General features: G+C 45.7%; 3 protein-coding genes across 4 annotated transcripts; 2 read left to right on the forward strand and 1 right to left on the reverse strand.

Annotated features, from left to right (window-relative positions):
- The first annotated feature begins 1,860 nt into the window (after positions 1 to 1,860).
- On the forward strand, positions 1,861 to 29,767 carry kank2 (KN motif and ankyrin repeat domains 2). Of its 2 annotated transcripts, none has more exons than XM_056287387.1 (12): positions 1,861 to 2,000; positions 13,057 to 13,139; positions 13,484 to 14,878; positions 15,542 to 15,754; positions 17,079 to 17,190; positions 19,425 to 20,066; positions 20,168 to 20,255; positions 21,878 to 22,097; positions 23,938 to 24,080; positions 25,254 to 25,454; positions 27,695 to 27,793; positions 28,145 to 29,767. In XM_056287387.1, exons 2-12 carry the CDS (start codon positions 13,103 to 13,105, stop codon positions 28,199 to 28,201), a joined length of 3,207 nt encoding a protein of 1,068 aa, XP_056143362.1. In that variant the 5' UTR covers positions 1,861 to 2,000; positions 13,057 to 13,102; the 3' UTR covers positions 28,202 to 29,767. The 2 variants fall into 2 exon arrangements, with proteins under 2 accessions (XP_056143362.1, XP_056143361.1); XM_056287386.1 differs by having other exon boundaries at positions 1,861 to 1,995.
- A 19,718-nt stretch (positions 29,768 to 49,485) lies between these two features.
- Positions 49,486 to 50,145, forward strand: LOC130118958 (hemoglobin subunit alpha-1-like). Its single transcript, XM_056287300.1, has 3 exons — positions 49,486 to 49,580; positions 49,684 to 49,891; positions 50,017 to 50,145. The coding sequence occupies exons 1-3, from the start codon at positions 49,486 to 49,488 to the stop codon at positions 50,143 to 50,145; spliced, it is 432 nt and encodes a 143-aa protein (XP_056143275.1).
- A 3,168-nt stretch (positions 50,146 to 53,313) lies between these two features.
- LOC130120125 (hemoglobin subunit beta-2-like) lies at positions 53,314 to 54,748 on the reverse strand. Its single transcript, XM_056288764.1, has 3 exons — positions 54,657 to 54,748; positions 53,950 to 54,172; positions 53,314 to 53,442 (listed from the first exon to the last, which is right to left on the reverse strand). Exons 1-3 carry the CDS (start codon positions 54,746 to 54,748, stop codon positions 53,314 to 53,316), a joined length of 444 nt encoding a protein of 147 aa, XP_056144739.1.
- Positions 54,749 to 67,500: the final 12,752 nt, after the last annotated feature.

The raw sequence follows: 67,500 nt of genomic DNA on the forward strand, positions 1-67,500 counted from the left end.
AAACTGTCTCCACAGTCCTGATCCGAGAACAGCTCTGTCTGCAGGACATGGGCCAAACTGTCTCCACACAGTCCTGATCCGAGAACAGCTCTGTCTGCAGGACATGGGCCGAACTGTCTCCACAGTCCTGATCGGAGAACAGCTCTTTCTGCAGGACATGGGCCAAACTGTCTCCACACAGTCCTGATCCGAGAACAGCTCTGTCTGCAGGACATGGGCCGAACTGTCTCCACACAGTCCTGATCGGAGAACAGCTCTGTCTGCAGGACATGGGCCGAACTGTCTCCACACAGTCCTGATCCGAGAACAGCTCTGTCTGCAGGACATGGGCCAAACTGTCTCCACAGTCCTGCTCGGAGAACAGCTCTTTCTGCAGGACATGGGCCGAACTGTCTCCACAGTCCTGATCCGAGAACAGCTCTGTCTGCAGGACATGGGCCGAACTGTCTCCACACAGTCCTGATCCGAGAACGGCTCTGTCTGCAGGACATGGGCCGAACTGTCTCCACAGTCCTGATCCGAGAACGGCTCTGTCTGCAGGACATGGGCCACATGGGCCGAACTGTCTCCACAGTCCTGATCTGAGAACGGCTCTGTCTGCAGGACATGGGCCAAACTGTCTCCACACAGTCCTGATCCGAGAACGGCTCTGTCTGCAGGACATGGGCCAAACTGTCTCCACAGTCCTGATCCGAGAACAGCTCTGTCTGCAGGACATGGGCCGAACTGTCTCCACAGACCTGATCCGAGAACAGCTCTGTCTGCAGGACATGGGCCAAACTGTCTCCACACAGTCCTGATCTGAGAACAGCTCTGTCTGCAGGACATGGGCTGAACTGTCTCCACAGTCCTGATCTGAGAACAGCTCTGTCTGCAGGACATGGGCCGAACTGTCTCCACAGTCCTGATCTGAGAACAGCTCTGTCTGCAGGACATGGGCCGAACTGTCTCCACAGTCCTGATCTGAGAACAGCTCTGTCTGCAGGACATGGGCCGAACTGTCTCTGGTCTGCAAGTGTGAAGTCTGAAGGAAACGCCGAGTTAAAGCTCTGCTTTCCATTTTTTATGTGTTGCGTCAGGCTGCTGTCTGGCCCGCTCTCTGGAGGGAGCACAAGGGTGAACCAAACTGGATGGGGTGTGCGTGTGGTGCTGGATGGGGTTTGTGTGTTGGGTACTGGACGTGGTGTGTGTGTGGTGCTGGACGTGGTTTGTGTGGGGTGCTGGATGTGGTGTGTGTGTGGTGCTGGATGGGTTATGTGTGTTGGGTACTGGGTGGGGTGTGTGTGTGTGTGTGTGTGATGGTGGATGGGGTGTGTGTTGGGTACTGGGTGGGGTGTGTGTATGTGTGTGATGGTGGATGGGGTGTGTGTGTGGAGTACTGGGTGGGGTGTGTGTGTGGGGTACTGGGTGGGGTGTGTGTGTGTGTGTGTGTTTGGCGCTGCACTCGGGAGTGTGAGTCATGGAAGTAAGAAAGCAGAAAAACATGCGCTGGATGGCGGATGGGGAGGTTCCCCAGTCTCGGATTGATTCTCCACACATGACGTAGTTGTACTGGAAGAGGAGTGGGCCTGGGGGAGGAGTGGGTGGGGGTGGGGGGGTATATTGTTCACGCCCGGGGTCTCGGTCAGAAACTGTGGAATGTTTTCGGAGGAGTTTTTTCTCTCTTGAGGGTTTGCAGACGGTCTTGTGTGACCTTCAGAAGGTTACACAAGAGAAGAAGGACCACACAGGCCCCTGGAACACATGAAGACTTGTTGACCATCGTCTAGAAGAGAAATCTGAAATGGTAAGGCCGCTTCTCCGGAAGTTCCGGCCTTGCCAAGACCATCCTGCAAGGCACAGTGAGGGGCGGGCGAAGACGAGGAGGACAGAAGAAGCGACGGCTACGTAACGTCAGAGGGTGGACGGGCCTGGACTTGGCCAGCTTACAGAGGGCAGCTGAGGACAGGCAGAGATGGCGAGGACTGGATGACCTCTCGGGAGGTTACGGGAGAGGTGAGGTGAGGTTGTGTGACCTGCGGTGAGTCAGGCTTACTGGCAGGTGAGTTTGGATCCACCCCTTTAATGGCGTTTTGTTGACAGTCCTCGGTGACTTCTGGCGTTGCTTTTATTTCTGGCCGTCTTCGCTCCGCTCAAGGTTCTTTATCTGTGTAGGCAACCCGGCTTTTAAGAGTTCTGTTCTTTACAGATTAAGAACACTGCAAACCGCCTTCGCAGCAATGACCACTTGAGTTATAATCTCTTCCTTATCGGTGTTTTCCATAGGTGCCGTGGGGGGGGGGGGTGAGGAGAGATCCCATCCCTGCAGCACAGGGACTGGTATAAAGTGGGAAATACATCCCTCTTCTCCTAATTCCAAATCCATCCCGGCCTGCAAGCTGGATGCTTGGTAGGACTGTGTGGCGGAAAAACTCCATGAGGAGTTTGGTCCAGGTGGTGCGCATGAGGAGTTCGGGCCGGGTGGTGGGCATGAGGAGTTCGGGCCGGGTGGTGGGCATGAGGAGTTCGGGCCGGGTGGTGGGCATGAGGAGTTCGGGCCGGGTGGTGGGCATGAGGAGTTCGGGCCGGGTGGTGCGCATGAGGAGTTCAGGCCGGGTGGTGGGCATGAGGAGTTCAGGCCGGGTGGTGCGCATGAGGAGTTGGAGCCGGGTGGTGGGCATGAGGAGTTGGGGCCGGGTGGTGGGCATGAGGAGTTTGGGCCGGGTGGTGGGCATGAGGAGTTTGGTCCAGGTGGTGGGCATGAGGAGTTGGGGCCGGGTGGTGCGCGTGAGGAGTTCGGGCCGGGTGGTGGGCAGGAGGAGTTTGGGCCGGGTGGTGGGCAGCAGTCGGCTCTAATCCCTCGTCATGGAAACAGAAACACTTTGACTCTGTTGCACCAACACACTCGCAGTGGTGACGCGCTGAATACACACTGAATACACGCTGAATACACGCTGAATACACACTGAATACACGTGGAATACACGCTGAATACACGTGGAATACACGCTGAATACACGCTGAATACACGTGGAATACACACTTAATACACGCTGAATACGCGCAGAATACACGCTGAATAGACGCTGAATACACACTGAATACACGCTGAATACACACTTAATACACGCTGAATACACACTGAATACAAGCTGATTACACACCGAATACAAGCTGAATACACACTGACTACACACTGAATACACGCTGAAGACACGCTGAGTACACGCTGAATACATGCTGTACACACTGAATCCATGCTGAATACCCACTGAATACAGGCTGAATACATACTGAATACATGCTGAGTACACGCTGAATACACGCTGAATACCCACTGAATACACGCCGAATCCACGCCGAATACTCACTGAATAGAGGCTGAATACACGCTGAAGACAAGCTGAATACCCACTGAATCCATGCTGAATACACACTGAATACATGCTGAATACCCACTGAATACATGCCGAATACACACTGAATACACACTGAATACATGCTGAAAACACTTTCACTAACATTAAATACACTTTGAATGTGCACTGAAAACACTGATTATGCGCTGAATATACACCAAATACTTCCTGAACAGACTGAGTACACACTGACAACACTGTGATTATACTCTGAATATACACTAAATACTTCTTGAACAGACTGAGTACACACTGTCAACAATGTGATTATACTCTGAATATACACCGAGAACACACGCTCAGTACACACTGAAGATACTTTGAATACACAGTAGTTTGGTTGTTGACACTGGGAAATGTCAGGGCTGTGTGTGTGTGTGTGTGTGTGTGTGTGTGTAAAAGTACACACTAAACTATCAGTGTGGCTGCTACTGAGCGGTATCAAAGAAACCACAGTGCAGCCGTTCTCATGACATTCTTGCAGGATACGGCATAAAGATGCACCATTTGTCCTGGGTGACCTGCTAACCCCCCCCCTCCCCGGGGGGGGGGGTGATGGGGGGGGGTTAAAGCCTGGGTGGAGGCATCTGTCCAGAGAAATGTTGGGGGAGGCAGAGGTGGTGCGTGGGGAGGAGCTGCTCTCTGAAGAATGATGGTCTGGTATCGGGGGAGTACACTGGTTTCTGTTCTCTGTCATCTGAAAGGAACACTGTTCCAGATTCTCTCACACACACACACATTCGGCAGAGGCAGATGTGGAGGTTTGAACTGGGTGTGAGTGGTGGTGTTGGTGTTGGTGATGATGATGGTGGTGGTGGTAGTGGTTGATGGTGGTGAGGGTGATGATGGTGGTGATGGTGGTGGGGAGTAATGGTGGTGGTGGTGAGGGTGATGATGGTGGTGGTGGTGAGGGTGATGGTGATGGGGATGGTGGTGATGGTGGTGGTGGTAGTGGTTGATGGTGGTGATGGTGGTGAGGGTGATGATGGTGGTGATGGTGGTGGTGATGGGGATGGTGGTGGTGGTGGTGGGCTCAAGACAAACTGACACAAAGCTCAAAAGGAACAGAATATGAGGGTTCATTAAGAGCAGTGAAGTCCCTACTTAACGTGAGGGAGGCGACACGACTTGCCAACATCCACCAGCACACTGACTGTGTTTACATGCACAGGTAAGTGGAGCCACGGTTACAGCTCCATCAGGCCATGTAACTGGACTACTCTCGTTGTCCCAGTATACAAGAACCGGGGGAGAATCGATTTACTGACGGAAGTATGTCCGACCCCGGTACGGTAGGGGGCGATATGCCCCCTTTCAGCTGGTTGCTGTTGGGCCTTCTTCCGGTTGACCTATTGCGTCACATACCAAACAAGCGACGAGCAAGTTAGTGAGCAGGTTGCATGTGGAGCGGTGAAAACATGGACGACTTTACAGCGCTGTACAGTTCATACGTACTCTACGCTTGACTTTTGGCACAGATGCGGTCCACACTACCCCTGGTGCCAACACAACATACAGTTTGTCTCCTCGTCTGTCCAGAAATGCGTGGTTCTCGCTCTAGCGCTCGCCATGTCGATACTGTTGACACTACGCTGTTCGACTTCCGGGTGAAAGACCGCCGCGGGAACTATGGGTCATATGCAGAACGCCTAGGCCAGTTCGGGGCTGATTGAAGCGTGTCAGGGTGGAGGGGAACAGGTATGAGGGTTCTCATGTCAGGGTGGAGGGAACAGGTATGAGGTTCCTCGTGTCAGCGTGGAGGGGAACAGGTATGTGGTTCTTTGTGTCAGGGTGGAGGGAACAGGTATGAGGTTCTTTGTGTCAGGGTGGAGGGAACAGGTATGAGGTTCCTCGTGTCAGCGTGGAGGGGAACAGGTATGAGGGTTCCTCGTGTCAGCATGGAGGGGAACAGGTATGAGGTTCCTCGTGTCAGGATGGAGGGAACAAGTATGAGGTTCCTCGTGTCAGGATGGAGGGGAACAGGTATGAGGGTTCCTCGTGTCAGGGTGGAGGGGAACAGGTATGAGGGTTCCTCGTGTCAGGATGGAGGGGAACAGGTATGAGGGTTCCTCGTGTCAGGATGGAGGGGAACAAGTATGAGGGTTCCTCATGTCAGCGTGGAGGGGAACAGGTATGAGGGTTCCTCGTGTCAGGATGGAGGGGAACAGGTATGAGGTTCCTCGTGTCAGGATGGAGGGAACAAGTATGAGGTTCCTCATGTCAGGGTGGAGGGGAACAGGTATGAGGGTTCCTCGTGTCAGGATGGAGGGGAACAAGTATGAGGTTCCTCGTGTCAGGGTGGAGGGAACAGGTATGAGGTTCCTCGTGTCAGGATGGAGGGGAACAAGTATGAGGGTTCTCGTGTCAGGGTGTAGGGGAACAGGTATGAGGGTCCTCGTGTCAGGGTGGAGGGGAACAGGTATGAGGTTCCTCGTGTCAGGATGGAGGGGAACAAGTATGAGGTTCCTCGTGTCAGGGTGGAGGGAACAGGTATGAGGTTCCTCGTGTCAGGATGGAGGGGAACAAGTATGAGGGTTCTCGTGTCAGCATGGAGGGGAACAGGTATGAGGTTCCTCGTGTCAGGATGGAGGGAACAAGTATGAGGTTCCTCGTGTCAGGATGGAGGGGAACAGGTATGAGGGTTCCTCGTGTCAGGGTGGAGGGGAACAGGTATGAGGGTTCCTCGTGTCAGGATGGAGGGGAACAGGTATGAGGGTTCCTCGTGTCAGGATGGAGGGGAACAAGTATGAGGGTTCCTCATGTCAGCGTGGAGGGGAACAGGTATGAGGGTTCCTCGTGTCAGGATGGAGGGGAACAGGTATGAGGTTCCTCGTGTCAGGATGGAGGGAACAAGTATGAGGTTCCTCATGTCAGGGTGGAGGGGAACAGGTATGAGGGTTCCTCGTGTCAGGATGGAGGGGAACAAGTATGAGGTTCCTCGTGTCAGGGTGGAGGGAACAGGTATGAGGTTCCTCGTGTCAGGATGGAGGGGAACAAGTATGAGGGTTCTCGTGTCAGGGTGTAGGGGAACAGGTATGAGGGTCCTCGTGTCAGGGTGGAGGGGAACAGGTATGAGGTTCCTCGTGTCAGGATGGAGGGGAACAAGTATGAGGTTCCTCGTGTCAGGGTGGAGGGAACAGGTATGAGGTTCCTCGTGTCAGGATGGAGGGGAACAAGTATGAGGGTTCTCGTGTCAGGGTGTAGGGGAACAGGTATGAGGGTCCTCGTGTCAGGGTGGAGGGGAACAGGTATGAGGTTCCTCGTGTCAGGATGGAGGGGAACAGGTATGAGGGTTCCTCGTGTCAGGGTGGAGGGGAACAGGTATGAGGTTCCTCTTGTCAGGATGGAAGGGAACAGGTATGAGGTTCCTCGTGTCAGGATGGAGGGGAACAGGTATGAGGGTTCCTCGTGTCAGGATGGAGGGGAACAGGTATGAGGGTTCCTCGTGTCAGGATGGAGGGGAACAGGTATGAGGGTTCCTCGTGTCAGGGTGGAGGGGAACAGGTATGAGGTTCCTCTTGTCAGGATGGAAGGGAACAGGTATGAGGTTCCTCTTGTCAGGATGGAAGGGAACAGGTATGAGGTTCCTCGTGTCAGGGTGGAGGGGAACAGGTATGAGCGTTCCTCGTGTCAGGGTGGAGGGGAACAGGTATGAGGTTCCTCGTGTCAGGGTGGAGGGAACAAGTATGAGGTTCCTCGTGTCAGGATGGAGGGGAACAGGTATGAGGGTTCTCGTGTCAGGGTGGAGGGGAACAGGTATGAGGTTCCTCGTGTCAGGATGGAAGGGAACAGGTATGAGGTTCCTCGTGTCAGGGTGGAGGGGAACAGGTATGAGGGTTCTCGTCTCAGGATGGAGGGGAACAGGTATGAGGTTCCTCGTGTCAGGGTGGAAGGGAACAGGTATGAGGTTCCTCGTCTCAGGGTGGAGGGGAACAAGTATGAGGTTCCTCGTGTCAGGATGGAAGGGAACAGGTATGAGGTTCCTCGTGTCAGGATGGAAGGGAACAGGTATGAGGGTTCTCGTGTCAGGGTGGAGGGGAACAGGTATGAGGTTCCTCGTGTCAGGGTGGAAGGGAACAGGTATGAGGTTCCTCGTGTCAGGGTGGAGGGGAACAGGTATGAGGGTTCTCGTATCAGGGTGTAGGGGAACAGGTATGAGGTTCCTCGTGTCAGGGTACAAACTCAACATATTTTTGACACTAATGGCACCTCATACAACAGTGTGCCAGTGTGTGAGTGAGTTCATACAGTCATGTAACTGCTGCATGCAGACACACACAGATTAGATAGTGATGAACTGCGTCTGCAGTGTGGAGGTGTGTCCTCACAGTTAATGTGAGGGAATATAATAAAGACGGAGGACAGTACTGCTCATTGTCCCTGAAGGCTGGGAGGTTTGTTTACACCATGTAAGTAAAATGCAGCCTTTAATTACATCATCATGCCAACCTTCACCTCCACCCTGCTGTCTCTCTCTCTCTCTCCCCCTCCCTGTCTTTTTGTCTCTCCCTGCCACTCTCTTTCTGTCTGTCTCCCTGTCTCTCTCTCAGCCCCTCCTCCTCCCTCCCTCCGTCAGTCCTTGTCTGGCTGTCTCACACATGGCGTTAAACTCGCACCGTCCAACACTCCACGCTATCGACTTAACACTCACATTCCATACCAGAGATACAGACGCAGATGCACATGAAGTATTTATACACGTGTGACGAATACTGAAGTCCCACCACACGTGTTAGTCCTGCTAAGAACCCTGCACTTTTACACGTGCGGAACGGGGGAACCTGCATTGAAGGGACGCTCCAGATGAAAAACACAAGGATCCGAACATTATGTTCCGAAGTACAAGATAGTCTGACGTCGTGTTTACATACAGGACAACATCTACAAGTCCGGGTTGTCGAGTAAGGGGTCGGGGATGGATGGGTTTCTCTGTTCAGAATGCCTCCGGAAAAAAACAGCAGTGACCACGTTTACGTGAGGTTAGAAAAGTGGGTTTATTGTGTTAGTCCGACTGAAGTCGTACTCAATCTAGTTTCTGGAAGTGGGACTAACACACCTAGATGATGCGGTTGGGGATGGATTTACTCTGGCATGTACACGCTTCAATCGGCCCCGAACTGGCCTAGGCGTTCCGCGCACGAGCCACAGTTCCCGTGGCGGTCTTTCACCCGGAAGTCAAACAGCCTAGTAACAGTATTGTAGCGAATTCGGGGGGGGGGGGCAGCCGCAGGAACCGCCGCAGCCGGGACGCGAACTCGTGTATTCCGCACCGCGGGCGACAACGTTAACCAGTCGAGTAAAGAGTCCGACCCGTCAGCCAAGGGCTACCGAGCCTATTCATCCCTGATCGTTACAGTATCAACATGGCGAGTGCTAGAGCGAGAACCACGCATTTCTGGACAGACGAGGAGACAAACTTAATGTTGTGTCAGCTGAAGGAGTTGAATATCCTAAAGTACATGGATGCTAACTTGTTTGTTGCTTGTTTGGTATGTGACGCAATCGGTCAACCAGAAGAAGGTCCAATAGCAACCAGCTGACAGGGGGAATATGTCCGACCCACATACTTCCTTCAATAAAGCGATTCTCCCCCGGTTCTTGTGTACTGGGACAACGACAGTAGTCCAATTACATGGCCTAATGGAGCTGTAACCGTGGCGCCACTTAACTGTGCATGTAAACGCAGTCAGTTTCCTGAATAGGACAAATCGGCATATTGCAGGTCTCTACAGTACAGCACCAGAGCAGTTAGTAATTCCACCGTCTTCTGGAAAACAACGGATTTTCATGGCATTAACTCTGCTAAACTACTTTCATATCATTCAGCTCCGATGTAAAACATGCAACCCTCCCAATACTTGTTTTACTGTGAGTTTACATTTATTCAGTTCAGAATAAGTCATTTGGATCCGTGGCCTCCATCCTTGGGTTCAAGGTGGACGTTATTGTTCACGTGAAAGCTGAAGGAGGTTCAGAAAGCTGAAGGAGGTTCAGAGAGATGGGCAGATTCAGAAACACTAAACTTAATAGACGACTTCAAAAATACCAAGTCAGTTTAGTCAGTGTTTCCGAGCGCCCTACTTTCCACGAGCCAGCGCTCACGCAGGGTCACACGGCAGAGAGCGAGTCTGAGTGAAGGAGTGACTCAGTTCTCGCCGGTGAAGTTGGAAACCGGTCGTGAAGTGGGAGAGGTCGTGAGCAGATCGGGTCCAAACTTTTGATCTGACTTGTTCTGGAAAAGGCTTAAACATTACAGTACACCCCCTCCCCCATGCTCCCACAAAGCCATGACCTAGAAAGTTAATCTTTAGCGTGGAGACACACGGACTCCAAAGCCAGGCCTTCTGGGCTTCTCATCCTCACCGATGGTGACACACACCAACTCAAACACACAACCTTCCCCAGGGCAAACATTTAAGAGGAGCTCAAATCTTGTTAAAAATCCAGTCCAGACATTCTTTTTTTTGTGGACCCCCCCCCCCTTTTTTTCTCCCCAACTGTACTTGGCCAATTACCCCACTCTTCCAAGCCGTCCCGGTCGCTGCTCCACCCCCTCTGCCGATCCAGGGAGGGCTGCAGACTACCACATGCCTCCTCCCATACATGTGGAGTCCCCAGCCGCTTCTTTTCACCTGACAGTGAGGAGTTTCACCAGGGGGACGTAGCGCATGGGAGTATCACACTATTCCCCCCAGTTCTCCCTCCCCCCCAAACAGGCGCCCCAACTGACCAATGGAGGCGCTAGTGCAGTGATCAGGACACACACCCAGTTCCGGCTTCCCTCCCGCAGACACAGCCAATTGTGTCTGTAGAGACGCCCGACCAAGCCGGAGGTAACAGGGATTCGATCCAGTGATCCCCATGTTAGTAGGCAACAGAATAGACCGCCATGCCACCCGGATGCCCCGAGTTCACGGGACTCTTTATTGATAGCTAGCTAGCTCGCTAACTAGCATGATATTTCTAGGCAACTATTCAAATCAAATCAAATCAATTTCAAATCAAATCGATTTTATTTGTGTAGCCCAATATCCCAAATTTGCCTCAGTGGGCTTAACAGCAACACAACATCCTGTCCTTAGACCCTCTCATCGGATAAGGAACAACTCCCTAAAAAAAACCTTTAACAGGGGGAAAAATACTATTCAAAAACAGACCAACTGACAGACTGATGATGACAATTCATCAACAATTCATCTCCGGGGTCGGGTGGTAGCTTGCTGCCACCGCGACCCTGACCCCGGAGATAATCAAGAGTATTAGATTATGTCATTTATTAGCAGAGGCTGATTGTCTTTATGCATGCTCAATGGCTGACTGGTTTTATTATGTTGACAAGAAGGGGGAGAGTTTCTCCAGGAGCTTTAGTTAGATTTTCACTACAACAGCAGTTCTAGTTGGGTAACTTTACCTTAAAAAACCTGTGAAGAAATACAACGATACTGGAAGCACGACTTTCACTGGACTGGATCTTTAACATCATGAAATGGTTTAGGAGGGGGAAGGAGGGGACAGGGAAAAGCCGAAACCTCCTGACCGTCAGCTGACATCAGGAGGGCGAGAGATAGAGATAGAGGGAGGAAGTGAGAGAGCGAGAGAGAGAAAGAAGACTTGAGTCAGGAAACAGAGAGCGATGCGGCGGAGGAGTAGGGAGCAACGGAGGGATAAGGCCAAGGGAAAGGAGGGGGAGAGAGAGGAGAGTGTCTGTAAACCCTAAATTGAGAGGCAAGGTTTAGTGTGCTCAGATGATTCCTAATAAGGTTGTAACTGGCAGCCCTGGAAGCCTCTCTGGTGGAATAAGCTGCCAGGAAACATTCCCCCCAAACCCCATCTCCTCCGAATACCAAGAACAGAAACAAACACACCGCGGCCTGTAGACACCATGATGGGACAGATGAACAGAGAGGAAGGGCAGAGACATGGCTGAAATACAACAAAAACACTTTTGACCGATAACACAGAGAAAGAATAATGTTGACACACTAATAATGCAGCGTAATACTTCGTTACGAAGACATCGGGGGCTGGAAGTCCTGCGGTAGGCAGTGGTAGAACTGGCTCTTTCCTGGTTGATATTGACAAATCAAATATCGTGATATTTTTGACTGGATACCTCCATATTGATAACGTGACTGTAGTAACCTACAAGTAGGTCACTACACACGGCACAGCCTCCCTCGGTCTTACGTCCCCAACGACCTAGAGTCGGCCGAGTACGTCTTCATCCGGCACGACGCCCACCGTACCCTCCCGCGCCCCCCCCTCCTCCAGTGTCCTGGCGGCGGGGGGCTAAGAACTTTGTGGTGGATGTGGGCGGGTTTCAGTGGACCGCCTCAAGCCGGCTCACCTGGACGTGGGACAGGCCGGTCCAACTGGTCCAGCCCCCTCGGCGTGGACACCACCCTGCCCCTACACCCTTCAAGAGGAGCCGTTTTGGCCAAATTATTCGTCCCCTGCCATGTTGATTTTTCTTTCTTTTTCCATTCATCCATCCATTATCCAAATCCTGCTTTCAGGGTGGTGGGGATGCTGGAGCCTATCCCAGCAGTCATTGGGCAGCAGGCGGGGAGACACCCTGGACAGGCCGTCAGGCATCACAGGGTGGTTTTTTTCTTTTGGTCATGGTGAATTCAGAGGGGGTGGGCGTGTGTAGTGACCTACATGCAGGTTAGATATTCACGATGTGGACTAGAGACGGTCCCTTTCAGACAGTGGGTTCAGGGTTAGCAGGGGGGGATTGTGGGTAGACACAAGGCTGAGGTTTTGATAGTATGAACTGTTCACTCGAAGCTTGTTGGAGGAAATAGACGACCCCATGGCTCTATGGTCAACAGGAGAAGTGGTCTCATCTCCTTTCTGCCATCCTCCACATGACAGTATTTAGTGGATGACTATTGGTGCTTTCATAAGATATTTACACAAAATGTTAATAATATCAGTATTATACCCAGATCCAGTCTCAAATACAATGCGCTCTTTTGTAAAGCAGCCCAGACACCATCCGGGTGTGGGCCACTTCAGGCAATGATGCAGTGCTGGCGGCCTTCTTCTGGCCCTGACAAAATGCATGTGAGCCTGAAGTGGCCCACATGTATAACAGCAAATATGGCCCAAATATGCCAAATCACATGTGGGCCTTTTTTGGCAAAGATGCGGTGCTCTGGGCAACATGTGATCTGGATGTGACTCTGAAGTGGCCCGTGTGGTAAATGGTGAATATGGCCCAAATATCACAAAACTAATATGGGCGACCTTTGGCAAATATGTGGCACATGTGGCATTGCTATGGCTTGGTTCTGGCCCAGATCTGGCAAACAGGAGCAGACCGCCCAAGTGCCATCATTCCCCGCGGTATGTGGGCCGGATGAAAGAAAGATGGAAGTCGGGTGTGGGACGGGTCTGGGCCACCGCAATTTTGCTATCTGGGATGTTGCATTGTAATGTGAATAGCGAACATTCTATGTAATTGTAATTTGACTGGTTGATTTTTCGTTATGTTCCCTTTAGCGTCCAATGGGGCAACATAATCTTTTTACTGAAATGTACCTCTAATAGGCATCATCGTTTTTTGTTGGATGATTTAATTACCTCCCTGAGGGGGTAGTTGTGTCGAGTTTGTGTTCGTTTGTCTCTAAATTGAATGACGTGTCCTTCCCAGGTGAGAATCGGTGGATGTTTGCAGGATTAGCGGCCACAGGTTCATAATGGCTCAGGTGCTGCACATGGAGCCCAGCTTCCCAGGTACGTCTCAATTATTTATCAGATTATTCTATGTATTATAGTCACAGTACAGCACTGAACAGTACTGTAATACTGAGGTCATGATATAGATTCTGCTCATTCTTTTTGCTAATATGACATCCATGTATAATTTAAGCCTGGTGACATCCTGGGCCTTGCTAGGTCAGGGTGCTGTATCCTCTGTTCTGCTGTTTTAACCGTGTTTGTGTCTAATTTGAAGATTGTTTTGGCTCACGTACATAAACACTGTGTTGCCGGGAGATAAAGTTATTTTCTGAGGTCTGAGTCTCAGATTAGACACAGATTTCCGTTTGTTTAAACTTGGTTTCCTTTCCCCCCCTCAGGGAAGCTGAACCCTTCCACCCCCCCTTCCCTTCACGGCAAGGAGCAGGAGGCACCTTACTCGGTAGAGACCCCCTACGGCTATCGTCTGGACCTGGACTTCCTCAAATATGTCAATGACATAGAGAAGGGGAACACCATCAAGAAGGTGTCGGTCCAACGCCGGCCCCGCTATGGCTCACTGCCCCGCGGCTATGGCTACACCGGCTCCTGGTGGACCTCCACAGAGTCCCTGTGCTCCAACACCAGCATAGACAGCCGCCACTCCTCCCTGTCCTACTGTGCCCCGGGCTTCCATACCTCCCACAGGCCTGGCTTCAGCACTGCCCGTGTGGAGAAGACCCTGCTGGATGCCCGCAGGAAGCTGGAGGAGGAAAAAGAGGGCCGGAGGTTCTCCAACCTGGGCAGAATGCACAGCAGTGTGGCTGGCTCAAACACCTCCATCAGCAGTGCCCACAGCTTCAACAGGGCACAGGGCGGCGGAGGCTCCTTCACTCCCATGAGTTCAGGCCTGTCAACCCCCGTGTCACCCACCCCAGCCCACCTGCAACATGTTAGGGAGCAGATGGCGGTCGCCCTCAGGAAGATCAAGGAGCTGGAGGAGCAGGTGAAGACCATCCCTGTCCTCCAGGTGAAGATCTCTGTGCTGCAGGAGGAAAAACGGCAACTCAGCGTTCAGCTGAAAAGCCAAAAGTTCCTGGGCCACACGCTGGGCTTCAACAGGGGCCGCCCAAGGGGCGAGCTCTACATCGACATCCCCGAGGAGGAGGTGAGCACCGGCGCTAAGGGCAGCAGCAAACTGGCGGGGCCATTGTCGCCATCCACTCCAGATGGCTCCAAGCAAGACTCGGGGTGTGAGATCGAGGACACGGTGATCGTGGGCGGTGCGCGGCCCGGTGCAAAGAGGGAGGTGCGCACCATTGGGGTGGGTCCAGAGGAGACAGGAGACAGTCATCGGGAGGTGGCGGTTGGGGTTCAGGAACAGGATTTGGGACTCCTGCCAGAAAAGGAGACTCTGAGGAGCCGAGTGGGACAACTGGAGGGCCAGCTGAAGAAGAGCCTGCAGGAGCTGCAGGCTGCTCAGCAGCAGGTAGAAGCAGCGCGGACTGAACGACAGGCTCCGACTCCTCAGGTGGAGCGCCCCTTCATGGCTGCCAGCGTGGGCTGGCTGGAGCCACTGGGCCGCAGTCTACAGACGCTGGTCAGCTTCCCCCAGCAGCCACAGCAGAAAGAGCAGAGAACTGTGGGCATTCAGGTGTACACGCTGGAGCAGCCCACTGTGATGGAGGTGGGAACACTCCTCCGGGCTGAGAGCTGCAGCGCCCCCTGCCCTCCACCAGCAGGAACAGTCCTGGAGGGCCAACCCAGAGGACTCGCTGAAGGCATTGCTTCAGAAGGTCAGTGGTAGAAAGTAATGAAGTACTTTGTTACTCTAGTCAAAAGGAAACAACAATGATTTTCAATATTATTTCTCTATTTATGTTGTAGGGATAGCACTCCATTAGCACCCATACTTCTGAGCAGTATTCATGTCTCTCTGAAATGCCACCAAAACTGTGTCTACCAGTGACATCACTAGTGGACAATCTGTGAACGTGTAAATTAAATTCCTGATTTGCTGATAGGCTGCATTGTATAAGTTAATATAAATAAAAACGCTGCATTATACAGCTGTATATGGCATTTTATTAAATTCGAGCTGTAATCGGGGTATGCGTTAGTATTCATCTGCAGGAAAAGAGGTACAGTAGGCATACTTTAAGTGGTATTTTTGGCTTTTCATTAATATGAAAACTGCTTTCACATTTAATACGCCTAAGTACACGAAGATGCCTCTGCACTTTTATGCGAGTAGAATGTCAGTACTTTTACTTTTACTGGAGTAGTTTTGGGTCAGGGTATTTGAACTTGTACTTATGTTAAAGTTCTGAGTTTCTCTTCCACCACTGCAGAAAGTATGTATGGGCAATGGGTAGGTTTTAAGGGTTCTTTTTAAATCATACACTGTTGGCCACATGAATTACTGCTGTTGCCCTCATTGATCTCCTTCCGTTTCTCAGATGCTCCAGTTGAGCTGCCGATTGCCATCAGCTCCAAGCAGGTACGAGATGTCTTAAAGAGCGAAGTTTCCACTTCGGTACCTGTGGTTATTCCCGCCATCGCCATGAGGACGTCTGGTCATCAGATGAGCTCGCTGAACCTGAAAGAAGGCGAGACGGACCGGCCGACCGCCACAGAAGCTGTCCAGTCTCCAGAGGATTTATCAAAGACAGGTAGGGCTGTCATAATCACTACATAATCACCCGATCGCGATTATTTGACCTGACCGCGATCATTTTGCATAATCATTAGAATCGTTTCCATTCATTTGTATAAAAACAGCTGGATGAAACTAACAAAAATGTCACATTTCCATCAGTATTTCCACATCGTTTTCCACCCGTTGTTGTTTTACTGGAGCCCTTTTAATGACGTCATCTTGTTGTGCCCCTGGCACATGAGTGGTGAATTAACACCAACAAGCTGTTTATCTTGAGATGCTTATTCTACAATATTCGACGACTGCACTTCAACGAGCATGTGTTGACAATAACATCATCGACGTAGTTGCAAAGCCAAACACCACAGCACCGCCTGTGGGCACATGTTGGTTTCCAGCCAAATGCAAAAGGAGAGCCCAGTAACTTGGAGGAGGCGATTTGTCGGATTTGCAGCAAAAAGGTGGCGGTCAAAAGCGCTGATACTGCAAATCTAAAAAAAACCATCTACAGATCCACCACCCCACCCAATTCGCCAAACTTGGAAAGACAGACGGCTCAGAAAATAGGGTAATTGGCCAAGTACAATTGGGGAAAAAAGGGGGCAAAAAGCCCCCAAAAGACAATTAAATCGTTAATCCTGATGATTTGTATGACAATTAATCGCCAACTAAAACATCATGATCGTGCCAGCCCTAAAGACAGGTACCATAGACCAGCTCTTCATCTCTCACGTGCTCTTCAGCCTGCTCCAGGCAGCGTTAGTATTGCATGGCACAACTTTGATGTTGACCGTGCACATCAGTTATACGAGTATTAGAATAGCTTACTGGAGAAACACTGTAATTCAGAGCATGCTGGTGTAACACAACATCACATCCGTGAGTTTTAACGTCTTGAACCAGTTGTTTCACAAGCAGCGAACCATAAACCGTCGAACCTCTGAAGAAGGGGCTCCATAATGTAATAAAAAGAGGTCGTATGTCTGCTACGCCACCAGCAGATATATGGTCTTGGTAATCACTTATGCCAGGTGCATAAGTCAGTAATTATATGGGGGGGGGGGAAGCAGATGTCAACTGAGATAGAATTAGAATTGCCCTCAGATGTTGGAATGAACTCAGAATAGAGTAGGTTGCCCCCTGCAGAACTTTTATGGAGGCTGCCAGAGAAAATCACAAACATCCTTTTTCTCCAAAGAGATTTCTGAGATCCTGGGGCTGTATTAACTAATCACAAGGAGTACAGAGACGGTTTCTGCCGTCAGGAAAACTCGAATTCTCTCCATGACGATACAATACAGTACTCTATTTACTCTATCACTGGTCTCCCTCTGCAGACTCGTCCTCTCCCCAGGCTTCTCTGAGGTCCATTATGAAGCGCAAAGCAGAAGGCGAACCAGGATCCCCCTCCACCAAGAAAAACCTTCAGTTCATTGGAGTCAACGGGGGGTGAGTGTCAGTCTGTCACTACCCAGAGACAACATGTGAAACATCTGAACGATATTTATAAGTGAAATATATGTATCTATTCCCTCAAGTCACAGTCCTGTAGAGCCTAGTGTCAGTTTGAACAGCGTGTCTCCTATAGATGTTGATACACGCTCAATAATCCAGGTATGGAAATCACAGAAAGTTGAATCAGTTCCTCTGGGCACAGCGTTCATTAGGAGAAACGTTTCATCATCATCAAAGTGACATCTTCAGTCTCACCCGACTGCACCCTTATAAACAATACAGTGGCATAACGACCGAACCAACAATTGTTTCCATATGCAAATTGCCGTGACCATTAACTAGAGTTTCGATGGCCATGTGTACTGTTCACAGTGGATTTGGGAAAAGTTGCAATCACAGCATTGTAAGATGGCGACAGATGTACTCTTACATCTCTCGTCACATGTTCCTGTTGATGAAGCAGTGGAGGTGGTCCATATGAAATTACAGGACGACCCCACCCTTAGCAATAGGACCACCCTTAACTCTGATTAAGTGTGTCTGCTCCTGAAGCTATGTCTTCAGTCCACATACTTCACACACAGGGGGCGGTACTATAGGCAGAGGCATGGGTGTGCTATGGGTTCCCCAGTCTCACTTGTAGTGGCCAACTTGTGTATGGAGGAAGTGGAAAAGAGGCTCTGATGTCCTATCCAGGGACACCACCTAGCCATTGGTTCAGATTTGTGGACGACACCTGGGTTAAAATTAAATCTCAGGATGTAGCACATTTCACCGACCACATGAACTCTGTGGACACCACATCACGTTCACCAGGGAGGGAGGATGTGGAACATGACAGGTCAGCCTTGTCAGACTGTGAAATTGTAATTGGTGATGGGGGGACATTTGACTGTTGATGTTTACTGTAAACCAACACATACTGATCAGTACTTAAGGTTTGACTCTCATCATCCACTGGAGCACAAACTAGGAGTCATCAGGACTCTGGACCACCAAGCTGACAACGTCCCCACCGACACAGCAGCTGGGGAAGGGGAGAAATCCCACATTAAACAGGCCCTGGGGAAGTGTGGTTATCCTAACTGGGCATCTGTCAAAACCAGGAAGCCGCCCAAACAGTGTACCAGCCAATCGAAGAGAGGAGAAGGACAACAGCTGTCTAATCGTAAACCAGTGGTGATTCCATGGTGGTGGGAGCGCCGGAATAGTTGAGACACGTATTTTCCAAACACTGCGTCTCAGTTGCTTTCAAACCCCAAAATACGCTGCGCCAGAAGTTGGTCCACCCCAAGGACCAGGTCCCCTGGCACAAACAGAGCAATATAGTGCAGCTGTTAAGTGCCAGGAGGATTGGTGACTTGTACATTGGGGAAACTAAACAGATGCTGGCCAAGAGGACGGCACAACACAGGAGAGCTAACACGTCAGACTAGGACTCCACAGTCTACACCCATCTACAGTCTACACCACCATCTACAGTCTACACCATCTACAGGCCAGTGGCCACTCTTTCAAGGATGAGGATGTGCACATCCTTGATCAGAATCATGTTTATTGGCCATGTAGGTTTGCACTACATGGAGTGTGACTCTGGTTCCGTGGCTCTCTCAGTGTACTTAACATAGAATAACAACACTACAACACAACAATCTTCAGATATATACACAAAGACTGACTTATACAGGTAAAATGAGAGGTGATAAAGTGCAGCGGTGCAGAGAATATATCAGAGATGCTGAAATACATGTTAGCAGCTTACTGACATACATGCCTGAGGTAGATGACATGACAGAGTGTACCAGTATACCTACAATGTACAGTACAGTATATACAACATGCACAGTACAGTATATACAACATGTACAGTACAGTATATACAACATGGTTGGATTTATTTGACATAGTTAAGCGACAGCCCCCAGAACGAAACTGTTTATGTCTGGTTGTTTTGGGGCACAGTGCTCTGTAGCACCAAACCAAAAAAAAAAAAAAATCTAAGAAACATTTTGATTTTGTTTTTAGTCTTGTACTTGATTAAACAAACACTCTTACAGTGAAAATGGGTGAAAAGGTAAAATCTGAATAAAAAAATAAAACAGAAAACCAAAAATGTGAGAAAATAAAATTGGATTTAGGCAACATTTAAAGGGGTTCCACAAGGCCTTTCATATCAGCCATACAAAACCATGCAGCTGGTTGATGGTGGATTGTGTTCTCGCTTGCAGATACGAGTCCACATCATCAGAGGACAGCAGCAGCGAGAGCTCGGAGGAGAGTGACTCCAGTGAATATCATGAAGCCAGAGAAAAACTGCCAGACTCCACAGTCCAACACCAGCAGAAAGCAGCCAGCACAAGCCAGACCTCCCAGCACCAAGACCACCTCGCCTCCCAGCCGACCGCACTCAACCTACCAGCCAACATTCCAGACACTCAGCAGGATTCCAGCCACTCGGCCACTGCCGACGCGGGACTACCACACGAAGCCAGCCAATCACCAGCCTCCAACCCCACCCCCTCCTTGCTCTCTCCAGCAAGTGACCCCGCCCCTAAAGAGACTATTGAGCAATCATCAGAAGAAAACAAAGTCCACCAGCAGAGTATCCCTCAGCCTTGTAGCACTGAATACCCTATACCCTCAGTAACCAGCTCCACACCGCCGTGTGCCACTCAAACCGAAACCACTGACCAAACCCAGCAGCAATGCCCCGTCCAATCAGAAACAACTAACCCTGCCCCGCCTCACACCGCCAGCCAATCAGACTCAGAACAAATCTCCCAGCAGAGGATAATCCAGTCATCATCCTCTGTGCCAGCAGCTGAAAGCAGCAACCAGAATGACACCGTGCCAGCCAAACAAGAACTCAAGTAAATATACGCCCGGCGAAAAACTCACCTTGACACCGTCCAGGTTTTCTTAAATGACCAATGACTGATGTTGTTTTTTTATTTGTGTGTGTTTGTTCCAGACTGGAACTGAGTGACAACCTCATGGCAGCTCTGCATGACCTGCAGACTGCTCTGGGAGAACCCAATGCCTTCAGCCAGCAGGGGGCGGTAGGTCTCACAAGCAATCGTTTTCTTCATTTCATTATCCACTTAACCTTCAGTCCACAAGGCATTAGAATTAGACATTAGAGTGTAGCAGTAGTCAGCATAAGTGCTATGTAGCATTAGTGTTATGTAGCATAGGTGCTATGTAGCCTGCTACCACTTCAGAATGGTAAGCATCTTATTTCCAGCACACCCAACCCGGGTTTGTTTCCAGTGGTGGAATGTAACCAAGTACATTCACTCAAGTACTGTACTTAAGTACAATTCTGAGGTGATTGTACATTGCTTGAGTATTTCCATTTTATGGTACTTCATACTTTTACTTCACTATATTTCAGAGGGAAATATGGTACTTTTTACTCCACTACATTTGACAGCTTTAGTTACTAGTTACTTTGCAGATTTAGATAACTAATACAAATTATAAATCAACTAATAATGATATATTTTTATAGGCTAAGCTACCCAGCAGTACATAAAGTAATTGAAATTAGCTACACATTTACCAGCTGCAACGTTAATGTGATGAACACATTATTGCAGCAATAATTATAGTATCAATAATTAATAATTATATCATATAATTATATAATAGTTATATAATTATAAGTATAATATAATTATAATATGCTATAATTATAATAATTAATAATTATAGCAATATTATAATTATATGCCATATAATCTGAATGGGCCATTCTGCATAATGAGTACTTTTACTTTTGCTACTTTAAGTATATTTTGATGCTAATACTTTTGTACTTTTGCTTAAGTGCGATTCTGAATGCAGGACTCTTACTTGCAACAAAGTATTTTTACACTGTGGTATTGCTACTTTTACTTAAGTAAGAGTTCTGAATACTTCTTCCACCACTGTTTGCTTGCTCGTGGCGAGATGAGCAGACTTGAAAACAACATGCCTCACAAGCTTCTTGTAGACGTATTATGAACGTTTTGTGCTTCCAAAAGCACGTCCGCAAGATTTCACAAACTACACGGGCTACAGCGGGCTTTTAAAAACACTGATGAAAGCGGAGAGATACTTCAGGAGAAACTGCGACACCCCCCCCCCTTCCCCCCCAGTTGTATCCGGCCAAATACCCCACTCTTCTAAGCCATCCCGGTCGCTGCTCCACCCCTTCTGCTGATCCGGGGAGGGCTGCAGACTACCACATGCCTCCTCCCATACATGTGGAGTCACCAGCCACTTCTTTTCACCAGACAGTGAAGAGTTTCACCAGGAAGACGTAGCGCGTGGGAGGATCACGCTATCCCCCCCCACGAACAGGCGCCCTGACCGACCAGAGGAGGCGCTAGTGCAGCAACCACGACACATACCCACATCCGGCTTCCCACCCACAGACAAGGCCAATTGTGTCTGTAGGGACGCCCGACCAAGCCGGAGGTAACACGGGGATTCGAACCGCCGATCCCCATGTTGCTTGGCAACGGAATAGACCACTAACTGCGACACATTCTTAACACTACTTTTGGGAAATCAAGCTCTGATCATCACCTGGGTCAGTCTATCTGTCTGTCTGTCTGTGTAAACATTCACCTGTGTGTGTGTGTGTGTGTGTGTGTGTGTGTGTGTGTGTGTGTGTGTGTGTGTGTGATGACCTCAGAGGACCGCCTACACCACGGTGCTGCAGGAGTGGCTTCGCGTGTCTTGCCACAAGGCATCCAGCACAGCGGTGGTCAAGGCCTACATGGACGCCTTCGCCGCCATCTCCCCTCAGCTGCTGGAGTTCGTCATCAACATGGCCGACGGGAACGGGAACACGGCGCTGCACTACACCGTCTCCCACTCCAACTTCCCCGTGGTCAAACTGCTGCTGGACACTGGTGAGGCTTGTGTGTGTTTGGGCTTGTGCGTTGGTCAGTGAGCAGTTAGAAAGGTACAGTCCTGGAGGTTCATATTCAGAACATCACTGTTGTTATTTTTCATTTCTGGCGAAGTTAAGAACGGACAGTGGCCAATTCACAAACATCCATCAGCACTTACGTACTTGTTGTACTTGTTGATGTGGACGTGGACGGCTGTTGTCTGGTGGGACTTCACCAGGTAAAATGACAGGGTGCATAGTGTTCTCCATCTTCGTCATAGCAGGCAGATGAGGAAGAAGAAGGCAGGTCGTGTTGAGTGTGAAGAAGAAGTGAAGGTGTTGTGTCTAACCAGTAGATATGACAGAACAAGCTGGTAGAAGACCAACACATAGTACTACACATAGTACTACATCCATAAGTACAACTCAGGTTCCACCAGGTTCTGTGGTTTGTTTCTGACACAGCAGCCCTGCTGACTCTCATCCATCTGGGATGGAGCTCAGACACCACCACCTCCACCTACGTAGGAGATGGTTCAACTAAAATTAGGATATTCTAGACTGTAGCTTTAAGAAACTCCTCAGGTGAATACATTACTCCTACACAGAGTTGCTCCTTCCCTAAAGGCTCCCTGAGTGAGACTGTGTCAATGGGCGGCGAGGGAGTAAGAGAGCAAGTGAATAATGAGAAAGAGAGCAATAAAATACAAAGAGCTGAACTGTGAGTCTGGGTGGAGTTTTGAGAAATTTTCTTTCCCTGTTTTTTTTTTAGAAAAGAAAGGGAACCTTTCGACTTGTCCCTTTCATAGACAGGTTGACGGACGAGATCATGCAGGAGTATCTGTGGACTATGATGTTTGCGGATGACATTGTGATCTATAGTGAGATTAGGGTGCAGGTGGAGGAGAGCCTGGAGAGGTGCAGGTATGCACTGAAGAGAAGAGGAATGAAAGTCAATAGGAGCAAGACGGAATACCTATGCATGAATGAGAGGGAGGACAGTGGAATGGTGAGGATGCAAGGAGTAGAGGTGATGAAGGTGTATAAGTTTAAATACTTGGGGTCAACTGTCCAAAGTAACAGGGAGTGCAGGAGAGCGGGAAGAAGAGAGTGCAGGCAGGGTGGAGTAGGTGGAGAAGAGTGTCAGGAGTGATGTGTGACAGAAGGGTACCAGCAAGAGTTAAAGGGAAGGTTTACAAGATGGTAGTGAGACCAGCTATGTTGTATGGTTTGGAGACAGTGGCACTGATGAAAAGACAGGAGGTGGAGCTGGAGGTGGCAGAGGTGAAGATGATAAGATTTTCATTGGGAGTGATGAAGAAGGACAGGATTAGGAACGAGTATATTAGAGAGACAGCTCAGGTTGGACGGTTTGGAGACAAAGCAAGAGAGGCAAGATTGAGATGGTTTGGACATGTGTGGAGGAGAGATGCTGGGTATACTGGGAGAAGGATGCTGAATATGGAGCTGCCAGGGAAGAGGAGAAGAGGAAGGCCAAAGAGGAGGTTTATGGATGTGGTGAGGGAGGACATGCAGGTGGCTGGTGTGACAGAGGAAGATGCAGAGGACAGGAAGAGATGGAAACGGATGATCCGCTGTGGCGCCCCGTAACGGGAGTAACCGGAAGTAGTAGCAGTAGTAGCAGTAGTAGAAGAAGTAGTAGTAGTAGTAGTAGTAGTAGTAGTAGTAGTAGATGATTCAATGACGTGTCCAATTCTGCAGTATTTTGTTTTGCATTCAGCCGTTAAGCTTAAGTGTGAAACAACCTTCGCCTGTATCCACCTCACTGATTTATCTTATACTTGCCTGTCAACGGTGTCGCTGTCTGCCACAAACCATTTCCCCTTCATACGTGGTAGGCCTGTGTAACGCCGACAAGCAGAACAAGGCCGGCTACACAGCCATCATGCTGACGGCGCTGGCGGCCTTCCACTCGGACAGCGACCTCCATACCGTCTTGCAGCTGCTCCGCACCGGAGACGTCAACGCCAAGGCCAGCCAGGTACGCCAGCCGACTGCTGCTCCGCTACTGAAACAAAACCACAGAGCTTCACCCGAGATAATGGAAACATGCTGTGTACTACTACAATCATGACTTTTCTTCAGAGAGATTTCATCAAAAATGTAAATAAGAAAAAGAAAAGTTGATAACGTGAGTAACGTCTGCACTCTTCATCAAAATGGATGACGAGGCCTCGCACACAAACATTGGTCATGATGGACACCTGTGAGCAATATAATATAATATAATATAATATAACATAACATAATTTCATATAATATATAAAATATAATTAATATAATATAAAATATAATTAATATAATATATAATATAATATAACATAATATAATATAATTTCATATAATATAATATAAAATATAATATATAATATAATTAATATAATATAATTTCATATAATATAATATAAAATATAATATATAATATAATTAATATAATATATAATATAATATAACATAATATAATATAATTTCATATAATATAATATAAAATATAATATATAATATAATTAATATAATATATAATATAATATAATATAAAATAATATAATTTCATATAATATAATATATAATATAATTAATATAATATAAAATATAATATAATTAAGATAATATATAATATAATATAATCATTACATGCTCCTCTTTAAGCTCATTTTGAAACTAATGTGGTTGCAGCAGCACTTCGTCTGGGGTTTTCATGAAGCAAACTTTCCAAATCAGATAACTGAGCAGATGGAAAGGAACGTTTGTCCTGTTGGGCCCAAACCTCAACATGGACTCTTGTTCCCTTCCTAACAAAACATTCATCACGCAAAACACACAAACTACACGCACAGTAAATCACTGGATAAATACAAGTTTATCCAGCGAATAGGAACCTTATTTATATTTCTATGAAGTGATTTCTTTGACTAATATTGTGTTTTCAAACTTTTTTCTCAAAATCTGACCACTTTTATTCCCTGATGCATGTAACGTCATGATTCAACTGGACTTTAAGTTATCACGTTGTGCTGCGTTGTCTCGAGGACACGTGGTCTGGTTAGTCACCACTGTGTGATTGGACGCGGACGCTTGTGTGTGGGGTTGTATGTGGTGTGGTGTGTGTGTGTGTGTGTGTGTGGTGTGTGTGTGTGTGTGTGTGTGGGTCTAGGCTGGACAGACGGCGCTAATGCTGGCGGTTAGCCACGGCCGGGGCGACATGGTGCGCGCGCTGCTGTCCTGCGGGGCGCAGGTCAACATCCGTGACGACGACGGTTCCACCGCCCTCATGTGCGCCTGCGAGCACGGACACGTGGACATCGTACGCCAGCTGCTGTCGGTGCCTGGCTGTGATGCAACCCTCACAGACAACGTGAGCCAACTAGTGCCCTCACTAGTCCTCCCACTGTATCACTAGTCCTCTCACTGTATCACTAGTCCTCCCACTGTATCACTAGTCCTCCCACTGTATCACTAGTCCTCCCACTATATCACTAGTCCTCTCACTGTATCACTAGTCCTCCCACTGTATCACTAGTCCTCCCACTGTATCACTAGTCCTCCCACTATATCACTAGTCCTCTCACTGTATCACTAGTCCTCCCACTATATCACTAGTCCTCCCACTATATCACGAGCCCTATTAAGAGTCCTCTCACTGTATCACTAGTCCTCCCACTATATCACTAGTCCTCCCACTGTATCACTAGTCCTCTCACTGTATCACTAGTCCTCTCACTGTATCACTAGTCCTCCCACTATATCACTAGTCCTCCCACTATAGCACTAGTCCGCTCACTGTATCACTAGTCCCCCCACTATATCACTAGTCCTCCCACTATATCACTAGTCCTCTCACTGTATCACTAGTCCTCCCACTGTATCACTAGTCCTCCCACTGTATCACTAGTCCTCTCACTGTATCACTAGTCCTCCCACTATATCACTAGTCCTCCCACTGTATCACTAGTCCTCCCACTGTATCACTAGTCCTCCCACTGTATCACTAGTCCTCTCACTGTATCACTAGTCCTCCAACTATATCACGAGCCCTATTACTAGTCCTCTCACTGTATCACTAGCCCTCCAACTATATCACGAGCCCTATTACTAGTCCTCTCACTGTATCACTAGCCCTCCCACTATATCACGAGCCCTATTACTAGTCCTCTCACTGTATCACTAGCCCTCCCACTATATCACTAGTCCTCCAACTATATCACGAGCCCTATTACGAGTCCTCTCACTGTATCACTAGTCCTCCAACTATATCACGAGCCCTATTACTAGTCCTCTCACTGTATCACTAGCCCTCCCACTATATCATGAGCCCTATTACTAGTCCTCTCACTGTATCACTAGTCCTCTCACTGTATCACTAGTCCTCTCACTGTATCACTAGTCCTCCCACTATATCACGAGCCCTATTACGAGTCCTTTCACTGTATCACTAGTCCTCTCACTGTATCACTAGTCCTCCAACTATATCACGAGCCCTATTACTAGTCCTCTCACTGTATCACTAGTCCTCTCACTGTATCACTAGTCCTCCCACTATATCACTAGCCCTATTACTAGTCCTCTCACTGTACTACTAGTCCTCTCACTATATCACTAGTCCTAATACTAGTTCTCTTGCTATAGCACTAGTCCTCTCACTGTATCACTAGTCCTCTCACTATAGCCCTAGTCCTCTCACTGTACTACTAGTCCTCTCACTATATCACTAGTCCTAATACTAGTTCTCTTGCTATAGCACTAGTCCTCTCACTGTATCACTAGTCCTCTCACTCTAGCACTAGTACTCTCACTAGTCCTCTCACTGTATCACTAGTCCTCTCACTATAGCATTAGTACTCTCACTGTATCACTAGTCATCTCACTATATCACTAGCCCTATTACTAGTCCTGTCACTGTATCACTAGCCCTCTCACTATATCACTAGCCCTATTACTAGTGCTCTCACTGTATCCATAGTCCTCCCACTATATCACTAGCCCTTTTACTAGTACCCTCACTGTATCACTAGTCCTCTCACTAGTCCTTTCACTATATCACTAGTCCTCTTACCAGTCCTCTCACTACAGCATTAGTCCTCTCACTAGTCCTCTCACTGTATCACTTGTCCTCCAACTATATCACTAGCCCTATTACTAGTACTCTCACTATGTAACTAGTCCTCTCACAAGTCATCTCGCTATATAACTGGTCCTATTACTTACTAGTCCTATCATTATATTACTAGTCCTATTACGAGTCATATCACCATATTACTAGTCCCATTATAAGTCCTATCACTATATTACTAGTCTTACCACCTGTCCTATTACTAGTCATATCACTATATCACTAGTCTTATCCCTTCTCCTATTACTAGTCCTATCACTGTATTACCAGTCCTATTAATAGCCATGTCACTATATCACTAGTCCTATTACAAGTCATACTATTACTAGTCCTATCGCTATATCACTAGTATTCTCACTAGTCCCCTTTTGAAATTTCCTGATTTCTCACGCTGACCGCAAAAACTCCACGAGTATCTCGTCTCTCCGTCTTCTCTTCTTCATTTTATAAAAAGTCATACCCTCATCTCCCTCTCTCTCTCTCAGGATGGTAGTACTGCTCTGTCGATCGCCCTGGAGGCCAGTCAGAATGACATCGCTGTTCTACTCTACGCACACCTCAACTTTGCTAAGCCGCCTTCCCCCGTGAGTGTTTTCAGATAGGTCACCATATACCTTCCTCTGTGGTTACACTTGGGCAGGCATGTCGGCCATTTCAGTCTTTCTGTTTGCGTTAGCTTAAACCTTCAGCAACTGGAAGGCTTAGTTTGTAACCGACTGATGCTGGTTTTTTAAACGACTGTCCGGTGGCAGGTCTGTATTGATGGTAAAAGTCATATCAGGTCAATTTAATCAACTCGGTTTTATCAATATGCTCTAGTCTTTACTACCCAAACTCTTTAATTTACATTTTCATGCGCCCGTGCGCACACACACAGACACGCAGTCATACAATCAGAAATGTGAATGAAAAGGACTTTTCTTTGTCCTGACCAGGTTTCTCCAAAGTCTCCCCTGCTGGGCTCCTCTCCTCCTGCTGGTGAAACCAAGTGAACCACACTGACTCCACCTCCTCAGTCCACTCATATTTCACCAGGGTTTTCACTTTTGTAATACAAAGATGTTTGTGTGTGTGTGTGTGTGTGTTTCCTGTAATTTACACGCAGTACACGTAGACACACTGCTAGCACTCAGCACAATCCTGTTTCACTGTTGTCCTGTTTCATGTGGTCTCAGATTTGGTGATTGATGCGTCTGCAGTTTGGTACAAGACAGAAGAATACACACATCTACAGAGGTTGTATGGAAATGACCTCGCTCAGGCAATAATCCAGTTTTCAGCCACACAGTCTCGAGTGGCACTTACCAACCTAATATGCTGACGACAGTGCATTAAATAGTTAATTACTATAAGCTTTACGGTTTTCTATATGGACCTTTTACTGGTTTATGTTAAAAGTTATATATTTTCATTGTGATGTATTCACTTGTTTTGACACAGAGAAGTTATTTGTCACCATGGGAGTCATTTAAAGGAGGAACATAAGCCACTCGTTTCACGGAGAAGTGTCCTTGGATCAGTCGCGTCAGTCCACTGATAGGTGCTGCAGTAAATTTGGATACGAAACCCATTTTCTTTTCCAGTATTTCAGGATTTATACGCAAGATTTATTTACTCTGGAATATTTTTGATAAGTGTGTTTTTATTATAATTGACAGACAGCGTTTCCAGGTGAATAATTTTAACTTCCTGGGCAAAGTTTTGAACTTTACCCCACCTTTCCGAACCAGCGGACGCTGTAAGCGTCTCTTCTGCGGAGGTTCTCGGACGCCGTCGTGTCACGTGTCACCTGCGTTTCCTCAGAAAAGCCCAAAGAACGCCACTCTGGCACACGGTGGCAGCGGCAGGTGGGTGTTCGAGCAACACAGACATGGTGGCGGTAGAGTTACCTGGTAAGCTTACTCTGTGGAAGATACGGTACAACACTCTGTGTATTTTTTCGTACGTGAAGGTTTTTGGCAGTTTGAGCGACCCGCGTCAGTGTTTGCCAGACTAAAGTAAACGTGTTGAAAGAAACTGAAGTCATCCGTTTGGTGGTAATCCTTATGAGAGCTCAATGGCAAACAGCAAGTGACTGGGCTTGAGTCTCTGAATGACGCCGTGTAAGATAAGAATATCAAAATAATATATGTCATGATGCTAAATTAGGAGTGATGCATAGAGTCGACTTCCTTTTTAAAATGTGTTATTGATGTCAGAATTTCTAATAACTTTTAAAAGATTTTCTCCCACACTTTTTATAGTATCATTTTTGAGCAACTGAATTTTTTTTATAATCTTTTACAGTTTTTTTTTTATTTAACTGTCCCTCTCTTTTTATATATGTAATTTTATATTGTTTGTTCACAGCTAGGTTATGTAACCACACAGGTATTTTGTTCATGTTTTATTGAGCTTTATGTAAATTCCTAGATTATGTTTCTACTATTTTGATTTGTGCATTTGGATGAAAATAAATACAACTAGACCACAGCGTTCTCCTGAATTCTGTTTGCTTGGTTGTAAACGGTGATTCAAACACGTCCCGATGTCCTCAAACCGACATCTGAGATGCTGACCTGATCCTGATTTGATCCAGCTTTGTAGAATAAACTGTATTTACTATCCGTAATGACCCGGATTAAGTCTCCGCTCCCTCTCGCCTCCTAGTTATCTTGTCCATCCTTTTACTTTCATTTGATATTATACAATAAAACCCTTCGAGGCGCAAAGGAATAAATATGAGGGCGGACTGAACGTTTCCAAAGGCCCCATGGAGCGTCTGTGTGAATATGGCACACCACACAAAGCTGTATACCTCACGGAAATTGATTAATTGGCTGAGTGATTAATTGATTAATTACAATAATTTAGATAAAAGTTGTGGTTATAGTACCTGTGTTGTGTAGTTATGTGGATTAGAAATAAGAGACTGTTTCTAGAACGGAAATTGATTAATTGGCTGAGTGATTAATTGATTAATTACAATAATTTAGATAAAAGTTGTGGTTATAGTACCTGTGTTGTGTAGTTATGTGGATTAGAAATAAGAGACTGTTTCTTGGACGGAAATTGATTAATTGGCTGAGTGATTAATTGATTAATTACAATAATTTAGATAAAAGTTGTGGTTATAGTACCTGTGTTGTGTAGTTATGTGGATTAGAAATAAGAGACTGTTTCTTGGACGGAAATTGATTAATTGGCTGAGTGATTAATTGATTAATTACAATAATTTAGATGAAAGTTGTGGCTACACCTGTGTTGTGTAGTTATGTGGATTAGAAATAAGAGACTGTTTCTTGGTAAAGTAGTCGTTTGAAATGTGGGCCTTCTTGTTATTTGGGGCACAGCGCCCTCTGTTGGTCTTCACCGTCACAACAGACGCCTAATGGGTGTGTGAGGGGTTTTCGACCTTCCTAACGCCATGTCATATTGTACATTCGACATGGCCTGTTTATCCAATAAGATTCCTGTCAGAAAGAGGGCCAGGTCTGAGTTTTAGTTAGAGACCAAACAGCAGATCAACAGTAGAAGATGGATGGGAGGTATTATTCCTCCCAGGAGGTCAAAGGTGAGCAGTGCTTACGTTTTTATTCTAGACTAAATGTGTTGGACGGTAGATATAAGTGTCGGTTCCTGCATTATTAAATCAGGAGGGCATGTTAAAGACAGGAGTTGGAGGGCTGAATCTTCTAGAACGGGAAGGCGAATCTGCCGTACTAGATTGTCCCTAGGTGTGAATGTGTGTGTGGGCCCTGTGATGGCCTGGCGGCCTGTCCAGGGTGTCTCCCCGCCTGCCTGCTGCCCAATGACTGCTGGGAGAGGCTCCAGCATCCCCACGATGCTGAGCGCAGGATAAGCGGCTTGGATAAGGGATGGAATATAAAATAGTAATACCATTTTTTTAAAAAGTGACATGATGATAAAACGGGAAGTTTGTGTAATAATGATCCAAGAGCCATTATGGCTGTCATAACTGATAAAGCATAAATAAAATAAAATAAAAAATAAATCTGACCTTAACCGTTGAAGCTGATCGTCAAAATCTGAACGATATATCGTTACAGGAGAAAAGAAATCATTATAATGTCTATTTTAGACAGACTGACCATGTACACAATGAATCTTCCAAACTGGGGTTCCTTATACCAGTCTGTCTCACTCCAGCTAACAGCTAAGTTAGCTAGTTGTTAGTTTGCTAGTTGTGAGAGTTAGCTAATTGTGAGAGTTAGCTAGTTGTGAAAGCCAGCTAGTTGTGAGAGTTAGCTAGTTGTGAGAGTTAGCTAGTTGTGAAAGTCAGCTAGTGAGAGTTAGCTAGTTGTGAAAGTCAGCTAGTGAGAGTTAGCAAGCTGTGAAAGCCAGCTAGTTGTGAGAGTTAGCTAGTTGTGAAAGTCAGCTAGTGAGAGTTAGCTAGTTGTGAAAGTCAGCTAGTGAGAGTTAGCAAGTTGTGAAAGTCAGCTAGTGAGAGTTAGCTAGTTGTGAAAGTCAGCTAGTGAGAGTTAGCAAGTTGTGAGAGTTAGTTAAAGTGAGAGGAACTCTTAAGCAGGTGAATCCAGAAACACTCTTGAAATGAGATCGGCATATCTACATAAAACAATCATTACTAGCCATTTTATTTAACCCATAAAAGTTTCTGTATTCATCGCCAACATACAGCAACACTAACCCTAATAATGCCATTGAATGGCGTGAAAACGTTGATGTTATGGTGTGAGTTCACATGTGCTCTCTCCCTCTAACCTCCTCTCCTAACCCTCAGTGATGGGTTAAGAGTTAGACAGGACTCCTTCCTATCCTGGAAACTGCTGAAGGACATTACTTTTTACCCTTTATGAGTGGTTTGTCTATGATCTGCATGAGGATTGTTCACCTTTATGTTTCTGGTAGCAGTTAGTTCCCGTTCTAGAAGATTCAGCCCTTCATATCTACCGTCCAACACATTTAGTCTAGAATAAAATCATGTAAGCACTGCTCACCTTTGACCTCCTGGGAGGAATAATACCTCCCATCCGTCTTCTACTGTTGATCTGCTGTTTGGTCTCTAACTAAACCTCAAACCTGGCCCTCTTTCTGACAGGAATCTTATTGGATAAATGACACGACAGGCCAAGGACACCATGACAAATGTACAATACGACAAGACGTTAGGAAGGTCAAAAACCCCTCACACACCCATTAGGCATCTGTTGTGACGGTGAAGACCAACAGAGGGCGCTGTGCTCCAAATAACAAGAAGGCCCACATTTCAAATGACTACTTTACCAAGAAACAGTCTCTTACTTATAATTCACAACACAACACAACACAACACAACACAGCACAGGTACTATAACCACAACTTTTATCTAAATTATTGTAATTAATCAATCAATCACTCAACCAATCAATCAATTTCCGTGTGGTATACAGCTTTGTGTGGTATGCCATATTCACACAGATGCTCCATGGGACCTTTGGAAGCTTTCAATCCGTCCTCATATTTATTCTCTTGCACCTATAAGTGCTTTACCCTGAAAAGCTGAGTGACAAAATCCTCCTCCTCTCTCTGACGTCATTAAGACATCAATAGTTTCTGGGGGTTTTTTCCACCACATAAAAACTACTTTGGTTTGTTTAAAGATGTAATTTGGCCTTCCCAGCCTGACCTGCGTGCTGATGGACAGATGGACGCTGGGAGATGGGTACACATGAACTACTACGACTACTACTAGTACTACTACTACTACTAATAATAATAATACAAATAATATTAATAGTAATAATAATCATAACAGTAGTAGCAATAATAATAATGATAATATTAATATTAACATCAATAATAATATATTATTAATAATAGTAATAATCATAACAGTAATAATCATAATAATAATAACAATAATAATTAGTAATAATGACAATAATAATGGTAATAATATTAATATTAACGTCAATAATAATAATAATTAAACCTGTTCAGATGCCTTACTTGACTGTAAATATATAATGACGAAGTTCCCTGTCCGGGAACAAATGGAAGAAATGTCAAGATGTAAATGAAATATTTAAGAAGGATAAATTAACAGTATAAAAAAATCAAGTCATCAATAAACTTTCATATATACTATTATATATAATATTCTGTACACCCAAAGGTCCAACGACTTGAAAGACCTTTTCCCAGAGAAGATGGCTGACAGCCTTTTTTCATAAGTAACCATTACCACAATGCAAAAGCCAATCAGATCAGAAGCAAGGAGATTTATTAATTATCACTAATTAGTCACTGATCACACGTCAGACGTGTGTGTGTGTGTGTGTGTGTGCAGAGTTTCAGGCGTGTGTGTGTCTGTGTTCGGCAGCGTGGGCGGAGGCCCCGAACTGAAAGATGTGATAAAACAGTTTTTTTTTACCTCCCAGTTTGCTTTTGTTTAAGGGTGGTTCTTCAATTAAGGGAGTTTTTCTGTCCCCAGGGCAGATTTTCAAGAGAAAAAAAAAACAAAAAAATTTTTAGAATTTTTTTTATTGTATTTGTTAGTTAGGTTATGTTAGTCATGAAAAAAAAGATTGTAAACAGATAAATAAAATAAATTTAGGAAAAAAAACATTTTTCTTCAAAATTTCAAAAGCCCAAAGTGCCCCAAATTGAAGAATCACCCTTAAACAAAGTGAACCCTGACAGAAACGTTATAATGCTTCATTTCACTCACCAGTTGGATCCATGGCAGTATGCAGCGTCCATAAGATGACATTTCAAAACAAAACCACCAAACTTCATCTCATGATAGTCTCCTTCTCTGTGGTTAAAACCCGGGCAAGAAAACACACATGCATGTGATATGAGTGTCAGACCAACCAACCAACCAACCAATCAATCAATCAATCAACCAACCAACCAATCAATTAACCAATCAATCAATCAAGCAACCAATCAATAACCAACCAACCAATGAATCAACCAACCAATCATTCATTCAATCAATCAATCAATCAATCAACAGATCATTGATAAAGCACATTCAGTACATTAAAATGCAGAGCGCTGTACAATATTTGAGCGTGTCAGGATGAAACAGAAGGGGGGGGGGTAACATAAAAGAACGACAGAATACACACGTACATGAAAGGTGAAATGTGTGTACAGAATACTGCAATAGTACTGAGGCTTGTCAATGGGAGGCGTCTGTGTCATCACTGTACAACACCACTGTAACGTAGGATATGAACACACACCCACCCACACTACACATCTACCCTCAGTGTACACACAGTATTGTAGTTCCCTTAATATGAATCGGTTTATAGAAATTGGCCAATTCATATTAGGTACCTGTTATGGGCAAATAAATAAATAAATCAAATAAAAACCGTTTTCAATTGTGTTGATGTTTTTGGGGTAATTTGATTGTTGTGTGGTATGTGTAATGTACATTGGGTGTGTCTCATGATTCAGTTTCTGCATTTTATTTACGGTTAATATCTTATATTCATACTGTTTGTCTTGTGTTTATACCTATATCTTATAGTTTACCTCTTAATGTAAAGCCCGTTGAGCTTACTTGTAATGAAATGTGCTACACAAATAAAACTGCCACTGCTGAACCCCCCCCCCCCGAAAGCAGAGCTATGACACAGTTCAACCAGCAGGGGCGCCATACTGGAATATGAGTTGATTATATATTTGCACAGCAATGCTGACCTGTCCTCCAGCGACCTGCTGCCTTCCGTGTAGGTACGAACACCCCCCCTTGACACCGGTTCAGCCCGCACGCAGCCGATGAGCCCGTCCTGCCCATTAACGTCTGTGGAGAGCAGACACAACATTATGAGCAACACAAACTCTTCACGCCAGGGGTGCTTACACAAAAAAGGAGAATTCAAAAATATATATATAAAAAAGGTAACACTTTAGTATGGGGAACATATTCTTAGTAACAAAAACTTAATTACTAGTGAATTAGTAATGATCAAGATGTCACTTTAGTATGGGGAACATATTCTAAGTAACAAAAACTTAATTACTAGTGAATTAGTAATGATCAAGATGTCACTTTAGTATGGGGAACATATTCTAAGTAACAAAAACTTAATTACTAGTGAATTAGTAATGATCAAGATGTCACTTTAGTATGGGGAACATATTCTTAGTAACAACAACTTAATTACTAGTGAATTAGTAATGATCAAGATGTCACTTTAGTATGGGGAACATATTCTAAGTAACCAAAACTTAATTACTAGTGAATTAGTAATGATCAAGATGTCACTTTAGTATGGGGAACATATTCTAAGTAACAAAAACTTAATTACTAGTGAATTAGTAATGATCAAGATGTCACTTTAGTATGGGGAACATATTCTTAGTAACAAAAACTTAATTACTAGTGAATTAGTAATGATCAAGATGTCACTTTAGTATGGGGAACATATTCTAAGTAACCAAAACTTAATTACTAGTGAATTAGTAATGATCAAGATGTCACTTTAGTATGGGAAACATATTCTAAGTAACAAAAACTTAATTACTAGTGAATTAGTAATGATCAAGATGTCACTTTAGTATGGGGAACATATTCTAAGTAACAAAAACTTAATTACTAGTGAATTAGTAATGATCAAGATGTCACTTTAGTATGGGGAACATATTCTAAGTAACAAAAACTTAATTACTAGTGAATTAGTAATGATCAAGATGTCACTTTAATATGGGGAACATATTCTAAGTAGAAAAACTTAATTACTAGTGAATTAGTAATGATCAAGATGTCACTTTAGTATGGGGAACATATTCTAAGTAACAAAAACTTAATTACTAGTGAATTAGTAATGATCAAGATGTCACTTTACTATGGGGAACATATTCTAAGTAGAAAAACTTAATTACTAGTGAATTAGTAATGATCAAGATGTCACTTTAGTATGGGGAACATATTCTAAGTAACAAAAACTTAATTACTAGTGAATTAGTAATGATCAAGATGTCACTTTAATATGGGGAACATATTCTAAGTAGAAAAACTTAATTACTAGTGAATTAGTAATGATCAAGATGTCACTTTAGTATGGGGAACATATTCTAAGTAACAAAAACTTAATTATTAGTGAATTAGTAATGATCAAGATGTCACTTTAGTATGGGGAACATATTCTAAGTAGAAAAACTTAATTACTAGTGAATTAGTAATGATCAAGATGTCACTTTAGTATGGGGAACATATCCTAAGTAACAAAAACTTAATTTAAAGTAATTTAACACTAGGAACACTTGTAGTTTTGTGTGTTGTTATGTAAGAACAGAGCATATTCATTAAGTGTTAGTAAGGGAGAATAACTCTTCTTGTGGTACTACCACCTTATAAAGGCCATACTAAGCAAAGCTTATTGAGATGGTACTACTAATAAGCAATACTTCTGAGGTTATAGAGGGAAAACTCATAGTTAATGGCTTACTGGTTGTATAATAAGGCCATGCAGAATAAGGCATTCATGAGTACTTAATAATGACCAATTAAGAGCCAATATGTTGCTAATTTGCATGCTAATAATCACCTAATTAATGATGCATATGTTCCCCATACTAAAGTGTTACCAAAAAAAATAATACTCTTTTCTTCAAAATAAAGTGTTGTCGCAGTGCCATACTGGTGCAGTTCTTCATGAAAATGTCCCAAATGTGGTTTGGAGTCCGTCCGTCTCTTCTTAGGAATGTGGAATTTCCCCAATAATAAAATTAACTGTGTAACGAAAACAATATATTTTTCCATCTCATCATCTTCAAGACAAATAAAATGTCTTTATCCTGAAAGTGGATTGTTTGTCCTGGTTTCTTTCTTATATAATGCTGAACACCCCCCCCCCCAAATATTCTGGTGTACATACAGTGATAAAATGCTTTGAGAATGCTGATGGAGAAGTATAGAGGAGGCCAGAAGGAGTTACATTGTGTCTGTGGATTTAGAGAAAGCATACGACAGGGTGCCAAGAGAGGAGGTGTGGTATTGTATGAGGAAGTCGGGAGTTGCAGAGAAGTATGTAGGAGTGGTGCAGGATATGTATGAGGGCAGTGTGACAGTGGTGAGGTGTGTGGTGTGAATGACAGATGGGGTCAAGGTGGAGGTGGGATTACATCAAGGATCGGCTCTGAGCCCTTTCTTGTTTGCAATGGTGATGGACAGGTTGACGGACAAGATCATGCAGGAGTCTCCGTGGACGATGATGTTTGCGGATGACATTGTGATCTGTAGTGAGAGTAGGGTGCAGGTGGAGGAGAGCCTGGAGAGGTGGAGGTATGCACTGGAGAGAAGAGGAATGAGAGTCAGTAGGAGCAAGACGGAATACCTATGTGTGAATGAGAGGGAGGACAGTGGAATGGTGAGGATGTAGGGAGTGGAGGTGACGAAGGTGGATGAGTTTAAATACTTGGGGTCAACTGTCCAAAGTAACGGGGAGTGCAGCAGAGAGGTGAAGAAGAGAGTGCAGGCAGGGTGGAGTGGGTGGAGAAGAGTGTCAGGAGTGATGTGTGACAGAAGGGTACCAGCAAGAGTTAAAGGGAAGGTTTACAAGATGGTAGTGAGACCAGCTATGTTATATGGTTTGGAGACAGTGGCTCTGATGAAAAGACAGGAGGAGGAGCTGGAGGTGGCAGAGATGAAGATGATAAGATTTTCATTGGGAGTGATGAAGAAGGACAGGATTAGGAACCAGTATATTAGAGGGACAGCTCAGGTTGGACGGTTTGGAGACAAAGCAAGAGAGGCGAGATTGAGATGGTTTGGACATGTGTGGAGGAGAGATGCTGGGTATACTGGGAGAAGGATGCTGAATATGGAGCTGCCAGGGAAGAGGAGAAGAGGAAGGCCAAAGAGGAGGTTTATGGATGTGGTGAGGGAGGACATGCAGGTGGCTGGTGTGACGGAGGAAGATGCAGAAGACAGGAAGAGATGGAAACGGATGATCTGCTGTGGCGACCCCTAACGGGAGCAGCCGAAAGTAGTAGTAGTAGTAGATACAGTGATAAAATAAATTACAAATTGTTTGCTCTTCAAGGTCACAAAAATTACAAGAATATTCAATATCAATTTTAAGTCTCTCTCATGTCTTCTTTGCTGGATGTGTACGATGCAGAGCAGATGCGTCCAAACACCAGCGAGGCTCATTTCGCCCAGTTCACCTGATGCGCGGCAACCCGCTCACCAGAATTAAGTGTTGACATTGTACGTTTCTGCAAACCGGATGCTTTGAAATCTTGACGATTCTGAACCAAAAAGACCTTTCATAACATCGATATTTTAACTTGCAGCAGACGTTGGTGGAACCTGCGTCCACGTCACGTGACTGTCAAGGTTCTGTCCGCGTAAAGAGGAAAAACGGCTGACATTCCTTTCAGTCTCAATGGCAAATGCAATATTTTAAGACAGCTTCGGTATTAAAATGCGTTTGATAATATTTCTAGTGAGAAACATGCATTTTAATTTCATGGTCAGTGAAAGTGTATGATCTTTAGTTTTTTAGTTATTACGAAGACTCTTTCGGGTCTAGTCCAATGACTTCCGGTTTCTACTGCAGCGGTCATACCAGTTTCCTTTTTGTTGGCGTGTGCTGTTGACAGTGGCGTATTTTTCGCGATGCCTGCAGGATTTACCATGGGTAAATGTCAACCACATGCACACAACTGTCCACACACTTTCCCCTGCACCTACTGAACTGAGAGTAAACTGAAGGGTTTAAGGGGATGATCAGATTTTAAATATCCTGTTATTAAATGGTTGAGAATTAATGCTGACCACATTTGACAGTTGGTCCCATGTCTGTAGCTCCTTCTGTTGCTAAATGACGAGCCTTCCAACATGCGCTGAGGTCAAGGTTCAGAGGTCAGTATTTCAAAGGAGGAGCCATTTACAATCTTCAGAATGACGAAATGTCGCTGTACAGGCCGAGACCTTTACAACGATGTATTAGGTTTAGTCCTGCGACAATTTTTAATTTTCACATTTCATGGACAGCCTTGACCCGGGTCACTTTCAGAGAGCCCTTTGGAGGCCAACACATGAAATCAAAGGTCTTTATTTGTTCGTCTGTATTTGTGGCAATAGTGACAAACATCATTTAGAGTAATCATTTTTGCCTAACATGCAACCAAACTAGTAATTCTGGTCTACTTTGAAGCTTATTTTTCTGATGAAATGTAAGATCTATCTTTTCAGAGCTAACCCTAACCCAAGCAATTCAGGCCCCAAACCTGTAGTAATGCCCTGGATGGTCGGCAGGATGCAATATGTAAAGGTGACTTGTTTTAAAAACAAACAAACAATAAAACAAACGAACTTTAATTTCATGTATTGGGCGTCCAAAGGCCTCTCTGAAATGAGGCCTGTTCCAAGGCTGAGTCCTCTGGAGGCCCAATAATAATAATAATAATAATAAATAATAATAATAAATCAATCTTATGTAGCGCTTTTCTAAAACTCAAAGTCACTTTACAATAAACGGGGTGAAACAAGACAACAGATAAACACAACACAGACATACAGGGGTGGATGGGAAGGGGGGCTACGCGAGGGAGAAGCGGCAACCACACACGACACCAGCAGTACTCTCCAATACATCCATCCATCCATTATCTGACCCAGTTATCCTGCTCTCAGGGTCGCGGGGATGCTGGAGCCTATCCCAGCAGTCATTGGGCGGCAGGCGGGGAGACACCCTGGACAGGCCGCTGGGCCATCACACAGGGTCCACACACACACACATTCACACCTAGGGGCAGTTCAGTACGGCTGGTTCACCTGACCTACATGTCTTTGGACTGTGGGAGGAAACCGGAGCCCCCGGAGGAAACCCACGCAGACACGGGGAGAACATGCAGACTCTACACAAGAGGACGACCCGGGACGACCCCCAAGGTTGGACTACCCCGGGGCTCGAACCCAGAACCTTCTTGCTGTGAGGCGACTGCGCTAACCACTGCCCCACCGTGCCGCCCGAGCCCCAATACATGAAATGAAAGTTTTTGTTTTTTTAAACAAGTCACCTTTACATATTGCATCCTGCTGACCATCCAGGGCATTACTACAGGTATGGGGCCTGAATTGCAACCAGTACTTCTGCCAAGTACTGGTTCCTTCCTACATGTGACAACCATCGCCTGTATTCTTCATATGTCTGGGCAAATGGGTAGGGTGGCAAGACGGAAGCCTTTTCACATGAAAAAGAAAACCCAAAACATCCAAGCCCAGCTAAATTTTGCAAAAAGATACATCCAGTCTCCCAAAACCATGTGGAAAAATGTGTTCTGGGTCCGATGAGACCAAGGTTGAACTTTCTGGCCATGATTCCAAAAGGTATGTTTGGCACAAAAACAACACAGCACATCACCACAAGAACAGCAGACCCACGGTGAAGCATGGTGGTGTCAGCATCAGGCTTTGGGGCTGCTTTCCTTCAGCTGGAACTGGGGCTTTAGTCAAGGTGGAGGGAATCATGAATAGCTCCAAACACCAGTTCATGTTGGTGCTAAACCTTCAGACATCTGCTAGAAAGCTGAAGATGAAGAGGAATTTCACCTTTCAGCACGACAACGACCCAGCGCATACATCCAAATCAACAAAGGAACAGCTTCACCAAAAGAAGATCAATGTTTTGGAAAGGCCCAGCCAGAGCCCAGACCTGGATCCAATAGAAAATCTCTGGGGTGACCTGAAGAGGGCTGTGCACACGAGATGCCCTCACAATTTGATGGATCTATAATGTTTTTGCAAGGAAGAGTGGGAAAATATTGCCAAGTCAATATGTGCCAAAGGTGCTTCAACTAAGTATTAGTTTAGGGGTGTGAAAACTTGTGCAACCTGGTTATTGTACGTTTCCACTGTTAGCTGTCACAGTAGATTTCCAGCTAACGTTGCAGTCTCCTCCCACACCGCGTAATTTTCTAGCTAACCCTGTGACTTAAGTGTGCACAACAAGTAGCTAACCTCTCAAAAAAATCCACAGTAAATTGCAAATTTTGATTTTTCTGTAAAAAAAATATACCCAAACATTATTTCATACCAAAACAATTGGTAAATTTGCAAGTTATGTTTGCAATTTCCCATTAAAGGTGGAAAAAGTTCCGACATGATTTATCGTGATTTATAGTGTTTTATTTAGTTAGAAATGAGTTTGTCTATTCTGTCCATTCAGTATCTATGATGTCTATGTGTCCTGCAACAGAGATTGCTCCTCTGATGCTGTTAATGACCTTTCTCTTTGTGTTTCCCTTTAAAAGTATTGAGGGCCATGCAAACACACCTGGCCTGACTGTGTCAGTCAGCTACGAGGATTCTTTAACTGTTAGCTTTTCACTGCAGCAGTCTGATTTATCATCAACATCTATTTAATAACATCTGACAAAGGAACAATCTTTAATATCTAAATTACTGCTCACATCCATGACCATTCTTCTATTCATACCAACCTGTTTGTTGGTAGCCAGAGCAGAATTAAACTTCTTTGTTGATTCCTAAATAATAATATTAACATTGTGATAATTATTGGAGGAAAAAAAGATGGCGGCGTAGAGGACGGATGCAGTGAAATAAGCTCCTATTCTAATTCCTTTATTTTAACCTCTTTCTGTGCAACCCAAGTGCCGAACCAACTACTGCTGCCTTTCATCACAAATCAACACCCTTATATTGGATATGTCCCCGAAAAAAGCGACGACAAAGGAAGACCAGGGGTGTTTCTAGGGTTTGAGGAAATTCGGGGCTTAGCCTGGACTTCCGTAAAAAAATGTTTTTTGATAAACAAGCTCTATTTTGATGCTTTTTAATGCACTCTGGCACCTTATTCATCTCCAAAGTACATGTCTTAATTAGCCCCGTGGTGGTCTGGCGGCCTGTCCAGGGTGTCTCCCCGCCTGCCGCCCAATGACTGCTGGGATAGGCTCCAGCATCCCCGAGAGCAGGATAAGCGGTATGGATAAAGGAATGGAATGGAATGTCTTAATTACTGAAAAACTGAAAAGTGTACCTCAAAAACTTGTTTACTCCTACTCTGGTAGGAATTTTCATGTACCTTGTGATACACATTACAATGAAGACACCATAAAAGAGCTATATTTTTACATATTTTTCAGAAGTCAAAATAATCAATATTTTTTTTTTACTTTTTTGACATAAATTGTCAAAATGGTGTACAGTGTGATAAAATAAGCTACATTTGTTATTTCAGTGCAACTCTAGAAGGTACACCACGACATTGACCTGTCTATACTGACATTTGCAATTGACAAAATTCATTCCAATGTACAGGCATGAGTAGCATTAGCATTTTAGCTAATCAAAATGGCTTCACTCTGACTCTCTCTGACACACAAACACACAAAGTAACACCAAATTGTTGTTACCAGTTTCCAGCCTGATTGTGACTCCGCTGCTGCTGCTGCTCTTCAGTCTGGAGCTCGTCTTTGCTGCCCTCTGCAAAACCACGAAATCACCTTAAATGAAACTCATAACTGGATTCATAATTGCATTGGATTGCATTCTAATTACATCACATGATCTAACTGTAGTAGTCTAAACAATACCCCCAACATAACGGCGTAAAGTTAATTGTTTTATTTACTTGGTTCATTTAGATTTAAGTCAATATGATGGTTAACTTTTGTTTGTGCCTGTAGTGAAATTAATGAGTCGTTACCGTTCTAGCTCGTTTTATAGAAATGTGATGTATTTACGAGAAAACCTGCTAAAGGACAATAACAGTACGCCGTGGGATCAGACGAGTACGGCCCGCTAGCTAAACGGCACCTACAACCACGACGAAGAGGATTTCTCTTCGTCATGATTATAGGTACCGAATCCAATTCGTATCATAAATCAGCAGGAAATGTCAACCATAATTGACTTGATTTTTTTTAAATTTTATTTGGAACATGTTAAAACAACAAAATAAAATACACAGGCAGGAATACAAGAACAAATGGAAATAACATTGAACATATTTTGCAAACTTTCTGTAACAACACAAGTGATAACTGGACCATGTTGGAAAAGGGCGTAGGATGAAGTAAAGAACCTTTCTAGTCCTACCTCAGTTTGATAAAGAGTGGTTTTGTTTACAATTCTTATGGCTCTTTTTTGAAGGATGAAGATTGGATGTGTGTTTGTTTTGTATGTGTTCCCCCACACTTCCACACAGTAGGTGATCTATGGAAGTATGAAGGAGCAGTACAAGGTGTATAGTGCTGGCTGATGCAAGAGATCTTTGGCTTTATATAGTATTGCAATTGACTTCGATATTTTTGCTTTAATATACTTTATATGTGGCTTCCAACATAATGTATTGTCTATTATTATTCCAAGGAATTTGATTTCTGACACTTTTTCGATTTCTACATCATTTATCATGAGCTTCTTGTTTGAGTTTGTTGACCGATTCCCAAATTTTATAAATTTCGTTCTGCTTAGATTTAGTGTTGGTTTATTTGAAGCAAACTAACTCTTTAGTTTCTTCAATTCATTTCTTACTGCATCCAGTAAGAGAGCCCTTCAGTTTAATGAACACTTCACAGTTTTTTGTCCACGTTGACTGAATCCTGTTTTGCTTCGTGCTTGTCTGGCGATGTCCGCGTTTTTCTCCGTCAAGTGCTGGTTGAGATACACAATGGTGCCTTTCAGCTTTCTCCCCTGCCTGAGCAGTGCTGTTTTTTGTTTCCTGCTCACAAAACGAATTATTACGGCTAGTTTCACGTTTTTATATTTTTTTGGGAGGAAGAGGATGACACGCCTCGATATCTCTGCTGTCCACTTTTATCCCCTTACTGTTCTGGGGGGGGGGTGTTTAGGGGTAGGGGTAGGTCACGTGATCACAGCCTGGCCCAGGATTACGTGGGATACATACGAATTTCCGTGCACTACTTTTCGTACATTCTGCTACGAACAGGGAATGAGAACAGCCTCACTGGGGCAACGTGTTACCCAGATAGCATCCGGACGTGGGCCACTTCAGGCAATGCTGCGGCACTGGTGGCCTTCTTCTGGCCCTGACAAAATGGATATGGTCCTGAAGTGGCCCGTGTGGTAAATGGTGAATATGGCCCAAATGTCACAAAACAAATATGGACCACCTCTGGCAAATATGTGGCACATGCGACATTGCTATGGTTCGGTTCTGGCCCAGATCTGGCAAACAGGAGCGGACCCCCCCCCATCACTCCACGAGGTATGTGGGCCGGATGAGGGTGTCGGTGTGGGACGGGTTCGGCCCACAGCAATTTCGCTCTCTGGGTGAAGAGATGGAAGACAAGCAGGTGAACTACACGGAAAGCCTCAACTTCGTACCAGGGGCGTAACCACGGGTGGGCCTGGCCTGTCACAGGCCCACCCTTTTCAAGCCCAGGCCCACCCAATCACGCTGGCTTACAAGCACGTAGGCCGGCCCCTTTTACGTACGTAGAACTGCAACATCTGAGCGCGCATACCATCACGCTATGTATTTTCCACTGCTGCTAGCTAGCCAATAGCCAACAGTTAGCTATAACTTGTGGAATGGCGAAACAAAGTTCAATCTTCCGCTTTTTTAAAAAGCCACGGATGGAGGAGGAGGAAAGCACACCTGCTCCAGCACCGACTGAGCCGCCCAATGAGAGTGAGATACCGCCGGAGAGAACGACAGAGGAGGCTACAGCTTCTCCGTTGCAGGCAGCTTCTCCTCCCCCCTCTGACGACGGTGACACGATTCCCTTGACCATGCCACCGCCGCCAGATGTGTCTGCTGTGGATGAGCCCCCCCTCGCAGCCTAAATTAGTGTTCCCCGCAACCAACATTTCTGCTGTAATGTGTTCCAATTTGCGTCTTGTTTGAAGGATTATTGCTGGAAAATTTTGGCCCACCCATTTTCACTCAGGCCCACCTAGAAAAATATTCCTGGTTACGCCACTGCTTCGTACACCAAGATCTCGATGATCACAAAACAAACCTAAAGGACAGGGAGGAATTAACTGTCTAAAGGAAAAGCTTGATGACTTGGAAAACAGGGCGAGAGGCTGCCTGGCTTTCCAGAAGAGGTTGGGGAAAAACGCAACCGGGAACGGCTCCCGGAAACACTGGGCCTAGAGGCCGGGGACTCCGCGGACACTAGAGCGGGCTCACCGTGCACTCCGGCGGGCGTCCGGACGAAGGCGGCCGCCCTCGGGCCCTGGCGACCCGTCTGCTTCGCCTTTCAGGCGGGACGGGAACCCTCGAGTCTGGTGACTCCGACGCCGCGACACCCGGAGACACGGCCAGGAAAAGCCGCACGACGACAACGTTTCCTTCGGACTACTAACCGGGTCACGGCTCTACCGGAAGTCAGACGCACCACCCGGAAGTGCTGGCTCGATACCGCGATAGTCACGGACTCTGTGATCAGCAACATGTGCTCTGGGCATCAGGGACGGACGCGCCGTGTTTCTTAGCTGGCTGTTCCTCTGTTGTTGTTTGCGTGTTGAGCTCTTCCTGCCTGCCTAATAAACACGCTCATTTAGTTTGGGCAGCTTGGTTCTTTCCGCTCTTACGGGGTGGGAGGGTTTTAAGGGGGACAGGGTGGGTAGCAGATAGGGCAATTCTTTCATTTGAACTTGACTTACTAATATTCTTATACTTATTCTTGTAAACTACTAATAAGACACGTTAGCCCCTAGCTAAGGGGTCTGACCCTTTAGCCGAGCGGTTAGCGATGCCGCCTTGTGGTGCAGTACACCCCGACATGGAGACATGAAGACATGGAGACACGAAGACACGGAGACATGAAGACACGAAGACATGAAGACACGGAGACATGAAGACATGAGGACACGGAGACATGAAGACACAAAGACACGAAGACATGAAGACATGGAGACACGAAGACACGGAGACATGAAGACATGAAGACACGGAGACATGAAGACATGAAGACACGAAGACATGAAGACATGAAGACACGGAGACACGAAGACATGAGGACACGAAGACATGAAGACATGGAGACACGAAGACACGAAGACACGGAGACACGGAGACACGAAGACATGAAGACACGGAGACACGGAGACACGGAGACACGAAGACATGAAGACATGAAGACATGGAGACACGAAGACATGGAGACACGAAGACATGAAGACACGAAGACATGAAGACATGGAGACACGAAGACACGAAGACACGGAGACACGGAGACACGAAGACATGAAGACATGGAGACATGGAGACACGAAGCTGGTTGAATGCAGACTGGGCAGGCCGGTCTGGACCAGGAGGAACTCTGGAGGCCCCAAGACGCCAGGTCACCGGGGGAGAACTGCTGCGTCACGTTTGTGTCCCTACTGCTGATAAGAAGCGAGCGGGGAGCATCAGCACTTGCCTGGAAACGCCCACGAGAAAAAACACACAACTTAAAGAAGTGACGATGTAGGTTATCACAACGTAGGTAACGACAACAAGACAGTCATGACAACCAGGCCGGCCTGCCCAGATGTTGCACCTTAAAACTGCTGCTGCTGCTGCAACGAGACAGCAACTTTATTATCATCATTATTTATTTATTATTATTATTAATAACACACACACACACACTACACATCACACACACACACTACACATCACAAACACACACACACACACACACACTACACACACTACACATCACACACACACACTACACATCACACACACACACACTACACATCACACAGACACACACACACACACATCACACACACACACACACACTACACATCACACACACACACACTACACATCACACAGACACACACACACACACATCACACACACACACACACACTACACACACTACACATCACACACACACACACACACTACACATCACACACACACACACTACACATCACACAGACACACACACACACACACACACTACACATCACACACACACACACTACACATCACACAGACACACACACACACTACACAGTCTTGGGCCGTGCAGAAGCTACATTCCAATACATTATTCTGGTTTATTCTATTATTAAAGTATTATTAGGTTCATTCTTAGTCTTTTCAGCCATTCTGTGTGTGTCTGCTGTGAGTCTGGTGTGTGTTGTGCGTGTCTGGTGTGTATCTGGTGTGTATCTGATGTGTATCTCGTGTGTATCTAGTGTGTGTCTGGTGTGTGTGTAGAGTGTATCTAGTGTGTGTGTGTATGGTGTGGTGTGTGTGTGTGTGTGTATGGTGTGGTGTGGTGTGTGTGTGTTGTGTAGTGTGTGTGTGTATGGTGTGTGTCTGGTGTGTGTGTGTGTGTGTAGAGTGTATCTCGTGTGTGTCTGGTGTGTGTGTGTGTATGGTGTGGTGTGTGTGTAGTGTGTGTGTGTTGTGTGGTGTGTGTGTGTATGGTGTGTGTGTAGTGTGTGTGTGTTGTGTGTATGTGTGTGTGTATGGTGTGGTGTGGTGTGTGTGTGTGTGTGTGTGTATGGTTTGTGGTGTGGTGTGTGGTGTGTGTGTGTGTGAGTGTGTGTGTGTTGTGTGGTGTGTGTGTGTATGGTGTGTGTGTAGTGTGTGTGTGTTGTGTGTATGTGTGTGTGTATGGTGTGGTGTGTGGTGTGTGTGTGTGTGTGTGTGTATGGTTTGTGGTGTGGTGTGTGGTGTGTGTGTGTGTGAGTGTGTGTGTGTGTGTGTATGGTGTGTGGTGTGGTGTGTGTGTGTGTGTGTGTGTGGTGTGAGTGTGTGTGTGTGGTGTGAGTGTGTGTGTGTGTGTGTGTGTGTGTGTGTGTGTGTATGGTTTGTGGTGTGTGGTGTGGTGTGTGTGTGTGTGTGTGTGTGTGTGTATGGTGTGTGGTGTGGTGTGTGGTGTGGTGTGAGTGTGTGTGTGTGTGTGCGGGACTGTGAGTCGGGGCTGATCCGCGGCTGAAGCGGATCTGAGGTGATCTCTTGCCGGGGCTTCATCCGGGCTCCTTCACGTGACAGCCCTGCCGCCCCGCTGAATGAAAATAAACCCCGTCAGGAGATATCTGCACCGCGTGAGCGGCTCCACCCTGCTCAGCTCCAGCGAGCCGCGCTTCACCCACACAGATAAGACCACCGACCCGCCCATCTCCCCCCCCCTCTCTCTCAGAGACCACCGCAGAAACCCTGAGTCACTCGACACGCCCGTCCATTAAACCCAAATCATTTGATATCAATGAACTGCGCTGCTCAGATTTCTACCGCCGTCTCTTCACGCGGCGCTTCCTCCAGTCCGGCTGAAGCGTTCAGCCTTCACCTCCCTATTTACTCCCTTATCGTTTCCGCGCCTTCTGTGAAGGTGAGTATTCTCCTCAAGCGTAGGTGGGTTTGGGAATCTGGCTCGTCCTGGAGGGATGAGACTCGGGAGGCCCGGATGAGAACATGTTTTTAGTGGCTGGTGAAAGTCCGGGGTGCGTCGCCGCCCCCAGTTGGAACGGACAAGCCGGCATCTCTCTAGAGAGTTGTATGTTTTGTTGTTTTGAGACTTTTTTGGGGCATTCTCCACCTTTATTGGACAGTGATGGTGGTGGAGAGACACAGGAAAGGCAGGGGGGAGAGAGGGGATGACATGCAGCAAAGGGCCCCGGGCCGGATTCGAACCCAGGCCACTGCCCTTCAGGACTCACTCAGCCTTACGTGGCAGCACCCTACCAGGTGAGCCGCTGGGGCGCCCCCAAGTTGTTGTATTTTAATCTATACGATACTCTTTATTACCCACTGTATGCCAACCCCAACCCTGGGACCCCAACCCTGAGACCCTAACCCCAACCCTGGGACCCCAACCCTGTGACCCTAACCGTAACCCGTTGACCCCAACCCTGAGACCCTAACCCCAACCCTGGGACCCCAACCCTGAGACCCTAACCGTAACCCTGTGACCCTAACCGTAACCCGTTGACTCTAACCCTGTGACCCTAACCCTAACCATAGCCCTACACGTGGAAAGGCACAAATCACACTATTCACACGAACAGTTAAAAAGTCCATACTCACTGTTAGTGTGCGCAGTGTGAAGCGCTAGGGTGGGGAAATGAGTACCCCTTGTGTGCGTGTGTTTAAATCACACACATCTGAGATCTTTGGCCCTTTGTTAATAAATGTCTGAGCAGTCTTCATGTGAACCCTTTTCAAGCCACTGTGTGTGACAGTATGTAGACATCTATCTTTATGCAGCCTTGTATTTATCTCACACAAGCTATCTGTGTAGAAGCTGGGAGCGTGTCCTATCTCGGGGGTGGTTTTTGGGTGCGCCCACAGTGGGCTGCTGTATAAATACCCCCGACAGCATCGCCTCACTACTGAAAGTTGCTTCAGCACCTCAACAAGCAAGATGAGTCTCTCTCCTAAGGACAAGTCCACCGTCAAGGCTTTCTGGGCCAAGGTATCTCCCAAGGTGGAGGAGATCGGAAGCGATGCTCTGTCCAGGTAAGCTGGTCTGTGGATTGTTCAGCATGCTTATGTGCCGTGTTGGGTTGTTCAAATAAACTGGTGTTAAATGACATGTGGCCTGGCCTGGTTTCCCCTGCAGGATGTTGGTGGTTTACCCCCAGACCAAGACTTACTTCTCCCACTGGAAGAGCCTGGAGCCCGGCTCCCCTGACGTCAGGGAGCATGGAAGGATCATCATGAACGGAGTCGGAGAAGCCGTGGGCAAAATCGAAGACCTTAAAGGAGGTCTGCTGAACCTCAGTGAGCTGCACGCCTTCACCCTGAGGGTTGACCCTGCTAACTTCAAGGTAAGGGAGGAGCGTTGTTAATCGTATTGTGATTTTAGGAAAACATTTTATGGAATGTGAATCTAGTTGAAGGTATCCATAGAGGCCTGTACCTACAAATAATTCTCCTCATCCTCCTCTTGTAGATCTTCATCCACAACATCCTTGTGGTATTGGCCATCATGTTCCCCGTCGAGTTCACCCCTGAGGCTCATGTGGCCTTGGACAAGTTCCTGGCTGCCGTGGCTCTGGCTCTTGCTGAGAAATACCGATAAACTGCAAAAAGAGGACTCCTCCGATGAAAGCAGCATTGTTTCAGACGTGCTCTGTTCCTCCGATCAGCATTAATAAAATATTGTTAAAATCTTAAGAAAGTGCATTCGCTCTTCTTGTTGTGGATCAGTCACTCAGTCAATCAGACAAACCAACTGTTTTCATAGCACATTTCGTACACTGAAATGCAATGGAACAGGCTTTACATTAAGTGCAGTTGTCGAGATCGATCAGAAAATGTGTTGTGTTTAAATCCTGCAAATAAATCATCACACGCTCAACTTAAAAATGGAAGACCTTTTAGTTTCTGCACAGCAGGGCGAAGACGCGCTGGAAGGGAATTGGGAGCCAAACGATCGACGGGTATTTCTGAATTTAGTTTCATTATTTAAACTTTTTTGTCTTTTTTTGGGGGGGGGCGGTACAATATACATGAATCAACACCGGAACAAATGTAAATGTTAGCTAGTTAGCTAAGAGGCTAGTTAGCTAAGAGGCTAGTTAGCTGGGAGGCTAGTGTCCATCGGCAGTCCCTTTGCCTGATGTTATTAGGCATCCCAGGATAATAAAACACTGCAAATAATACAGCATGTGTAGTATGTAAAGAACATACGACAGTGTGATATATAAAAACCCAAAAGAAAAAATAAGCACACAACATAGTTAGTATACAAGAACAACAAGAGTTAACGAACAAGAAAATATATACAGAATACGCAAATAATGTAGAAAAAGATAATAAAGATCACATAGAAAATAATATATATAAAAAGCAGAAATACAACACAGCTAATGTACAATAATGATAATATATCAATCTTATATAGCGCTTTTCTAATACTCAAAGTGGCTTTACAATAAACAATACAGTTAAACAACAGGTTAAAGTTGTGTGTGTGAATACGTTGACATTGTTTGTCCTTAATAAGCCATTTCTTGACATTACACTGAAATTAATAATAGGATGGGGACTTTCTAATTGATTGACTATTCAATAATAGTTTAGTTTTACCGGCCACTATAGAAACATAATTGTTTCAGAAATACAATAATTACAATTGTTCTAGGAATAACGCAGATATTGTTCATGCACTGACTGACAGGGATGTTGAGCAGTCGTCAAAACCTGCCAACAGGGGTTAGAATGGCTTCTTCTTTTTTCAGGAACAAACTATTGGTGTCAGATCCATTTTAAAATTAAATAATTCAGATATACAATAAACAGATATCATCATTCTCTCTGTGTGACGTTCATATGTCCGTATTACAAACAACTATATGTCCCTTAAGGAAATACCTTTTAAATGGTTTCTGAAGAAACCAGTTCTACAGGTGTCTCGACGCTGCATTAGTTTAATTCTCCAAATAAAACCTCTGCAGCAAAGCACGTGTTGATTAACTCACATTAATTGAGGGACTTTTGATACAAAACTCACCCCCCCTTTTTTTGATTGAAAATATACACATACAACAGTTAGTCATCCCAGTCCATTAAATGAAAGAAAGTATATAATAAAAGAAACATTGTAATTCCAACAAAGAGGAAGGATATACAAAGTATATAACTAAATAACTTAAATAGATAAGGGGAAAAAAGTAAAGTAACTTGGTGACAAACTTCTTCAGTTAAGCGTTTGTAAGTAAGTTTTGTATACCTTTTTTGGGTTCTTACGGAATTCAGACACTCGCAGTAATATTCAACATCTATCTAGACCAGTGTTTCTCAACCCAGTCCTCAAGGACCCCCTATCCTGCATATTTTCTTTGCCACCCTGAATAGGTACCTGTTTGTAGTTATTCAACCAATCAGCAATGAATTTTGTCAGACGTTGCACACCTTGCATAATTAAGTGCTGCGAGATGATTGGTCGAGTAAGTACAAGCAGGGCTACCTATGCAGGGTTACAATGAAAATCTGCAGGATAGGGGGTTCCTTAAGGACTGGGTTGAGAAACACTGCACTAGAACAATTAGAATAAAGGTCTTCATTTAAGTATCCTGGCTTTGTGCATATGAAATGTACCTCGCAGAATATGAAGGTGTACCGTGGCATACATGTTGTTATCTTTATATTCAAAATAAGTGACAATGTTCTCACCTGCAGTACTGATGGCATGCAAAGTTTTGCTCAGCACACATCTGTCCAAGTCTTTGCAAAAGTCAGCACAAAACGGACAAATGTAAAACAAACGTGTCACAACTTCTCGTCCAGTTTGGCAGAAAGAACATTTGTCCTCCACTTCTAAAAATCTTGAAATATATACGTTAGCTGGATTCACGTCATGTAATATTTTCTCTAATTTCTCTTGTTGTGGAGAATCTAAAAGGGCCACGCCACGCCAATTAACAAAATGCATCCTCCTCCATTCCATAAACGCGGCTTTCCTTCCGCATCCACTTCAGCCAATCGCATCACACGTTGACCCGCGTCATCAGTTGCCACCCAGTTCTTTAGTGAGGCGCGCGACACTTTGTGGAAGGGCCTCGAGGGCGGTATGATTTTACCCAATGAGGTTCGGCGTTTGGAAAACTCAGCCGCGCAGGCGCAGCGAGCGACAACGCCCCAGTTTGTATTATTATTATTCTTGTAAACTGCTAATAAGACACGTTAGCCCCTAGCTAACGGATCTGACCCTTTAGCCGAGCGGTTAGTGACGTCGCCTTGTGGTGCAGTACACCCCGTATCGAATCCCGCACCGGGCAAGGAAATAACCGGCTAGATTGTGGCAGCGGTGGGACCCGGAAGTGTGCAGATCCTCAGAAGTCTCTTCGGAGCGCGGGAATAACAAAGCGCGAAGGCGCGCTTCCGGGGAGAGTGACGACTGTAAACTGCTAATAAGAGACGTTAGCCCCTAGTTAACGGGTCTGACCTTTTAGCCGAGCGGTTAGTGATGTCGCCTTGTGGTGCAGTACACCCCGTATCGAATCCCGCACCGGGCAAGAAAATAACCGGTTACATCATCATCATCATATTTGCAGTGTATATGCTGTGAACCTCCATTTTTGTTATTTCCATGATCGGTGTAAAAGAAAGAAAGAAAGAAAAGAAACATCTGAACAATCAAGAAAAGAAGCCAACAAAGTTTCACATGCAGGTTGTTTTATTTGCTTTACACAAAGAAGGAAACAAGAACTTCGGCGTGAACACGCTGCGCGCCGGTCCGTCCGTCTCAGTGGTACTGCATGCCCAGAGAGGAGACCACCACGGCCAGAAACTTCTGGAAGGCCGCCTGCACGTCTCCGGTGAAGGCGGCGCCCATCCTCGCCGCGACCACGATAGTCAGACAGTCCGCCAGCAGCTGCAGCGCGCACACGCACACACACGCACACACAAGGCCATACACATTATCTTAAACATGGTCTATTTCTTCTTCCGGTTTGCTTTGTTGCGCTCCATAAGTAGTCTAGTCAAGTGTACTTACTTTAAACTAAGACGTCAGTGAGCAAGCTCTCAGTTTACTTTTTAAGTACTTATCAGAGACATACTAAACAAGATTATACTTAAGTATTCTTTGCGCATACTGACAAGTACACAGAGAAGTTTAAGTATATTTGGCCTATGCTATTTTGTATACTAGTAGTATACTACTAGCACATCGACATTAGTTAGTGTACTCACTATATAAGTATACTTGGGGAATATACTTGAACTTAAGTTTACTTAATAAAATCAACTTCAAGTATACTTTTTTTTGTAAGTGCAAAAAGAGCGGGAAGTTTAAACAGCAGTTCAGGCATTAGGATAACGACATGCATATGGGGGGTGGGGTGGGGGGGCGAGCGGAAGGAAGGGCGGAAGGGCCTACTCTGAAGTTGTCGGGGTCCACGTGCAGCTTCTCGGAGTGCAGCCTGCTGAGCTCGGCGTACGTATCTTTGATGTTGTCCATGTTCTTCAGGGCGCGGTCCAGGCCGTGCAGCACCACCCTGCCGTGCGCCGCCACCATCGGGTTCGACAAGATGGCGGGGGCGTTGTAGATGTTCCCGACCTTACCGAAGTACCTCCGGGTCCAGGGGTAGACGATCAGACACCTCGAAGGAGAAACCACAAACGTTAAATATCAGTCAATCAATCAATCAATCAATCAATCAATCAATCAATCAATCAAATAGCATTTTATACGGCGCTTTTCTAGCTGCAACAGCCACTCAAAGCGCTTTCCAATGAATCCCAAAAGGCCACTTGGTTGCAGCACAAGACGGACACACTACATACAGGTAACACCGGGACAAAGCTGGAGAAAACACCACTGCAGAGAAACAAAGTGTACAAATTCACCCAAGGTCTCCGTCCGCATGGCAGTGTATATCATAAAATACCACACGATATCATATTAACGTCAACTTAATTGCTAATTAATTCCAATGAAAAGGAGACCAACGCTCCTTTGGACAATTGAGAAACGTGACCCTATGCCTATGCGAGGCCGATCTTCTCCACGTCTAGATGGGGGAGCCATTAGCTTTACTCTCCAGTCCAGCTAAAGGACCGCCAAACAATCAGAAGGTAGGGCACCTGCAGAGAGCCGCAGGGCCCACGGTGTCGTAGTCCATCTTGGCGAAGATGTCCTGGATGGTGGCCCTCTCGAAGTCCGTCCATTCAACCATGTTGCTGGCAGATTCTGTGCCCCGGGTGACTTCTCTTCGCGTCTCTCTGCAACTTTTAATCGGCCCCGTTTCCCCTCCCGAAAGACAGCGATTGGACGGAGTCCAGTTGGGGCAGGCCCAGAGATATGTGGGGCAGATGATGGCGATAACGATAAGAAAAGAACTGAGTGTGTGCAGCTGCAGAGCTGATAAGGACTCTCTGCTTCATCTGGATCCCTTGCGTCATGCGAGAACCCCACAACGTGACATGACATTGTGTGCTTGTTCGCTCATGCAAGCTTTATTTGGAAGCAGACTTTGAAAGATAAGGTTCGGCAGTACTTCTGCTACCCGAGATTATTTGCTGGACTGGTGTTACGCGGCCCTGCAGTCTAGACGAGCAGGCGTTGCATGCCGACAGCTGGCTGAGGACGTCTCGATGGGACCGCTGGCGAATCATCTGTCCAGCGAGCCAACGAATATCCTAACGAACGCAACAGCACAAGCCGTGCCACAGTGAATGAGTTGAGAAGAAAACGCGACCACAATGTGTGGAGTTTTGTCAGTATAATACGACACATGCAGGGGTTTGGATCAGTGCCAATAATGCTGCCGTACATCTGGTGTCCATAAGACATGGACCACGACAGATGTCACTGCACATGGACACGTCAGATAATTTCATGCCCCCCCCCCCCCCGTCTGATCCAAGGTACACGACCCCTCTGTTGCCTTGCGGGTCAAAGTGACGCACAACAGTGTTTAACAGCAGAGAAAAGACTCCAAATGATCCTTTTTTCCCCAACCGGAAATGTGATGACTTCTCCTAGAGTGAGCCCAGCATTAAAACGTTGTTTTTGTTCATATTTCAACAAGTCCTGCGACCCATACGACCACATGGGTCGTTTGTCCTCTAACACGACCCGCAGGTGCGTTTCCTAAATTAGCGCCCCCTACCGGCGTCAGGGGATATGTCACATGCCAGCTCGGACTGCGAGGAATCTAGGTGTGATCCTGGACGACCAACCATCGTTTGCTGCAAACGTTGCATCGGTTGCTCACTCCTTCAGATTTCTCCTCTATAACGTCAGGAGGATTCGCCCATTCCTCACCGACGAGATGGCACAGGTGCTCATCCAGGCTCTGGTCATCTCCCGGCTGGACTACGGCAACTCCCTCCTTGCTGGCGCCCCGGCGTCGGCCATCAAACCTGTGGAGCTTGTTCAGAAAGCTGCAGCTCGTCTGGTGTTCAACCGCCCTATGTTCTCCCACACAGCTCCCCTTCTCATGTCCCTACACTGGCTCCCAGTAGCTGCTCACATCCAGTTTAAGACTCTGGTGCTGGTCTACAGGGCAGTGAAAGGAACAGCTCCTTCCTATCTCCAGGCCATGGTCAAGCCCTACACCCCCGCCCCCCGACCACTTCGCTCTGCGGCCTCTGGACGCCTGGTTGCCCCGTCGCTCAGAGGCCCCTGCTGCCGATCGACCCGGTCCCGGCTCGGTTCTGTCCTGGCCCCACAGTGGTGGAATGAACTCCCCACTGATGTCAGGACAGCGGAGTCGCTGCCCATCTTTCGGCGCAGGTTGAAAACTCACCTCTTCAAGAACTACTGGTACCCTGTTACTTGTTCTTAGTACTTATTGTATTCACTCATTTAAAAAAATCTCTTTCTTGCACTTTTACTTTAGCACTGGTTTGCACTTATGACCTCTGATGACTAGTAGTTCTCCTGATTTCCTACGTTAAATGATGCACTTATTTTAAATTGCTTGGGATAAAAGCGTCGGCTAAATGACTGTTATGTCATGTCATGTCATGTATTCTCCACTCCATGGCAATATAAGAAGTAGTTATAAAAGTGGTCCAGTTTAAAAATTAGGTTAAGTTTTACTTTTATCTATAATAAACTCCACCCCCATAAAGTTTATTACTTTATTTAGTTTCGAATTTTATTTATTAATTCATTATTTATCTATTGTTTATTATGATTATTATTATTATTGCCATCATTTTCATTATTATAATCTAATACTTTATACTTTATTTAATATGCAGTGCTGACAGGTAAACTGGAGTTATTTCCTACTTTGACATGAAGGACATCTCACATTCTGTGCTGGCATGTGTCTGACACGGACAAACTGCTCTTAGGAGAACGTGGCTGTTATTTAACCATGGACAGTCACAAGCGACCTAGTCACATAACAGGTGATCTGGCGCCCCCACCTGTAGAAAGGTAGAACGTGCAACATGATCACCTTCCACTAGAGGGCGGCATTTACTACACGAAGGCATGAAGCGTCATCCTCAGCGGTTTCATTTAGAATTTTTTCTTTAACTATATAGGCTTTCTTTTTTCTTTTCCTGGGCGACAAAAAAAGAAAAGGGCAAGCAAGCCAGAGGAAAAAACAAAAACAAAAACAAAATACACAAAATCATCAGTTACTCCCAACAGTAGAAACACAAGAACACAGTCGCAAAGAAGAAACCAGAAACATTCATAGAGCCAGAGCGATAGACCATCATCAATGACAGTTAAAAGAAGAAGACAGAAATGCTGAGGTGGTTGAATAAACAGGCCCCTGCTGCAAGCCCCAATCCTGCCGACTCCCGAAAGTCCCGAAACTAATATTCATATGTTTAATAAAAGAATAATTATTTTAAACTTATATGGTGGACCAGAGTCCATGGTGTGATGATTAAGTGACAGAAAGGATCAAATTATATGTATTCTGCATAATTGGGGGGGGGGGGCGACGACAAGAATTAAAATTTGGGACACTGTTGGTTATATCCGGGACAATACGAAGTAGAATTCGGGACAGTTGTGGGACACTGAGGAAAAAAGTTAATTTCCAGCCCTGCCTCCACAGGTATGTCATCTGGACCAGCTGCCTTTCCACTCTTCATCCTCTTCATAGCTGCCCTCACTTCCTCCTTGCTAATTACTTCACATTACAGTCATTTAGCCGACGCTTTTATCCAAAGCGACTTACAATAAGTGCAAGTGCGTAGGAAATCAGGAGAACTACTAGTCATCAGAGGTCATAAGTGCATCTTCTCTCTAAACAAGCATCTAACAACAAAACCAGTGCTAAAGTAAAAGCGCAAGAAAGAGTTTTTTTTTCTTCAAATGAGTGAATACGATAAGTGCTACGAGCAAGTACCAGGGTAGTGGTTCTTGAAGAGGTGAGTTTTCATCCTGCGCCAAAAGATGGGTAGCAACTCTGCTGTCCTGACATCAGTGGGGAGTTCATTCCACCACTGTGGGGCCAGGACAGAACAGAGCCGTGACCGGGTCGATCAGCAGCAGGGGCCTCTGAGCGACGGGGCAACCAGGCTAATCCACCACACTTCCTGATTCACTATCCCTACATCATCCAACCTTCTCTCTCTCTCATTGTCTTCATTCATCAGCCCCTCAAAGTACTCCGTCCACCTTCTCAGCACACTCTCCTCGCTTGTCAGCACATTTCCATCTCTATCCTTGATCGCCCTAACTTGCTGCACATCCTTCCCAGCTCGGTCCCTCTGTCTAGCCAATCGGTACAAGTCCTTTTCTCCTTCCTTAGTGTCTAACCTGTCATACAACTCACCATACGCCTTTTCCTTTGCCTTTGCCACCTCTCTCTTTGCTTTACGCTGCATCTCCTTGTACTCCTGTCTACTTTCTTCATCTCTCTGACTATCCCACTTCTTCTTTGCCAACCTCTTCCTCTGTATACTTTGCTGTACTTCCTCGTTCCACCACCAAGTCTCCTTGTCTTCCTTCCTCTGTCCTGATGACACACCAAGTACCTTCCTTGCTGTCTCCCTCACTATTTCTGCAGTGGTTGTCCAGCCATCCTGCAACTCTTCACCACCACCCAGTGCCTGTCTTAACTCCTCCCTGAACTCCACACAACAGCCTTCCTTCTTCAACTTCCACCATTTGATCTTCGGCTCTGCCTTCACTCGCTTCCTCTTCTTGGTCTCCAAAGTCATCCTACAGACCACCATCCGATGCTGCCTAGCTACGCTCTCCCCTGTCACCACCTTGCAGTCTCCAATCCCTTTTAGATGGTGCCTTCTACGTAAGATATAGTCCACCTGTGTGCACTTTCCTCCACTCTTGTATGTCACCCTGTGTTCCTCCCTCTTCTTGAAATATAATAATAATAAATCAATCTTACATAGTGCTTTTCTAACATTCAGATTCGCTTTCCAATTAACGGGGTGAAACAAGACATCAGATAAACATAAAACAGACATACACAGGTGGATGGGAAGGGGGGTGAATATGTATTCACCACAGCCACTTCCATCCTTTTTGCAAAATCCATCATCTGATGTACAAGTTTCACTTATACATCAGATGATATTAATCCCTATCAAAGTATCCTGGAGATTTGGGGATGGTAGAAATATCTGTTAAATACAAATATTTAACCTGACAGGCTTCAGGTGTGAATTTCCATAAAACAAACGTGAGGTACAGGCCTGAGGACTCACAATGGGAAACTTTCTTTGTAGTGATTTACATTCCGAGCTTGTTTGGTCCCCTGATCTACCCACCTACCTATCTATCTGTCTGTCTGTCTATGTATCTATCTACTTATCTGAACTGTCTTGCATTTGTTTAGGGTCACTCCCTGCTTCCAAAGTCATTCCTATTTGGGCTATCTGTCATCTATCTTTTCATTAATAACCATAAAAAACAACCCATTTTATCCTATCATAATCTCTTTATGACCTTACATTAACAGTAGTTATATATATATATATGTGTGTGTGTGTGTGTGTGTGTGTGTGTGTGTGTGTGTGTGTGTGTGTGTGTGTGTTTAAAGCACATAGATATTTAGGTTTGATATTTAGGACAATATCAGGCTTGCTTACTGGAGTAACAGGAGCAGCAGTGGGCGTTGAGGCACCCCCCTCATGTCTTTTCTGGGACACCCCCAGCCGCTCCAGTTCACTAGGATGTGGGGTCTGCATAGAAATTAGGTGGAACTCAGGGTGGGCTGTACTAGGCATATGGCCCCACGTGCTCAACCCCCCCGCTAAAAGTTTCACATGTACATCAGATGATCTCATAGCCTATCACAGTATCTGGAGATTAAGTGATTGTGGGAATATCTGTTAAATATTACTATTATTATTAATAATGATAATAATAATAATTCTATTTATATAGCACTTCTCTAAAACAATGTTAAAAAGTGCTTCACAAAAAAGATAAAAACAGACAAGGAAAAAATAAGAGTAAGATTCAAATAAGAGTAAAAATAAAACAGTATGAATGAAAACAAATATCAAACATTTGTAAAAGCTTTCATAAAAAGAAAATTTTCATGACGAGATTTAAAAGAAGCCTGAGACTTAGTTTGTCTTAGCTCAGCAGGAAGAGCGTTCCATAGTGTGGGGGCTCTAACAGCAAAAGCGCGATCACCTTTTGTAACCAACCGACACCTGGGAATAACCAGCAGGGCTCCATCTGCAGACCTTAATGGTCGAGGGGGGACATACCAAGTCAATAAATCACAAATGTATCAAGGAGCAAGAACTTTTAAAGCCTTCAAAGTGAGCAGTAAAATGTTAAAATCAATTCGAATTATAACAGGGAGCCAGCGTAGGGAGGCAAGCACAGGAGTGATATGATCATGTCTCCTTGTCCCGGTAATGAGCTGAGCCGTGGCATTTTGTACCAACTGCCGACGGTGGAGGGAGCCCTTGCTGATACCAGAATAAAGTGCATTACAGTATTCGAGCCGAGAATAGACAGATAAAAGCATGTACAAACTTTTTTGCAGATCGGCAATTGATAAAAATAACATTTTTCGAGATTAGCTTGAGCTGGAAAAAGCATGACTGAACATGTTTGATTTGATTATCAAAACTGAGGTAAATATTACCCCAAAACACCATCAAATATTACCCCAAGATTCCTAGCAGCCTGCTTAAGACTACTTGACAGACCACTAAGATTAGTAGCAAAAGGGCTGATGGAATTTTCGGGACTGAACAGAATGACCTCACACTTGTCATTAAATTTAAGAAAATAATCGGAAATCCAGGATTCAATGTCGTGAGGCAAGTTGTGAGATTTGTTAGGGCGCTAGGCTCTGTGGGTTTAAGTGGCATGTATAACTGAGTGTCATCAGCATAAAAATGGTAGAGCACATCGTGATTTTGAATGACCTGGCCAACAGGCAGCATGTATATATAGAAATGAGAAGGGGGCCAAGAACTGAGCCTTGAGGGACACCACAACTCAACTCCGCCATTGATGAGGTAGAGTTACCCAGAACAACAGAAAAAGTTCTGTTGGTGAGGTAAGAGCGTAATACGTTATGAGCCGAGCCCTTGATGCCAATTGTGATCGACCATGTCAAAGGCAGCACTTAAGTCTAAAAGAACTAAAATCGAGCTGTCACCTCTGTCTGCATTCAGCAGGAGATCATTAGTGACGTTAACTAGAGCTGTCTCAGTACTATGAAGTGCTCTAACAACCAGACTGGATACTATTAAAAACAGTATTAGTGTTCATAAAAGAAATCAACTGAGAAGAAATTACTCTCTCCAGAACCTTAGATAATTATGACAATTTGGAGATTGGCCTGTAGTTACTTAGGGACAGGGGGTTAAAATTAGGTTTCTTTAGCAATGGGTGAATGATAGCAAGCTTAAAACTGTCTGGAAAAGAACCAGAGGCCAGAGAATTATGTAGAATTTGCAGAATAACAGGGCTGGTAATAGAAAATACCTCATTGAGCAGCTTAGTGGGAATGACGTCAAGGATGCAAGAGGAGGAGCTCATATTGGAGACTGTAGTCTCCAACACTGAAATTGAAACTGGGTGAAAGAAGCAGAATTAACATGGGGAATGGAACAAAAAGAGCTTGGCCAGATCTGGGACCTAATATTCTCCACCTTGTTTACAAAACGAGTGAGACATTTTTCGGACAACTCAGCATCAGGTTCAAAAAGAGAAGTGGAGGGACCATTAATAACAGAATCAATTACCCTGAAGAGAACTTTCCCGTTGTGATTGTTTCTCAATATTAGCTCAGAGAAGTATGCTGATCTCACATCCTTAAATGCCTTCTGTAAATTAAATATTTAACCTGACGGGCTTCAGGTGTGAATTTCCATAAAACAAACGCAAGGAACAGGCCTGAGGACTCACAATTGGAAACTTTATTTGCAGTGATTTACATTCCGCGCTTGTTTGGTGCCCTGATCTACCTACTTACCTACCTACCTATCTGTCTGTTTGTTTACGTTTCTATCTATACTTATCTGAATTGTCTTGCATTTGTTTAGGGACACTCCCTGCTTCCAATGTCATTCCTATTTAGGCTGAATGCACATTAATCTGTCATCTATCTATTCATTAATAACCATAAAAAACAACCCATTTAATCCCATCATAATCCTGCGATGGCCTGGTGGCCTGTCCAGGGTGTCTCCCTGCCTGCTGCCAGTGACTGCTGGGATAGGCTCCAGCATCCCCACGACCCTAAGAACAGTATAAGTGGTTTGGATAATGGATAGATGGATGGATAATCTCTTTATGACCTTACATTAACAGCATTTTATATATATATATATATATGTGTGTGTGATTAAAGCACATAGATACTCAGGTTTGAGTCATTTAGAATTTCCCAGGTGAGCAGGAAACAATCAAATTGACCATGAAATAGAAGAAAAAAAATGAAAGTAAAAATAAGAAATTTGGTTTTCTTCAATACAGTAAGCAAAAGTCCATCCGTCCCTCCATCCATTATCCAAACCGCTTATCCTGCTCTCAGGGTCGTGGGGATGTTGGAGTCTAGCCCAGCAGTCATTGGGCAGCAGGCGGGGAGACACCCTGGACAGGCCACCAGGCCATCACAGGGCCTAAGTAACAGTCATCTATCAATTCTTTCTCATAGGAGGTTTTGATTAACTATTTATCAGAGTTTTGACTCATAATTCTTACAAATGCTGAATGCCAGTTATATGCATATATTTGAACAAAATTGCACCCGTACGTATTAAGAGACTGCACTGGCCCGAGTGTTTTAAAGACTAAAATGGTATAAAGGACTCCGTATTCAAATAGAATAAACGCATAAGGGTACTGTGGTTTTGGAGCCGAGTACATGGGACATGGTTGCTATAAAACCTGAAGTAATATTGGAATAAAAATGTAGAAAAAACTACAGTACCAGATATTATTTAGCGGGGGTCAAGAAGGTACTTCTTGAAAAGTTGGATTTCAGTGCGACAATGTTGTTTCGACTGGTATCATAATGTCGTCCCGCGAACAGTTGAACTACGATGGCTTGCCTTTGATTTGATGAAGCAAAACTTGTTTTCCTTCCATAATGGATGGTAAAAGCAGTCTTGGACATGTCCATCAACAAAGTAATTGTATGCTTCTAAAGACTTGTATGCTTTCATTGATTCTCTCGTAAATGCTCTTGGTGTGTCTATGAGGTGTTCAGTCACATCCCTCCAGCCGATACCACTTGTCCACTGAGCTTCAGCAAGCGTAAACGGATCGGGAAGTTTTTCTCCAGTGCTTAGGGTAACTTTCGACTTGTAATGCTTTCTGTCTTCCTTGCTTAGACCTTCAACATATTCCGAGATTTCCAGTTTTTCAAATTTCTAACTTTTCTCTGATTAAGTTTTACACGCTTTCATCTGTGAGTTTCATAGGTACGCACGTTGTTTCTCGGCCATGTTTTGCCACATGTTCTGCGCGTGCATCTTGTTTACAACGCAGGTTTTACGTCATGTGATAAGGGGGTCTATACTATGACAAAACAACTAGAAAGTTTCATTTGGAAATGTCTGAAGGGGTCTAATCAAAAAGATTTTAGATGACATGAGTGGTACAGTAAGGTAGATACAGGTTTGAATTGGCACCTAATGATGATACTGTGGTGATACACAATTGAGGGTAGCTTCACCAGGGGCTGCTGCTCCTTTAAGGCAGACGTTCAGAGTGCTGATGTAGGCACTGCTTAGAGTTTCTGGGGTGGAGCCATGCTTGCAGCAGCCTAGCGGTTAGCTGGTTGCCACGAGAGATGGTGCTGTATCGGTGTCGTTTTGTGTGGCAAGTAAACGGAATTGACGGGACTCGATCTCTCCGTCTCCTCATTCCTGCACTCCCACATTGGTGACCCCGCACATTGACAATGTACACTGTCATACCAAAGCCCCCATGGCGCCATTCCTGGTGCCTGAGAGGCGTTTTGACCATGTGAATGTGGACCTGGTGGGCCCCCTGCCCCCCTCCCAAGGGTTCACTCACCTTCTCACCGTGGTGGACAGGACCACCAGGCGGCCGGAAGCTGTTCCCCTGTCATCAACCACGTCTGCTGAGGTGGCCCGGGCGTTCATTGGGTCCTGGGTGGCCCGTTTTGGCACGCCGGCTGACCTCACCTCTGACAGGGGCCGACAGTTCACGTCAGAGCTCTGGACTGCAGTCGTGGAGGGGCTGGGGGTGAAGCTCCATCGCACCACAGCGTACAACCCGCAGGGCAACGGACTTTGTGAGCGGTTTCATCGGTCTATGAAGGCCGCTCTTCGTGCCAGCCTCACGGACAGCAACTGGGTCGATCGCCTCCCGTGGGTCATGCTCGGCCTTCGCTCCGTCCCCAAGGAAGACCTCCAGTCCTCGTCTGCCAAGCTGGTTTATGGCCAGCCACTGCGTGTCCCGGGTGAGTTTCTCCCGGACGCCGTGGCCCCCTGGTCTGCAGCTTCTCATCGGGCTGTGGACTGGGACAGTGCCAACGCTTTCGCTCCGATCCCTACATCTCACCACTGCCTCCCTCAGTCCTACGTCCTCAAAGATCTGCTGTCGGCCAGGTACGTCTTGATCTGCCACGACAGCCACCATACCCCGCTGCAGCCCCCCTACGAGGGGCCCTTCCACGTCCTGGAATCGGGGCCTAAGAACTTTGTGGTGGACATGGGGGGCAAGCCGGAGCGGGTCTCGGTGGACCGTCTCAAGCCTGCCCATTTGGACCTGGGTGGGCCGGTCGAACTGGCCCTGCCCTCGCGGCGTGGACGCCCCCCTTCTCAGGCCCCTGGCCCAGCCTCGGCCCCTGCCCGGGCTCCGGCTCTGTCCCCTGCCCCCACCCCCATACCCATTCAGCCCAGCCGTTTTGGCCGCCTGGTCCGCCCCCCGAAACGTTGACTGTTTCACTGGGGACTGTTCACCTGTTGGCTGTTTGTGTTTCACTGAGTACTGTTGTGTTACATTACTGTTTTGCATTTGTTTGTGATGGTGAATTCTGGGTGGGCCTGTGTGGTGATACACAATTGAGGATAGATTCACCAGGGGCTGCAGCTCCTTTAAGGCAGACGTTCAGAGTGCTGACACTGCTTAGAGTTTCCGGGGTGGAGCCTTGTTTGCAGCAGCCTAGTGGTTAGCTGGTTGCCACGAGAGATTGTGCTGTATCGGTGTCGTTTTGTGTGGAGAGTAAACGGAATTGACTCAACTTGATCTCTCCGTCTCCTCATTCCTGCACTCCCACAATACAATATTTGTCTGTCAGGACGTTTCCTCCTCCTCTTAATGGGAGTGGCTGAAGACAACACGTTAAGAAAATGACACGGAACAGCCTTGGACTCAGTTCCGTTTTCAAGACTGGAGTGAACCTTCTGAACTCGTGTGCGTACTAAAGTATTGGTTTTATTAGCGTGACCCTCATCATAATATGGATTAAACTGTCGTTCTAATTTAAAAGATACTGATATTTAGGACTGAAGAGAAGAGAGAGAGAAGTAAATTCTGCCAAAATCTGACGGAGTTGATCCGTAATTTGATGCTTTACAGAGAAAGTATGGGCTTAATTGTTTGATCAGGGAAAAACTGTCCTCCTGAATGTTGAAATCTTTTTATAAACAGACTGCTGTAATTTAGGTCTGGAGTATATCAGCCAAACAACTTCTCTTCAAACAACATCCTATAACAAGGATCAGCTCTAGAGACATTTTTGAATTCTGAATTTTACACCTGAGCAGCTCGCTTCATGGCAAGATGATCCGTCACTTCCCAGCTGTTTACTACAGGCGTCAGTGTCTCCACTACTTCTCCATTCCTGGTGATGAGTATGCTAACCTGTCATTCTTCATTTCTTTGCCAGCTGGAGGGTGGACGAGATGCGAGGAATATTTTCACTTGCCCCGGCAGACATGCTGCTGTGGCTCAGAAATGAGACGCAGATGAAGAGAACCATCCTGTTACTCATTTTTGCTGCAAAATTCCTCGATTATGCACTGCACTCTACGATCGGTAGGTGCCTCTGTTAAAAAGGATTGGTGTCAAGCCTTTGCAAAGCAATGTCAAACTTCATTTCAGCAAGATGTTTTTCAAAATGAACGCAAAAAGGCTATCCAAAAAAAAGAAAAAGGTAAAATAGTAACAGTAATTTCATTCATGGATTCAAATGGAAAGGACCAAAACTAGGTGGATTATAATGGGATGTAAATTGTGTACAGGCAAACAAACAAGTATGGAAAATGAAAACAACGACATCTGGGGGATCATTCTGCACTACTGATCCATAACGCTTGTATTACACCCAGGTTCGTACAAATACTTGGGTGTACATATTATATGGACTGTAGTCTGTCTTGGCATGTCCATGTGAATTCTGTGTGTAGCAGGATCCAACAGAGACTCTACTGTCTGAGCAGACTCAGGGTGTTTGGGGCTGGACAGAGGGTAGTGATGTTATTTTACCATGCTGTGATAGAGAGTACATACAATGAGGAAGTCAGGAGTTGCAGAGAAGTATGTAGGAGTGGTGCAGGATACGTATGAGGGAAGTGTGACAATGGTGAGGTGTGCGGTTGGAATGACGGATGGGTTCAAGGTGGAGGTGGGATTACATCAAGGATCGGCTCTGAGCCCTTTCTTGTTTGCAATGGTGATGGACAGGTTGACGGACAAGATCAGGCAGGAGTCTCCATGGACGATGATGTTGGCGGATGACATTGTGATCTGTAGCGAGAGTAGGGTGCAGTTTGAGGAGAGCCTGGAGAGGTGGAGGTATGCACTGGAGAGAAGAGGAATGAGAGTCAGTAGGAGCAAGACGGAATACCTATGTGTGAATGAGAGGGAGGACAGTGGAATGGTCAGGATGCAAGGAGTGGAGGTGACAAAGGCATTTGAGTTTAAATACTTGGGGTCAACTGTCCAAAGTAACGGGGAGTGCAGTAGAGAGGTGAAAAAGAGAGTACAGGCAGGGTGGAGTGGGTGGAGAAGTGTGTCAGGAGTGATTTGCGACAGAAGGGTACCAGCAAGAGTTAAAGGGAAAGTTTACAAGATGGTTGTGAGACCAGCTATGTTGTATGGTTTGGAGACAGTGGCACTGATGAAAAGACAGGAGGAGGAGCTGGAGGTGGCAGAGATGAAGATGATGAGATTTTCACTGGGAGTGATGAAGAAGGACCGGATTAGGAAGGAGTATATTAGAGGGACGGCTCAGGTTGGACGGTTTGGTGACAAAGCAAGAGAGACAAGATTGAGATGGTTTGGACATGTGTGGAGGAGAGATGCTGGGTATACTGGGAGAAGGATGCTGAATATGGAGCTGCCAGCGAAGAGGAGAAGAGGAAGGCCAAAGAGGAGGTTTATGGATGTGGTGAGGGAGGACATGCAGGTGGCTGGTGTGACAGAGGAAGATGCAGAGGACAGGAAGAGATGGAAACGGATGATCTGCTGTGGCGCCCCCTAACGGGAGCAGCCGAAAGTAGTAGTAGTAGTAGTAGTGATAGAGAGTACATCACA

Source organism: Lampris incognitus, chromosome 10 (assembly GCF_029633865.1).
Source record: "Lampris incognitus isolate fLamInc1 chromosome 10, fLamInc1.hap2, whole genome shotgun sequence".
Taxonomy (NCBI): domain Eukaryota; kingdom Metazoa; phylum Chordata; class Actinopteri; order Lampriformes; family Lampridae; genus Lampris; species Lampris incognitus.

Coding starts and splice junctions, on each gene's coding strand:
- LOC130120125 (XM_056288764.1), bottom strand. CDS start 54,748: ATGGTTGAATGGACGGACTTCGAGAGGGCCACCATCCAGGACATCTTC. Junction 54,173..54,656: donor GGCCCTGCGGCTCTCTGCAG/GTGCCCTACCTT, acceptor TTCTCCTTCGAG/GTGTCTGATCGTCTACCCCT. Junction 53,443..53,949: donor TGGACCCCGACAACTTCAGA/GTAGGCCCTTCC, acceptor TGCGCGCTGCAG/CTGCTGGCGGACTGTCTGAC.
- LOC130118958 (XM_056287300.1), top strand. CDS start 49,486: ATGAGTCTCTCTCCTAAGGACAAGTCCACCGTCAAGGCTTTCTGGGCC. Junction 49,581..49,683: donor GGAAGCGATGCTCTGTCCAG/GTAAGCTGGTCT, acceptor TTTCCCCTGCAG/GATGTTGGTGGTTTACCCCC. Junction 49,892..50,016: donor TTGACCCTGCTAACTTCAAG/GTAAGGGAGGAG, acceptor CTCCTCTTGTAG/ATCTTCATCCACAACATCCT.
- kank2 (XM_056287387.1), top strand. CDS start 13,103: ATGGCTCAGGTGCTGCACATGGAGCCCAGCTTCCCAG. Junction 14,879..15,541: donor TGAAGGCATTGCTTCAGAAG/GTCAGTGGTAGA, acceptor TCCGTTTCTCAG/ATGCTCCAGTTGAGCTGCCG. Junction 24,081..25,253: donor TCAACGCCAAGGCCAGCCAG/GTACGCCAGCCG, acceptor GTGTGGGTCTAG/GCTGGACAGACGGCGCTAAT.